This window comes from Molossus molossus, unplaced genomic scaffold (assembly GCF_014108415.1).
Source record: "Molossus molossus isolate mMolMol1 unplaced genomic scaffold, mMolMol1.p scaffold_m16_p_1, whole genome shotgun sequence".
Taxonomy (NCBI): domain Eukaryota; kingdom Metazoa; phylum Chordata; class Mammalia; order Chiroptera; family Molossidae; genus Molossus; species Molossus molossus.
Genome location: NW_023425344.1, coordinates 36,020,961 through 36,086,960, shown reverse-complemented (window position 1 = coordinate 36,086,960; position 66,000 = coordinate 36,020,961). Strand labels below are relative to the sequence as shown.

Here is a 66,000-nt window from a genome sequence, read left to right as displayed (position 1 = left end):
CCCATCGGCTTAAGATCATTTTAAAAAATGATTTATCTAGTATTTCCTGATCTGCATTGTAAACTTGTAACTTACAAAAGCTTCAAAGGCTATTTTCCCCCAAAAGCAAGATAGATAGACAGATGATAAATTAATATGTGTGTGCAAATATACCATATATATGTATATGTATATATGTGTGTGTGTGTGTGTGTATATATATATATATGGTCACTAGGGTGATTTACTATAACAAAAATAATTTTATAGTCCCTTTTTTTCTTTAACTGTTATTTTTTTTAGAAAAAAAATATGATGTGATAGTATCTTTTGAAAAAGTCCAATTCTTAAAAAAAAAAAAAAAAAAAGTGTTTAAAAAATAAATAGGAGTCAAGTAACCAACCTTCTGTTTCCAGAAAAATCTTTTTTTTTCTAGAAAGATTTTCTTAGATAATTAACAGCTTTTAGAGACCTATTAGATATATATCACTGGAAGAGTCGTTCTAAGGAACATAAAATATCAAAGACATGAAAACTGCCTTTAAGGAACATAAAGTCAAAATTTCCTAATAAATGCAAAACAGTCTGGTAAAGACAATAGACAAGCTATAGGTTGTCACAGTAAAATAAAATTAAAAAGAAGAAGTGAGTGAAAGTGGAAGGTAATAAAGCTTGGAGTTGTCGAGATTAAAACTGTTCCTTGGCTTCCCCAATTTCCCTCCGAATTTGTCAGCTTCTGTTTTTTATTTTTATTTTTAAAATATTTTTTTATTGATTTTAGAGAGAGGAAGGGAGAGGGGGAGAGAGAGAGAAACATCGATGAGAGAGAACATCAATTGGCCGCCTCCTGTATGCCCCCCACTGGGGATTGGGCCCACAACCTGGGTATGTGTCCTGACCCCTGACTGGGAATTGAACCAGCGACCCCTTGGTGCATTGGTCGAGGCAAAACCACCAAGCCACACTGGCCAGGCCAAACAGTTTTGTTTTGGTTTTTTCCTTTGTTGATTTTACAGAGAGAGGAAATGAGAGAGAGAGAGAGAGAGAGAAACATCGATGAGTGAGAACATCGATTGGCCGCCTCCTGCCTGTCCCTGACTAGGGATTGGGCCCACAACCTAGGCATGTGTCCTGACCCCTGACCAAGAATGGAACTGGCGACCTCTTGGTGCATGGGCCGACGCTCAACCGCTGAGCCACACCCACCGGACTAAACAGTTATTTTTTTTTTTTTTATCCTCACCCAAGGACATTTTTTTTTTTTTTTTATCCTCACCTGAGGATATTTTTCCATATTTTGTACAGATAGAGTGGGAGGGAGAGAGAGGAAGGGAGAGAGAGAGAGAAACATCGACGTGAAGGGACACATCGAGTGGCTGCCACCCGCACGACCAACCAGGGCCGGGGACAAACTGCAACCAAAGTACGTGCCCCCAGCGGGAACCGAACCCGGGTCTCTCCGGACCGCAGGCCGACGCTCTAACCGCTGAGCCAAACCGGCCAGGGCCCAAGGACATTTTTTGCATTTATCTTCAGATAGAGCAGGAGGGAGAGAGGGAGGAAGAGAGAGAGAAACATCGATGTGAAAGAGACACATTGAGTGGTTGCCACCCACATGACCCCAACCCTGGGCGGGGTAAACTGCAACCAAGGTACGTGCCCTTAGTGGGAACTGAACCTGGGACTCTCTGGTCCGCCGGCTGAAGCTCTAACCGCTGAGCCAAACTGGCCAGGGCAACAGTTATTTTTAAATCAACATCACCTATTGATATTCTTGAGGTTCCACTGAGATTTTATTCTTGCTTCACACATAAACCAGGCAGTCTGATCCTTCCCTCAATTTCCACTTCAAAGTTTTGCATTTATGTCTCTAGTCCTGAATTTTCCTCAGGCAATACAAACTCAAAAATGTTCAAAACTGGATTACATCATATTTACTATTAAAGGGGCTACAACCATTCACTCTCCTGGTTAACCTAGCCAGAAATGGGATCTGGGCCAGCTGAGGGGTGCTTGGAAGGGATCTGAATTTAGTTTAATGCTGTGCTGTCCCAGGCTTAGTATTTGAACAGAGAATGCAGCATTGTCTTTTTTTTCTTCAGATCCCACTAACAATGTAGCAGATCCTACTTGGGAGTCATCTTAGATCCCACTTTGTCACATTCACATCCAATCACTCACCAGGTCCTGTCAGTTCTACCTCTTAACACTTCTTCCCAATCTCCTCCTCACCTCCGGTGCCAAAGCTTAGTCAAGCCATCATTTGGGGCTGTTAAAGAAAACTGCTGTTGATATCTTCAACTCTGAACTCCTCTATTCCAGTTCACTGCTTTTTGGTTTGATTTTGCTATAATGCAAATCTGATTGTATCACTAACCTATTTTAAATTATTGATAGTTCCCCACCACCTTAAGGATAAAGTCCATCATTCTTGACATTGTACTTATGTCCATTCATTTACTGGCTTCTAACCACATCTCTCACCTCATATTTTGCCCTGTTCCTGTACTTATCCTCTTCACCATCCACATAAAGCTACCAAAATTAGTTTACCCACAGATGACCCATACTCAAAATTTCCATGCTGTTCCCTCTGCCTGGAATGCCTTTCTTTGTACTTTTGCCTGACTAACTCCTGTTTATCCTTCAAGACCCAACTGAAACCTCAAATCTTAAAAACCTTCAACCGATGCCCCTCCTTGCTAAGTAGAATTGCATTCCTCTCATATACACTTTCAGTACCTGTGCATTGCTCCACTATGGCACTTGCCATGTTGAACTGCAATTGTTAGTGACCTTGACTATCTACCCTACTTGCTTGTAAGTTCACTGAGGGTAGGTGCTATGTCTTGCTCATCTTGGTCGCCTGAGCACCTGGCACATAATCACTCTTCTGTAAATGTTAAATGCATCCAGTGAACATATTAACGTGCATGAATTGGCAGAGAAGAGTAAAGATTGCATTCCAGCAGGGATAAATTTTGCACTGCCTCTCTGATATATAGACCTATATTCAAACTCTAGTTAAGACTAAAATTGCCTACCTATCAGCATTGTCACAAGTGTTTATGAAAATTAGAAGAAAACACACCTCCTTTCTATTTTACTACCTTTAAGGGAAAACTATCAAAATGCATATTCAAGTCTAAAATATCTGCACTGTCAATGCACCCTCATAGATGTTGCACCTCATGAAGATATGCAGCCCACACAACTGTATTGGCATTGTTTTGTAATAAAATCTGTTGAGTTGATTTAATTATCTTCTACTGAGCCTTCCTTACCGCTGTGTGGAATTTTTAAATTTTTATCTCCCACATTACTCAGAATGATTATTCCTGTCTTTTTCCATAAGCACTCAGCCAGCCTTCTGCTGCTACCCCTGACACCATGATAAGATTCCAGGTAGCCTTGCCTATAACATCCCTAGGAAAAAAAAGAATGTTTTCCCTTCTTGGTGTGAACCATTTCAGTGAAGTGGGAACCCACCCTTTAAGACTGTTATTGTCTCCTGTACTCTATCACTTTCTTTCCTGCCTCTCGAAGGATCTTGTTTCCCACATTACTCTGCTCTTCTCAGAGATCTTTGGTCTGCCTCTCTTGACATCTTTTCCTCTGCGGTCAAACATCCAAGTCCTCCCCCAAATTGGGGAGGAGGGAAGTTATTAACAACAACAAATGAAGCACAATTTTCCTCTGATAGTACACAATTCTTTAAGATATAATCTTTTCTCTCTTTTTCTGGATTTAAAAATAGATGTATATATGCTGGCTCTTTAAGACTTTCCCCTACTTACCAATTTGCTATACAAAGTTATCTTTGAAGGTTATGGAGGCACATCCTGATGAATCAAGTTCAGCAACACTGTAAACATGGATTTTCTTACCATTCATTGTATTTCTTATTTTCTATTGTTCCTGCTCGTTTAAAGTTTCCCAATACTACATCCTTGGCTCTTTGTTCTGTTCTCTTTATATTATTTTTTTCACAGTAAACTGATGTGGTCTCATAGATTTAACTTACCTCGAGGCTGAGAGCTCTCAAATGTGTATCTCTAGTCCATTGCCTTTAAGGCATGTGGTTATTTCTCATTCAGTTCAAGTGCAACATATGTAGAATCTCCTCCCTCCTTCATTCCCTATGTTTAACTAGTCACCATTTAGTAAACATGAGATTCTTTTTTTGAACCTGGCTACAAATTCTGTTAACTTTTCTCTTGAAGTGTATTTTTAATCTATCCTTTTTTTTTTTAAGTCCTCACCTGAGAATTTTATTGATTTTTTTTTCTTTTTTAGAGATATAAGAGAAAGAGAGAGAAACATCAATGCGAAAGAAAATCAATGCGAAAGAAAAACATCAATCAGTTTCCTCTCGTATGCACCCTGACTGGGGATCGAACCCACAACTCAGACATGTGCCCTGACCAGGAATGAAAGAAACTACAACCTTTTGGTGTATGGGATAACTTCAACCAGCTGAGCCACCGGGCCAGGGCTGATCTATCCATTTAATCCCACCTTAATTTAGGCCTTTATTACAACAAATTTCTATTCCTGCAACATCCCCAACAGACCTACTTCCTAGTAGTCTATTTCTTGGCCCTTCTACAAATGCCCACACATTTAGCATCCTGAAGCATGTTCAAAAACTTCCGGTGACTCCCAATTAAACAGCATAAAGACTAGAATTTGTACTCAGCAGTCCAAGAACTTTCACAATCTGCCCTACTTTTCCTACTTTATTCTCCCTGAATTGCCACATCTGACACACTCACTCTGCCCAGTTTCCCCGACAACTCCAAGCTATCCTGTTTCTCCTCCCATTAAACTACACAGCCTGTATTATCTATACTATTGATTTTTGCACCCGAACCTACAGAATACTTTACTGCATTACTATTTTATGTACCCAAGTCATATTTATAATATCTGGAGGGTAAGGATCCTGTCCTTCCTTCCTTCCTTTTCTTTCTTTTTTTTGGTGAATCCTCATCTGAAGACACCCCTCCACTGATTTTTAGACAAAATGGAAGAGAGGGAGGGAGAGAGGGAGAGAGAGAGAAAAAGAGAAACATTGATGTGAGAGAGACACATTAACTAGCCACCTCCCACATGACCTGACTGGGGCCGGAAATTGAACCCACACCTCAGGCACGTGACCCTGATCAGGAATCAAACCCTCAACCCCTTGGTCTGTAGGCTGACGCTCCAACCACTGAGGCAAACTGGCCAGGGCCTATATTTCTTTTGTATTCCTATTTATGGAATTAGTGTTTAAGCAAAAAGTGCTTAATAAATGCCTATTCAATAAATGAGTTTTCTCAGAGCTCAAACACATGTAAGTTGGGCAGTATCCATCTCCACCCATTCCTTTTGTGTTTGTGATATATCCGGTTAATACTAAAATATCATTCAACCACAGTCTAAGTCAGGTTCTCAACCTTTTGATCTCAGGTCCTCTATGTACTCTTAAAAAATTACTGAGGATCCCAAAGAGCTTTGGTTTACATGGGTTATATCCACTGATATTTACCATGTTATAAATTAAAACTGAAAACATTTTAAACACAGAAAAACACAAAGCACAATTTCATTAGCTGTTAGAATAATGATGTCATCACATAGAGTCATGGAGCCTATGGAAAATTCCTCTGTACATTTATGAGGAGAGTAAAGAGGGAAAAATAACATCTTAGCATTATTTTGAAAATAGTTTTCACTCTCTAGACCCCTGAGAGGGTTCAGGGGACCACTCCATACTATGGACTCCCCAGCCCATACTTTGAAAACTGCTGGTCTAAGAGAATGGTAGCTTTAACATTGATAAATAACAAAGTCTATCAGTCGTTCCAAATTCTTCTCATATAAATAAAAACATATATATATTATTTAAAATAATTATAGCCCTGGCCGGTTTGGCTCAGCGGTTAGAGCGTCCGCCTGCGGTCCGGAGAGGCCCGGGTTCGGTTCCCGCTAAGGGCAGGTACCTCGGTTGCAGTTTGTCCCCGGCCCTGGTTGGTCGTGCGGGTGGCAGCCACTCGATGTGTCCCTTTCACATCGATGTTTCCCTCTCTCTCTCTTCCTCTCTCTCCCTCCCACTCTGTCTGTACAAAAAATGGAAAAATGTCCTCAGATGAGGATTTAAAAAAATAAAATAATTATAAATCATTAATAAAAAAAAGATTACCCACTGTAGAATGTATATGTCAACTCTTCCCCGAAATGAGGTAACTGTACACTTTACTAAAGTAGGACTGTGCAAAGCAGAGAGTGGAAATCTATGTCAAATAGTCACACTGAAAGCTCTTCACTACCACCCTTCTAAGCATGGTAATCCATGTCCTTACTTGGAGCCTGAAACTCAGTGTGATTTGAAGTTTATTAGTTTGGGAAAATATATCACTAACCAATTCAGCTTTCTTTGGTTATGAATATGCACTTAATAAATAAATGAATCAAAAAGGGAGGGTATTGCTGTTCCAACGTGTTGTACTTTGTTTTAGCAAAGTTCCAATGGTCCTGTAAAGAAGTCCATGCGTGAGAAGGCTGTTGAGAGAAGGAATGTGAATAAAGAGCACAATAGTAACTTTAAAGCCGGATATATTCCAATTGATGAAGATCGGCTCCATAAAACGGGCTTGAGAGGGAGAAAGGGCAACTTAGCCATCTGTGTGATTATCCTCTTGTTTATCCTGGCTGTCATCAACTTAACTGTGAGTATGTAGTAAAGAATACTCTTTTCTTAATTACCATGAGGACTTTTTCATCAGTTTTTCAGTGAAATCATGGACTTCGTTTCTATAATTTGGGGGGGATCCTCTTACTTTCTGCTTTTCTACACATATTTTATCTCTTACTGAGTTTTAATGAATATATAGATGTATAAACTCAGTATGTAAATATTGCCACGTATTCATTTTCTTTAAAAAAAAAAAGTTCATGGATTCTTCATTTTCAAGGGCTTAACTTTTAAAAGGGTAGAATCAACTCAATAGAAGAGACACTTGCCAAGATGATTTTATTGCCTTCACCTCTCCTAAAAAACAATCCTTTCTGCTTTCATTCAACTTTTCCCACATTTAGTATTGTCTCCTCAAATTGAAACCCTTGGATGACAGTAAAGTGTTATATTTTAATCTGTTGTCAAAGAATGAAAGGGTCTGGTAAGCTAGTTTACACTGAGGTGCTGAGGACATGGTATGTTACCTTTCCAAATATTTGCTTTTTTAAGGAAGAAGACTTTTAATCCAAGGTTGTAACTGTATGATAGTTAAATTTTTAGAGCGTGATTATTGGCATACTTGAGACCATGAACATGAACTTCGGCAGTTCCAAAGTGATTGCATTAATTTTTTACTCCTAATACTTTCAAACCAGCTCTTTGTATTTATGTACACCTAAAACATTTATGTCTAATTCTTAAATAATAAAAGCTGGTAATATAAATAGCTTTACTGGGAGCACATATTCTGAATTTATTTTATTAATTTATTTTATTGGAAACGTCTTATTAAGATGGCAGGCTAAAGACATTTTTATCCCCCTTCTCCCTAAAAAGCTTATTCCAAGGTGACAATATCAATATATTCCAATAAACATCTTGGAAGAAAGTGGGAGGCAACTGATATCCTAAATTGTAATGTATGAAGACAAAAAGGAGGAGGAGCTATGGCAAATACCTTATCAGAGAAAGGAAACTGCTGTGTGTGTTAGGGAGGCGGTTGCAGGGTGTGTTGGTGAAAGTCCCTTGCAGAATCCTGAAAAGCATCAGGAATTAGATGTACAAGTACCTTGAAAAGCAGGAAGGAGGCGAGAACTGAAAACAGAGTTTGTTTGAAAAATCTGTAGGAGCCATTAGATCCCTAGCCTTCCTCTTCCTACCAGCCAGCAGTTAGACAACAACCCCTCCCAACCCCACACAAGAATACTTTGAACCAGAGAGGATTCCTACTGCCTGAGGCTACTGCACAGAGCGGGGGTAGGTATGGATTTCTATACTGAAGGCAGAAAGGTCTGAATCCTATGTACTGAGATTCCCTTTCCCAGGCTCCCTTATCCTCAGCCTCCACCTCCAGCTTCCTGGCAGCAGGCCGATATCCCCTGGGCAAGAGATAAAATAGCCCTCTCTGGAGAAACTGAAGCACATAAAGACCTGAAGATGCTGACACTTGGCAGTTTCCAGTAAAAAGCCATGGGAAGCCTGTCAGTCACAAGCCCCATTCCGCACAGAGAATTTTTATGGGCTTTTTGCAGCCTCACTGTTAAATATGAATACTGAGCCTCCAGGGATCAATTTTTTTTTTTTTGAAAGCTCCTAGAATTGAAAAATGATCAAGACCAAAAACACCCAAACCACGGGGAAAGTAGGAATTCAAGGAGATAGAGAAAGTGCAAAACATAACAGAAAACTTTAAAAACCAAGCAAAACAAACAAACAAAAAAAACCCCACTACAATCAATATCTTTATAGAAATAAGATGATTTTGCATCCATGAAACAAGGATAACATGCCATTGAAAAGGACTGACTTGCCCTGGCCGATTTGGCTCAGCGATTAGAGCGTCGGCCTGCAGTCCAGAGAGACCCAGGTTCAGTTTCCTTGGGGGCACGTGCCTCAGTTGCAGTTTGTCCCCGGCCCTGGTTAGGTTGTGCCGGAGGTGGCCACTCGATGTGTCCCTTTCGCATCGATGTTTCTCTCTCTCTCTTCTCCTTCCCACTCTATCTGAACAAAAAATGGAAGGGTGTCCTCAGGTAAGGATAAAAAACAAAGAAAGAAAAGGACCAATTAAAGAATAAGGAAGAACTCACAGACAGACACACGTGGATGGATGAGTGGGTAGGTAGATAGATATTGGAAAATAAAGAAAAGGAACTCTTCCAGAAAGTTTAACAAAATTAAACAATTAATTCAGGAACTGAAACATTCTGTTAATTGGAGTTTCATAAAGAGAGAAGAGGGAACACAATAAACCAAGAAAATTTTCTAGAGCAGATTGAAAAGTACCATTCTGAATCCAGCATAATATATAGAAAAGACTCACACCAAAGCCATCACTTTGAAACTGAAGAAAACCAGGAATAAACAGAGAATCCTAAGATCTTCCGGAAGAAAATAAACAGGTCCTGTATGTATTAAAAATAGAAAATCAGAGCATCAGACCTCTCCAGAGCAGCACCTGAAACTAGAAGGCAAGTAAGCAAGGGCCTTCCAAATTCATAGACAAAACAACTTCAAATCTAGAAACGTGTACCAAGCTGGACCATCAGTCAAGTGTGAGGGATTATAAAGACATTTTTAGCCATGCACACTCCAAAAAATTTCACTCCACATACATTCTTTCTCAGGAAGCCACGGGAGGATGTGCTCTACCAAAAGGAGGTGCTAAAGCACGACAGTTGAAGACGGGGATACAGGAAACTGGGTGTCTACAGAGAGAAGGACAGAAGGAAGTTCCAGCGTGAAAGTGAAGGACAGGTTCCTGACTACAGCTGTGCAGCAGACCCGGAGGGTGGCAGTCCAGACTGGAGCAAGAAGACGGGGGTTCCAGAAAGATTTTCTGAGAGGAAAATAGAACTTATAAATTATCTATCTGAGAGGCTAGAACATTTGATTGAGAGGCCTCTGACAGAAATGTTGGAGGGTTTGGAAAGATTTAGTCAGATTTTCAAAGAAACTAAGTAAATAAAGGAAAGACAAGTATTAAACTCAAGAGAGACACAAAGTACAAGAAAACTGCTATCATGTATAGTATTTGGCTTAGCAGTGAATAATATTTATATGATCATAACACTGAAAATGCTAAACCAAGATTTAACCAAAACTTTAGATTGAAATTGGGGGAGAAGAAATACAAATGAACTAAAATTCTCATCTGTTAAAATAGAAAATCAGTAGATGAAACCTAAAATTGATGAGTGAAGAAATGATGTACAAATATTATTTTAAAATATGGAGATAAATTCTATTCAAAGTACATAAAATTGTTGAAAGTGGTTGTCCCTGGATGAGATGTGGAGGAGGCAGATGAAGTAAACTGCTTTTTCTATTTTAGACCTTTTAGCACTTTTTGACTTTCATCTGTTTGCATGTAATATCCTGATAGAAATGAAATGGTTTTGTTGATGAGAGGAAAACCAACTGAGACGGTCCTCTCACTGATGAAACACTTTAAGAAGTTTTATCCTTTGGCAATTATCTTTTCTGTTTGTTTTCTGATTATGTTAAATGCTTGCTGCCTGTTAACTGTGGGCTTGTTTTCTTTTTTAGATAACGCTTGTTATCTGGGCTGTGATTCGCATTGGACCAAATGGCTGTGACAGCATGGAGTTCCATGAAAGTGGTCTGCTTCGATTTAAACAAGTATCCGACATGGGAGTTATACATCCTCTTTATAAGAGCACAGTAGGAGGAAGGAGAAATGAAAATCTGGTCATCACTGGCAACAACCAGCCTGTAAGTTACCACATTTAATTTAGAGGCATTAGAGAAAAAAATATTTGTAAAAGTCTAAGTTGATTTTTGCAAATGGATATTTTCCTTTAAGGAAACATTCATAAGTATATTTAATAATATTGTTGGTCTTATAATGTATTCATGTTAAATGCTTTCTTAATATTCTAGATTTTGTTCCATGGTAGCATGTTTTGGGATAGATATAATTACTATAAGAATTTATAGTTTACTCCTGTTTTCTCCATACAAAGAAAGTACCTTTCCTGGTTAAAGTACCCTCTACTTTCTGGGAGTTTAGAAGAGAATATGCCAATCTAGTAGGTGGCAGCCCATGCCAAGTGGCTGCTATAACACAGGTTTTTAACTGCATAGAACCTCAAGGAGGAACCCTCACCTTCCCTGCCTGTCACAGGCCTGGATCCATGTGCCCTGTGACCCTGTTTTTGTGCAGAGCAGTATAAGCAAATAAATATGTAAGCCTTTGTTGTTATGTTTTGTTTGCTTTTGGGGGGGGGGGAGCGTGAGATTCTACTTTTTCTAAATTATTTCAGTTTATTTTTTCCTTTTAATTGAATTTATTGGGGTGACCCTAGTTAACAAAATTATACAGGTTTCAGGTACACAATTTCACAACACATTGTCTATACACTGTATGGTGTGTTCACCACCCCAGTAAGCCCTGGTTTTAAAGAACTTGTCTCTCAGGTGGGTGGAGGGGAGACAAACAAACACGGTTAAAATTATTTTAAGTTAGTCTGTTATTATAGAGTGTTTTTATAATGTTCTTGATGAATTTTGAATGTAGTCTTCTATGAAAGCATATTAATGATAAAGTGTTTTTCTGAAGATTGTTTTTCAGCAAGGTACAACAAAACTCAGTGTAGAAAAGAACAAAACTTCTATCACAAGTGACATTGGTATGCAGTTTTTCGACCCAAGGACTCAAAATATTTTATTCAGCACAGATTATGAAACTCATGAGTTTCATTTGCCAAGTGGAGTAAAAAGTTTGAATGTTCAGAAAGCATCTACTGAAAGGGTATGATTTATTTTCTTTGCTTTATTTGTAAAAGAGAATAACTGTCTAAAGCAGTGATTTTCAACCTTTTTCATCTGATGGCACACACAAAGTAATTACCAAAATTCTGTGGCGCACCAAAAAATGTACTTTTTGCCAATCTGACCAAAAAATAGATATAATTTTGATTCATTCACATCAGACAGCTATTGTTGTGTTGGCTGTTGTAATTTTTTTTACTTGACAATCCAAGGGAAAAGAGGTCAGTGCCCCTGGCAAAATAGTCAGGTATTGCATGTTCTAAAGATTCTTGCAGCACACTGGTTGAAAATCACTGGTCTAAAGGTTCAAAGTGGGAGAGGAGTTTTACTGTTCCATAGTGACATGAAAGAAACTCCAGAACAATAGAAAGGATGAGGACTAGATTTGTCACTACCTAGCTCATGTGATCATTATCAAGTCATCTTCTTACCTCAACATCTGTAAAACACTAATGAAAACACTTGCCTTTCATATTTTATGGTTGAAACTCCTACCCATCTATATCTGATAATAATACTTTAATTTAGACACTCTTTCACTACTTTTTTTAAATTTTCAGATTACCAGCAATGCTACTAGTGATTTAAATATAAAAGTTGATGGACGTGCTATAGTGCGTGGAAATGAAGGAGTGTTCATTATGGGCAAAACCATTGAATTTCACATGGGTGGCAATATGGAGTTAAAAGCAGTGAGTATATTTTAAGAATTTAAGGGAATTATTAGATTCTTGGGTGCATAAGTCCGTATGTGGAAGAGTGTACAATTATTAAAAATGGTAATGTAGTTAAATAGATTTTGACAAGGAAAGATGTTCAAAATGGATTGTGAAGTGAAAGTTATAAAATGATTTGTGAATATCTCATTTTTATTTTTTAGAACGTATGTATGTTTATAAAATCTGGAAGGGTATGCCAGGTGTCAGCAGTGGTTAGCTGTGGGTGGCAGGATAACAGATGACTTTTATTTTTATTTTATTTCTGTTTGCCTGTCCTTTTCTTTAAAAAAAAAAAAATTATATGATGATACCTGTATTATTTTAAAAGGCTAAAACAAAAACTAAAAAACAACAATAAAAAACTTTCAGCCCTGGCCGGTTTGGCTCAGCAGTTAGAGCGTCAGCCTGCGGTCCAGAGAGACCTGGGTTCGGTTCCCACTAGGGGCACGTACCTCGGTTGCAGTTTGTCCCCGACCCTGGTTGGTCGTGCGGGTGGCAGCCACTCGATGTGTCCCTTCACATCGATGTTTCTCTCTCTCTCCCTCCTGCTCTATCTGAACAAAAAATGGAAAAATGTCCTCGGGTGAGGATAAAAAAAAAAACTTTCAAAAGAGAAATCTGGAAGATCAAAGTAAGCATCCATTCTCTGAAGTTGTTGGGTTTCTTTTCAGTTAAAGATTTTTCATACCCAGCCCAGCCGGTGTGGCTCAGTGGTTGAGCATCAACCCATGCACCAAGAGGTCTTGGGTTCGATTCCCAGTCAGGGCACAAGCCCAGGTTGTGGGCCCAGTCCCAAGTGGGGGGCATGCAGGAGGCAGCCAATTGATGTTCTCTCTCATCAGTATTTCTCTCTCTTCTTCTCCCTTCCTCTCTCTCTAAAATAAATAAAGGAAAAAAAAAAAAAAGATTTTTCATATCCATTCCTGGGTTTTATATCTAGTGATGTAAAAATCAATTAGCAGATATATAAAATGTATTTTTATTTATACATCTATTATTCTAAAGGAAAAAGATTTTGCCTTTATTCTAGCTGTTGAAAAGTGAAATTTTCTTTGTGCTTTACAGATTATATCTGAACTTTAATAGGTAAATATTTCATATAAGGGAACCATACGTCTGAAAATTTTTTACCTGCTCACAATTCTGGTTAAAGCATATTTATTCAAAATGTCTTTGAACACCTGCTATATGCTAATTAAGTAAAGCTAATTAATATTTTTTAATGAGTATTAAATGACAAAAGTGAACTTACACCTAAGGACTTATGAAATAATTCTGTACTTAAATTTAATTTCATAGTTCTTAGGGAAAAAAACTTTAAAAAATTAAGTTCTTTCACTTTCATAAACAGCTTTTCCTCCTTAAAGTACATATTCTCCAAATAAAAAAGAAGAACATAAAATGTGATCCTTGCAAGAACTTCAGTGGCAATACTGAGTATTTGTTACATTCCTCTAAGAGACTAGCGTTGACGAATGGTCACCATGGGACCACTGTTCTCTGTGCAAGAAACTCGAAGCAATAGATGTGATAGATGTGTACCTAGCCATTAGCGAGTGACATAAATCTTTTATTTTTTTCTACCTTAAAATTCTGCCTGTTGTTAATATGACAAACATTAAAATACTTTATAATACACATACACACATATCAGTTTTTCCACAGTTGAAGAAATAAAAGCCGTTATTGAAAAGATAATTAGCTTTGTAAATCAGTTAATATTAGTAGTTAGTTTTAAGTGTATAGCTAATCATTAGAAAGAATTTAATCAAACTGCTTTTTAAAAACATAACTGCTTTAGCCCTGGCTGGTTTGGCTCAGCGGTTAGAGCATTGGCCTGCAGTCCAGAGGGACCCGGGTCCGGTTCCCACAAAGGACATGTACCTCGGTTGCAGTTTGTCCCCGGCCCTGGATGGATTGTGCCGGTGGCAGCCACTCGATGTGTCCCTTTCACGTCGATGTTTCTCTCTCTCTCTCTCTCTCTCTCTCTCTTTCTCTCTCTCCCCCCCTCCCCCCTCTCCCCCCTCTCCCCCCTCTCCCCCCTCTCCCTCTCCCTCCCTCCCACTTGCATGAGGATATAAATAAATAAATAACTGCTTTAGAATTAAAAAAATAAAATTAAATGACCACAAGATGGCACCATTGGAACAAAAACAAAAATTTATCCGGAACCATATTTAGTCCATATATTATCACTTCCTGATCAATGAGTCGTTTTCATTACTTCATAACCAACTTCCTCTCATTGCTTTAAATACCCTCTATAGGCTGATGATTTTCAAATTTGGAATTCCTGCTTTAATCTCTCCTTTGAATTAAGATTCACATATCCAACTACCTTCTCTACTTTAATATGTAATAGGCATCTCAAACTCAACAAGACTAAAATCTTTGTAGCTTCCCTCCCTACCCAAGCATTCATTTCTTTCAGGGTTCCCAAGTGGTACCTATCAGTCCATCAGCAAAGCCTTCAGGGTCTGCCACCACCACCATTTCCTGCCTGCACTGTTGGAACAGCCTCCTAAGTGGTCCCTCCTCCCTCTTTCACCCTGCAGTCAGTTCTCTATAAAGAAGCCAGAGTGATCCTTTTTAAGAGATCACTATCACTTCCTGTTCAGAACCCTCCAAATGGCTTCCCATCTAGTTCAGAATAAAATCCAAAGTCCATTCCCTGGCCTTACATGTCTGGCCCCTAGTTATATCTTTGACTCCTCTCTTACCAGTCTACCCCCTCACTCTCTGCTTCAGCCACACTGGTCTCCTACTTGCTCCTGAACCCAGGCACATCTTCACCTTGGGGCCTTTGCATGTATCGTTTCCTGTGCCCAGAGTGCCCTTCCTCAGTTACTCACATGGCTCACTCCTCCACGTGACCCAGTTTCCACTGGACTGTGACCTTATCAGGGAGGCCTTCCCCAACCACCGTGTGTAAAGTGGAGCCCCTGCCTGGCCACCCTCTCTCTACTTACCCTGACTTATTTTGCTCAAATGATGTCCTATTTGTTTTACCTGTTTATATGTTTATTTTCTGCCACTCTCCACTTAAATGTCAACTGTAGGAGAACTTGGACTTGCCTGTCTGTTGACTGCTTTATCCCCAGCACCTAGCAAAGCATCTAACACATAGTAGACATTGAATAATTATCTGTTGAATGGATGAAAAGAAAAGGCAAAAGAGAGGAAAGAAGGGAGAGAGAAAGGGCCTACAATACAAGGATGTTCCTGGAACAGTGGGATTGAAGAAGAGACCCCCCAGGCAGCTTCCCTGCATGCCTGGTCTTCAAAATTAAATGGTTAGAATTTTCATGTGTGGTGATGCAAAAACACTGAAAATTAAAATTGATTTTCTCTAGGAGAAAATTCTTTTTCTTATCATCATCAGAAACTTATCAATCAGTAACTTTGTGAAAACTCTCTTAGGAAGTGAATACAATGGTCTCAGACTTTATCAACATCAGCCTTATCATGCACTTAGCAATTTTGATGTAATTTTAACTAATTGAGAACTAAGTTTTGTTACAAGTAATAGTATACATTGTGAACTATTAGTAAGAGGTCACTGGTTGAATCTTGACATTAGTTTTGTTTTCTTTGTTGTTGGTTTGGTCATGACTTCACTCTTTCTTACTGCCTCCTTTTCTTAATATTCCAGTAAGTTTTATTTATTAAATTTGTTGTATCCCCATTTGTGGAGGTAAATAAATTGTATTCTTATTTTCCCAATAGGAAAACAGCATCATCCTAAATGGAACTGTGATGGTCAGCACAACTCGCCTGCCTAGTTCCTCCAGTGAACACCAGTTCGGTGCTGGCGAGTGGGTGCGCTACAAGCTCTGCGTGTGTGCTGACGGGACACTCTTCAAAGTACAAGTAACGGGCCAGAACATGGGCTGCCAAGTCTCAGACCACCCCTGCGGAAACAGTCTTTAGAAGAACCTGAGAGGTCTTCAGTATGCTCATATCTTGACTTGACTTTTTTTTAAGAGTATGCATGCAATTATGTTTTTAACAGAGTTTGTGATAGCTGGTAATTATTTTACCTGCAGAGCACTACTGTATCTGTTTATAATCTCCATATTTAAAATAGTCTCAGAGAACCTAAATTCTAATACACCTGTCATTAAGTTACACTGATCTTCAAATTAACATTTTCTAAAATAATGATCAAAAGTGAATAAAATCCAAATTAATCTTTTAAAAAGTGTTTTTTAAATTCCACTATTCCTTGTTGAAAAGATAAAGGGCTGAAGCATCTGTTTAGATTCACTGTAAGTAAGCTTTTGGTAACTAATGGGCATAGACCCACTTAAGATGTTTAAAAGGTACAATGTCAGTAAATGTGACATGCTCTGTCTTTTGGCTTCTGAGAGGAAAGACAGATATTTAGTGCGTTGACTTTCAGATGTATTTTCACATGCAAGTGAGGTCATTGAAGAACTTCACATATGTGAGAGGGTAAGAGACTGTGGTTCCTTAGTTTTGCACTAGGAAGAAAATACTCTAATAGAATGTTTACTTGTTAAATATTAATAAATACTAAGTGTTCACAATGTGGTAGAAAATAAAATACCATCCTAGCTTTAACTTCTAGATGATGATGATAGCTTTCATTTATTAAGCATCTTATACATCATAGGCATTGTCCTAGGTGTTGCATGTGTACTATCTCTAATTCTCACCAAGGCTCTGTAAGTAGGTGTTGTTATCCCAGTTTGACCATTAGGAAATTGAGGATCAGAAAGTTTAAGAAACTTGCCTGATGTCACATAGAAAATAGCAGAGTTGGGATTCAAACCTACATGCACCTGCTTCCAAATACCTTTCTATTTTCACTATCTGCATTGGTTTTAATTATTTAAAACTCTACAAAGATGAACAAAGACTAATTCAGACTTACAGATAAGAATCAAACAAAGCAGAAAGGCTTACTGTAGTTTAAAAAATTTTTTTTCATGTCAAAAAAAATGGCAATCCCTGTCAGATTTTAAACTATCCTAAGCCAAATCCAAAATGTTATACCTTAGGGAGGGCAAATTGGGCTACGTATGGGTCATCCCAGTTTCCCTGCTAATTGGCCACAGCACACTGGAGTACCTGAACTGGGGGAAAGGGTTGCCAAAATATTTATACCCTCAGCCCTCAGGGCAACACAGTAAGAAGTGGGGAGGCCGTGGCCCCAGGAAAGTCCCGCTGGCCAGGAATGGCCTGGTTGATCCACCCCAGTGTGTGCCACACAGATGTCACCCTTTTTAATGTGGGCCGTGGCTTGAAAAAAGTTGGGAAGCACTGACCTAAAGGGTGCTAATGAAGAAAATAATACAAGTAATTGTAAGTATGAGAGTTGGTCTCTGCTCTAACATCGCCCTCTCACTGGAATGATTTACAGCCCTCAAGTCAGTGATTTTTAATGTACTTTATATTCGACTTGAAAGGCACTCTCTGGTATTATTAAGACATACACAACATCAGGGACAGAGGCTTCGTTCGCAGTAGTTTGCCGTAAAGGAGGCAGTGGAGATAAATCATAGGCTGCAGTGTGGGTTCAGGTATAACAGCATTCTGTCGTGGTCACTTTGAGCTGTGTGGATAGGAAAATCAATATAAAAAACAATTTGCATTCAATATGTTACAGCTCTCCCTGATAGAAAAACCAAATGCTTTAGAGATTAGGAACGGTACACTGAAGAGACTGACTAGGTATACAATACTGAGTACAGTTTTTAAATGAAAAAAAAGAATGAAATTTATGATCTCTGTTAAGTTGCAGTGATATTCCAAATCTATTTTAATATATTCAGTATCATTTAATATCTGAATGATATTCAGAAAAATTCATTGAAATTTTCATTCAGATGCTTAGTATGTTTTTAAATTTTTCATTCATTGCTCACCTGCTCTATTTAGATTTTTTTGAAATTTTCTTTAAATAGTCTTACAAACACTATGTTACAACATATTATTTATTGAATATAATTCATGAAATGATCTACTTTTACTCTTTGAGAAATACTTGTGTTTTTGATACATCTCCATGAAGTGCTTCTGATTGAGAGGATATCTTAGTGTTTCTATAGAACTGACTGTTAAGGTAACAGTGTCGTTTCTGAGGACACTTGAAGGTGAGCTTGCCTTTCCACTGCAATGTAGAAGTGAAAAGTTCGCTGGAGAGCAGATCAAGAACAAACCATCATTTACCTGTGACCTAGTTTGCATAATGATAAAGCTTCAGCTTCTCGTTCTCACCACCAGATGGTATTTTTATTTAAACTGAAATGTTACCTTTCCTCTTTCTGCCAGCTGTTCCTCCCCTACATTGAGCACTGCTGTGACAAGCGGCAGACTAAAGAGAGGTGGCTGACAAAGACGGGATCCCAGGAGAAAGGGGCAGACATGTCCCTATTTACATCAGTACAGTACTTTCGAGGTGGATTGCCCTGGTCAGGGGGACAGGCGAAATAAAAGCAAGATCCTTAGAGACTGTCTGATGAGTAGGTAGGAAAATGCAAAACGACACAAGGCGGGGAGGACTGCCTATATATAGTCTGCAGTATTTTTAAATATACTTTGTACTCTTTTGCATTATGAAAAAAAAAATTTTGTGTAATAGCTTTGATGATGAAAGGTGGAAGTTCTACCTAGTTTTGAATTAGTTTTCTTAAGAGGGTAAGAATGTCCTGGTGCTAAACTTGACAAAAAAGAGACCATTGATATGCTGATAATTTTAGCATCCTTTTAAAAAGTGCTGAAGGGGCAAAGATGACAAATTGTGCTGAACAAAAATAAACCTACAAATCTGATTCAGATTGCTAACTTTGAGTTTCAGTTAATTCAGTTTGTAATAACTGTTTATAATAAAGATTCTGTCAGTTGATGGTGTTAATTTTTAAGTGTTTGAAATATTAGCATGTTTCTACTTAATCATACAAACATGATGGATTTAAATATAGCTTGAGAATGGGACACTGTCCATATCGATGTGATCTCTCTGGATGCTAGAGCTCAATGGTAGGAGTTATACAGTCCCAGTTTGGTCCTATCTCCCTCTGCACGTCACAGAAGGCCTCTCCTTCCAGTGGCTATTCCCACAGTGTCCCAGGCAAATGTGCAAGCTGTCACTGTGGCAAGAGGCCAGGGCCTGTGATGAAAGGGTCAAGGTTTACCACAGGGTAGGCTCCATGGGCAGATGGGTGGAGCCACCCAGGCTCAGGTCTAAAATTCCCACCTGGCTTGATCCAGGTAGAGACACATTTGGAAACTACTAAAGATAAGGTATGGCTTAGAAACATTGCTACTGTTGTGTTTTTTCTATATCTTATCAAAAATAGCCTCTTCTGTTTTTTTTTTCTGATTGTTTTAACTTCCTTTTATATAAGAACAGACTCTATCTCCTTTCTACTTTCTGTTGGGTGTTTTGTTTTGTTTTTCTTTTTTACTGCCTTTTCTCTATCTCTCTCACTCTGACACACATACACACCCAGTATTTCTAACTGCTTCCTCATACTTCAGCTTGAATATGTCTATTTAAAGATTTACATTTTACTAAACTGTCCTTCATTTCCTCAAAATTTTTCTAAAGTTCTCAGGGGTCCCTTACCTAATACATGTAAAGTTTATATGTAGTCCATATCATTTTTCTCTACAAATTAATACCTTTTACTTTAGGACATAAGAATATCATTACCTCGCTGTTTTGAACTCAAATTTATTAGTTAGTGTATAGATTTCTTAAACTTAGAAAGAACCAGGTCAGTGAAAATCATTAACTTAAGACCTCTTAAGAATAAGTTTTTTTTAACCACGTTTCTCTTCAATACTACAAAGTAATATGCCTGTGAATTACTGTATTTTTTGTTGCTGATACTGTATTAGTTTGGTATACAGTTGTTTATATGATGATTGCAGCTTTTTTTAAATTAATTTTTATTACAGATGTTTCTCATTTTTTACCCCATTGACACCCTCCTCCCCATCCCCCCCACCTCGTCCCCAGCTTTGTTGTCCTTGTCCATCAGTTATGCATACATGCATGTAAGTTCTGTGGTTTATCTCTTTCCTCCTCTCCCACCCCCTCTTCAGAGGGTTGTCAGTCTGTACCCTACTTCCACGTCTCTGGGTCTACCCTGTTCCTCGGACTGTTATGTTCATTGTATCCCACAAATAAGTGAGATCATGTGATATTTGTCTTTCTCTGCTTGGCTTGTTTTGCTTAGGATAATACTCTCTAGGTCCCTCCATGTTGTCTCAAAGGATAAGAGATTTTTCTTTCTTACAGCTGCATAGTACTCCATTGTGTATATGTACCACTTCTTTTTTATCCATTCATCTACTGATGGATACTTGGGCTATTTCCAGATCTTAGCTATTGTAAATAGTGCTGCTATGAACATGGGGGTACATATATTCTTTCTGATTGGTGTTTCAGGCTTCTTAGGGTGTATTCCTAGAAGTGGGATCACTGCGTCAAATGGCAGTTCAATTTTTAATTTTTTGAGGTAACACCATATTGTTTTCCATAGTGGCTGCACCAGTCTGCATTCCCACCAGCAGTGTACTAGAGTCCCCTTTTCTCCACATCCTCACCAGCACTTGTTGTTTGATGATTTGCTGATGGCAGCCATTCTGACAGGTGTGAGGTGATACCTCATTGTTGTTTTTTGCAGCTTTTAATTATAGAAACAAATGTCTGCCCTGGCCGGTTTTTGCTCAGTGGTTAGAGCGTCGGCCCGCAGACCAAAGAGTCTCCGGTTCGATTCCAGTCAAGGGCATGTACCTCAGTTGTGGTTCATCCCTGGCCCTGGTCAGGTTGTGCAGGAGACAACCAGTTGAAGTGTCTCTCACACTGGTGTTTCTGTCTCTCCTCTCTCTCCCTCTCTCTCCCTCCTACTCTATTTGATAATAAATGTAAATATATCCTCGGGTGAGGATTAAAAAAATATATATCTTTCCAGCTAGAAATTAATTCAATTTCTGGTATTACATAAGAGCCTCACTATAAAAATAAGTCACTTCTCAATGCTGCAGGGCACCTTTGTAGTTCATGGTCATGTGTACCTGCATTTAGATGCTCTTCAAAACATGGAGAATTGACCTTGTATTAAACCAATGTTTAAAAGTCACATGTTAAATTTTGTTTGCTCTCTGCATTCATTCATCCAAACGGCACATAGCCACACAACAGACTGCAGACTGTTAAAACTATAAAACATGAGGGGGAAATTTTACATATCCAGTATAGCACATGAAAAACGTGGTCCTTGCCTTCTAGGAGCTTACTGTCTTTCAGGGAGTTTAAAACAGACACAAAGAAATAGGAATGCAGGATAATACTGATATTCTGTCAAACTGAATGTTACTAATGCATTCATTCATTCAATAAATATTTATGGAAAGATTTCTGAAAAGATAGAGGTTAAAGCTGGAGAAAGGGTCTTTGAGCCATAGGTTTTGAGATATGTAGGATTTGCACTGAGGAGAGGAAAAGGTGTTGAGCTTGGAACTGGGAATGGACTGAAAGCTAGTTGCAGTATGAGATGTACGTGTATATGTACAGGTACGTGTACTTGTACATGTATCATGCTATGCACAGCCACATCTAAGTGGTCCATAGGTTAGCTAGATAATGCAAAGCTCTAGATGTCAACCTAAGGGATTTAGGCTACAGGCACTAAGAAGACCTTTGAGGGATTTGAATGAAGGAATGATATAAGGAAAACGGTATCATGGGGAAATGACCCTTTTGAATTTTGTAGGATGGACCAAGAAGAAAAAAAATCAAAAGTCTACAGCAGGAAAAACAGTTAAGCCATTCTAGTATTTCAGACTAGTGATAAACTAAATGGTACTGTTAGAACAGAAAGGAAAGGACAATTTGTTGTAAACCTACATACTGAATAATGTGGTTACTTGTATGCTCCCTGGTTTTATAATGAAATTTAGTGTCATTAAAACAAATTATAAAAATTATTTACTTTAAAAAATTTGTGTCTATATTTAGCCATTGAAATATGTAAATACTTGTTTTAAAACTATTAATTGCTTCTCAAAAATCTTTGGTGAAAAAGGTACTTGATGTTTCTGTATCTTTTTACGTCTTCATTGTTCCGAGGTAGAGCATCTTTTTTATAACCCATTTTATTTATGTTGGCTATACCTAAATGATTTCAACATGATTTGAAATATGACAAAGACAAAGCTTACAGTTATTTTAGTCATTAAAAAAAAAAATCAAGCCCTGGCCGGTTTGGCTCAGCAGTTGGAGCGTTGGCCTGCAGACCAGAGAGTCCCGGGTTCGGTTCCTGCTAGGGGCACATACCAAAAAAAAATCAAGAATCTCTTTTGTGAGTTGAACTATCCACCCATACAGTTCCACAGTTCAGCGTAACTGGATGGCTTGTCACTCACATAATGTCACGTGGCTGATTACAGTGTTGTAGATAATAGACTTTGCTCTGTTCTAATGACCAGCAAGGAAGCAGAGAAGCCTTTGATCTTGGTAGGTTTTCTTCACTCCAAAGCAGACTGCTGCATGAATGGTCCTGGAAAAGCAGACACAGAGGTGAGGCCCAAGTGAATATATATTTTTCTGAAAAATCAGGGGAGTCTTTCTTCAGAATGTGACATAAATGTAATTTTATACTATAGCTATATAATTTTTGGTAGCTATACTTTAATGCCATTATTTCTAAGAAATTTCTAAGAAATCAAACATTCACTTAAATTGGCAATCAAGGCAAGATACTTTTCCTCAATCTTAAATTGGAAAGTAAATTTTCTGCTTATTTGCTGTTAGTTTTTACATGTTATAATAAATACGTCGATTCATTTTCCTTTCTCCAGGCATCATGAAAAACCTATGTTTCAGAGTCATTACCATGGCTCTATGTCTTTATTTTACTGGAACTGTGACAAACCCATCAAGAAAAAGCAGTATTTTCTTCAATTCTGAGTGCCTTTGGAAGGAATATCTTCTGAAAAATTGTTCCTTTACTGGAAAGTATGATATACCTGTGGACATATCACAGACAGCAGCCACAATCGATGTAAGTTCCAATTTCTTTAGGGCTCTCTTACAATCCCCCACGAAAAAAGAATGGAATATAAAATACCTGGACCTCAGTAACAATCTCATATCAAGAATAACCTTAAGCCCTCTTGCACATTTACATGGTTTGGAAATATTAAACCTCAGCAACAATGCCATCCGTTCCATCTCATTGGATCTACCCAGTCCTAAGTCCTCATGGGTGAAACACCACAGAAGCAGCTTGAGAAATGGGCTTCCACATCTAAGGCTGCTAATTCTTCACAGAAATAAACTCAGCGATGTTCCCAGGGGTAAGTACAGTCTTAAGGGGCGGGCTAGACCAACAAACAATGAGTACATGGAGAGTTCGTGTTCTATGTCAATGAGGATTCCGTGTTTGCTTTCAGTTTTGAGGAAGTAGTTGAAAATAAAACAATTTGATCCAAGCAAATATAATAAAAGGAGTTTCTTCATAAAATTTGAAGTTATATGTGGAATTTATAGTCAATGTTATTTAATCTCCCATCACTATAAATTTACATTAATGTCATGTGGATTTGTCGAGAGACACTAGGAAGTATTTAAGTGCTAAATAATAATGCACAATTTTAAATTACCTACTTTGATTATCATATGTTTGTGACTAAATACAGAAAAGCATGCCCAGCCAGTGTGACTCAGTGGTTGAGCATGGACTCATGAACTGGGCACATGCCCAGGTTGTGGGCTCAATCCCCAGTAGAGGGCGTGCACAAGGCAGCCAATCAATGTTTCTCTCTCATCCATGTTTCTGTCTCCCTCTCCCTCTCCTTTTCTATCTCTCTAAAAATCAATTTAAAAAAAGAAAAGAAAAGCACTGAGAAATAACTAGTTCAGATAATTTTAATATATAATACAATTCAAATGAAATCTATTGCCATATTTATAATTTTTTTTTTTTAATTTTTTTTATTGATTTTTTTAGAGAGAGAGGAAGGGAGAAAGAGAGATAGAAGCATCGATCAGCTGCCTCCCTGCACACCTCCTACTGGGGATCAAGCCCGCAACCCGGGCATGCACCCTGACCGGGAATCGAACCTGGACCTCTCAGTCCATGGGACAGCGCTCAATCCACCGAGCCACCACAGCCGGGCATATTTGTAATTTTTTTTAGAATAATTTTTGTTTCTACCTATCTAGTTGCCCTCCAAGTGTAGACTGGAAATATTTCTTATCAAGTCAAAATCAGAATTCCTTATCCTTAGCTAATCACCAATGTTTTATTTCGGAAACGTACCAGGTTTATTAGCCAGAGCTTCCTTTGCCCTTTTTACAGTCAGGAAGCTAGACAGTTTCCTTTCCTTGTTTGTTTTTGGTCTTGGTCACTATTTGCTAAGAACTTACTTTCTATAAGACACTACGCTAAAAAAGAAAGTGTGAGGATACTGTCATTTTTCTCCATCCCAAATGATGCATATTTAGTTTTTCTCATTTTCCACTTCTTTCATATTTTTATTTTTTTGCTCTTTCTCTAGTTTCTGGTCTTGTTTTAAGCATCATTTTGACAATAATATTCTGAAGGGGTAAAAGAATAACTATTCCAGTCATCTTATCAGTAGAATTGTGTGAGGAGGATAGGAGTCTTCTCTCCCTGACCTTTTTCATAAAAGCAATGTGTAGTATTTTCAGTGTAAGGTGTAAACTAATTACATTTTATTTTATAATTTTTATTGTAATGTTCTTATAAAAGGAATACCTGTTATTTGTAGAACATTAGAATTTGAAGAAAAATTTTAAGGGAAAAATTAAAGTCCTTCATGCAATGTATATACTTTAGGTTTATTGTTTATGTCTGCATATATATTTTTATTTCAAATTGGATTATACTTTCTATAATATTTTATAACACAGAATATTTTGAATATTTTGATGTAATTAAGCAATCTCATAAATAATATTTTAAATAGTTTTCACATATAAATATATTATAATTGATTTAATCAAACAACATTTAGGTTATTTTCTTTTTGTTTGCTATAACTCTTTGATGAACATTATAGCTATACATACCCATATGATATAACATTATTTAACTAGTATGGTAGATGTAAATATCAACCCACAAATTCAAGTACACTAGAGCTATAACCTTTTTTTTTTTTTTTTTTTTATGAATTTTTATTTATTTTTTTGTTACAGATATTTTACCTTTTTACCCCATTGGCACCCCCCACCCTACCCCCCCTCCACCCTGTCCCCGGCTTAGTTGTCCATGTCCATTGGTCATGCATACATGCATATAAGTTCTGTGGTTTATCTCTTCCCACCCCCCCAACCCCCCATCCCCTCTTCTGAGGGATGTCAGTCTGTGCCCTACTTCCATGTGTCTGGGTCTGCTGTATTCCTCAGACTGTTATGTTCATTATATTCCGTATATAAGTGAGATCATGTGGTATTTGTCTTTTTCTGTAGAGCTATAACCTTTTATTGTCTATAACTCAACATAGTTTCTGTTTCTGAGTCTGAATTCTACTAGGATCAGTTGGGGTGAAGTGTAGGGTACTTGTACTTAACATCAATCTTTTGTGAGCTTTCCTCTGCCTTTTTCCAGACTTTCACCACAGATCTAGAATCTTAAACTCTGACAAGGCATCAGTGTGTGTGTGTGTGTGTGTGTGTGTGTGTGTGTGTGTGCACGCATGCATCCATCTGTCCCTTACCCCTGTTAGCCAAAGAACATTTCTTTTCAGTCTTTTCAGTTTGGAGAAAAAATTTCCCCCTTTTATTTCTTCTAAATCCTCTGTCTAGTTCTAGGAATTCCTTTCCTCTGAAAGTTTAGGCCACTCTGCCATAAAAATGAAGAAAATATTTTACCCTTTGTGACAGCGTGGATGGACCTGGAGAACATTATGCTCAGTGAAATAAGGCAGTCAGAGAAAGACAAGCACCATATGATTTCACTCATATGGGGAATTTAATGAACAAACTGAACAGGCAGACTCAGAGAGAGCAGGCAGACAGCTCTGATGGGGGTGGGGGATGTTAGAGTGGGTGGAAGTATTGAGCAAAAAAGAAAAAAAAGAACTCATGGACATGGACAACAGTGTGGTGACTGTGGAGGTGGAGGATGGACGAGGGCATAGAGGGAATAGATGATGATGGGAAAATAAAATAAAATTTATAAGTAAAAATATTAAAAAATAAAGATTTAGGCCTTTGGAAAACAAGAGCCAGAAAGACATGTAGACTCTTCTGCTTTGTACCTCCTCTTGGGCCATTAACACAGACAGACCTAGTGCTTGAATGGAGAGACAGGGAAAGAGGAAAACAGAGAGAGGTGAAATATTAATATGTCAAATATTATCCCACCACAAGAGTAAATAGAGAAATGCTGAACATGTCTCGTTAAGGCAGATGAATTCCCCAGAGCTAATTGGAGGTTAGGGCAGGTACAATTTCATTTAAGAACCAAATACCCCTATAAAATGCAGATATAGCCCCCATCTTCTTTTTCTGAGTTAAAATTGGCCTCCCCAAATATCAGGAAAAATGTTAAACTTGCAAAGAAGAAACAGGAAGGGAAATGACAGTTCCTGTGTCTGAAATTCTATTAGAATTCTTGCACATGAAACCATAGAGAGATGAATGAAACAGATGGGTGATGGAAGGCCAGTGTGAGCCCAGAATCTAATTGGATGTAATTCAGAGTTCTTTTACCCATAGCATTTTATGATATGAATTGTTTTTCCAAAATCGACATACATTTTCAGTGTTTACTAGATTGAGTCCCCTCTAACATCCCTTCTCGTTTTATGATTCTGTGACTATGGCTAGATAACTGACTTTAAAATCCCACTTTGAAGGGGAAAGCTGGTGAGAGAGGTGCTGCCTGCAGTCCCCTGTGGTTTCTGACATTTCCTCTGTACTTGCTGGATTCCTTTATTCTCAGCCTATTTAAAGGTAACATCTGGATAATGTGGTACTTACTTATAGAATAGTTGTGAGGAGTAAAGAACAAATGTATCTCAAGAACCTAATTTAACATAATAAATGGTAGCTATTAAAATATGTGAAAAGTACTTTGTAACCTTGTAAAGTAGTTTGCAAATATTACTTGTTATTACTCTCTTGGCACAAAGGGAGAATAAATCTATTTAGAAACAAATAATAAATTTGTTTTTCTCAGAATCTCAAGTTATCTTTTAAAATGTTAAATAACTGTTGCAGTAGATGGGACTCCTAGCCCACTGTAATTCATGAGCCAAGAATCTTTTGTGTCTAACTGTTTATATAAGTGTTTGCTCCTGTCTGAAAGCGATCTCAGAAAACAGCCATCAGGCAGCTTGCCTTGCAGCACATGTGTACCTTCTAAAATCACATCCCACAGGTCTTCAAACCGTGATGGTTAACAGAGCCAGCAAAGAGTTGCTTTCACCCAGGAAAGCCCACTTTTGTGAGGGTGAACTATCACAGTGACTAACCCAGTGACAGCCCATCCTGTCTTCAGAGTCAGCTGTGATGTCATCAATAAGCTTCATGCTGGGAAAGAACCCAGAGGAGGTGAAAGCCAGTGCAACTTACAAGACAGAAGCCAGCCATGAATTTAACCTTAATGATTGTTCTTCCTTCCTCCCATATTTTTGGAGTACAGTGTTAATAATGGAAAATCAGTTTTAAAAATGTAAAACAATGGGACAGGTCTCCAGTTAAACTATCCCACCTTTATCGAGCAGTGTTTCCAGAGTGCCCACAGAGTACCTAGAACTCTTTCAGGACCGACATCTCCTTGGGATTCCAGTTAGGTTGACAGGCCAGATGTGATGTGACAGCCTGACATTAATTAACACACTAAATTTCAGAACCCAAGAGATAAATGTGTTAGAAATGAGAGGAAATAATACCTGACTTTGAAACTGGTAGAATAAAAAATACATAACTATTGTTTAAAAAAAAAAAAAAAAGTACATTATATTCTTTTCATTTATAGGGAATTAAGCATTTCATCCTGATTGCTATTGGATTATGGGAATACCAATAACCAATGTTTTCAAAAACAATTCAGGTTATAAAGTAACAAAATGGATGTATGCCATTAAGCTAAGAGGGCAAGGTCTTTTGGCTCACCTCTATAAATTTCACTGCATTAAGAGCTGGCCTTATCAATAAATATCTTATCTAGGACCAGACTTTATTCCATTTCTTAATACTCTATAAACTTGAAGCCATGACCCCTCAATAGTATTGTTCTGTGTTACCAGGTATCATACTTGGGAGAACATTTAGGAAGTTCATAGTCCAAAGGAATATTTCTAAGGTAGTGTAATGTCTGGGCATACCTTCTGTGGCCCTTTTTGTAATAGACACTGAGATAATTTCTTGGAAGTAATAAAACTGCCTCTGGCCACTTAAATGCAAAGGCTAATCAAATTCCTGCCTCCCATGGCCTGTGCAATCACCAGAAAGCAGTTCAGTAAATAATTCCATTCCACAAAAGTGCCTCCCTGTTTTCTTCCCAACATCTGACTCTCCTCTCTTGAAACATAGAATCTACCCTCTGATGTCCAAGCTTCAGCTAATGCACTTCCTAACATCTTTCACTCACCTGAATACCCACCCCCTCAATATTGATTCACCCTGCAAAAGTTTTAAAAGAACTTATTTCCCGCCCTGGCTGGTTTGGCTCAGCAGTTAGAGCATCGGCCCACAGACCAGAGAGACCCGGGTTCAGTTTCCACTAAGGGCATGTACCTCAGTTGCGGTTTGTCCCCGGGCCCAGTTGGGGTAGTGTGGGTGGCAGCCACTCAATGTGTCTCTTTCACATCGATGTTTCTCTCTCTCTCTTCCTCTCTCTCTCCCGCTCTGTCTCAAGATGAATGCAAAAGTGTCCTCGAGTGAGGATAAAAAAATTTTTAAAAGGAACATATTTCCCCCATTGAGAATGGCAGCCAATATCATGGAAGAGTCCTCAAATTTCCCAAGGCCACCTTGAGAGACCCTAAACAAGTAAGGCCAGCAGGCTAATCAGGGCATGTTATTTTCATAACTGTTCTTTGGCAGAAGCCTAGAGAACAATCCCCATCAAATAAGCACATTTCAAATCTTTGCTCACATGTCTTCTAACATGTCATTGGCCAAAGCAAGTCACATGACCAAACTCAATAGGATGAGGATGCATATTCTTCTCACAGTAAAATCAATATTTGCTGAATATTAATCTAAATTGTTACACCTGTCTTCCACTGAGCTCAAAATATTGAAGATCATAGTAATCAAATACAAATTTCAATTCCACCTGCGAGAAACCGTTTTTAAGGGAGGAAACTGAGGCATGGACACCTTAAATGATACTTCTTGATTCACACCTTAAGTACCCTATTCACTATTCATGATACAAGTAGAATCACTGAAGAACCCCAATACATTTGGTAATTTTATGTATTCCATGGCCCATACCATTCTCCTGAGCAGAGAGCCTACCCCCAGCCTTCTTTTTCCTTTTCTAAACTCAAGTTATTTTCCAAGGCCTTGACCATGCCGTGGTTTTTGTTTTGTTGTTGTTGTTTTAAAGAAATGTGCATGGTTAAATGGTAATGAATAAGTTAAAAGATCTGAGTTTCAACCCCAGCTCCACAGCTCAACCCACCATGACACAGGCACGTTCTTAACTTGCTGCACCTAGGTTTAGCAATTTACAAAATGGTAATTACCCCCAGGGCTTTGTGAGGATTAAAAGGAGATGTTTGTGAAATGCTCAGAGCGCAAAAAGCGTGCACAATTAAATGGGGGTTTTAAAATAATTTCTTCCTTCCACTGATCTCCCCTCCACTGATCTCCTGGTGTACATATTCAATTCAATTAAGCACTGAGAAATTGCAGGAACCCTAAATTCTCATCCCTAAATTCTCATCCCTGCAAAGGCCAGGCAGGTATCATGAAAATGTCAAGGAAACGATAGCTTCTTTTATATTGGTGTATAATGTTGTTTCCTCATAAGCCCATATGTTTGCATATTAAAACATGTAGGAATATTCTTCGCTCCTCAAAGAAACGTTTTCTCCAGGGGGGGTACTGAAGTGCCTGGGACAGTGGGGCAGCTCCCAGGGGCTGGTCAGTAATGGCTAATTTACCCATTTCCTACCAGCACATGCCAGCTGATACCATGTTAGCCATGGTTCTCTCCCTATTTTTTTTTTAAACATGCAGGTTTCTTGGCCTATCCTTTGTTTTCCTACTTTTGATAGAGACATAAGTACAAAGAAATTCTATTTCTCTGTAAGTGCGTGTCCATCTAAGACAGCCAGCCCTCATTCAGCTCCAGCCAAACGTCATCTTGTGCCAGTTGGAACTTCCAATTGTTTAAGAGAAGCTAGAAATGCAAATTTTTTATATTGAATCTTTATTGTCAGCTCAATAATTTTTAAATCTTTGTGCAGGCCAAATATTGTGACCTCTGGCATGTTATATTCCAGGCATTGGAGGAGTTCATGAAGATGTGAGCTTTGCCCTGAAGGGGCTGACCATCTCCTGGAGAGGATAGATGGATGGAGGGGTATGCTTGCCTTGTATGACTGTAACTTTTTCTAGATTTTATCATTCTACCAGACACAAGGATTCTGTGCTATATTTGTTCTCAGGACCAAGTGCCTTGATGTTCTGATTGAGTTGTTGTCCTAAGCATCACTCACTTAGTCTGTACAGCTGAGATGGACACAGGATAGCACAGATGCACAGCCATTTCGATTCAGCCATCATCTTTCTACATGATCAGTCTCACAGTAAGCACCCTGAAGACAGTAAGCAAGGAATAAACCTTTCTGGAATTGAACCAACTTGATCCATTATGTAGTAGTTGGTTAAAGACAAAGACTACATGTGAGAACAGAGCAGAAGGAACTGTAAAAATGCAGGGCTTCCTTGTGGGACTCATATGGTAAATTAAATTTGGGAGACTGCTGTGACTGGCACCTCATTCTCAAGCTTTCTGTTCAGTGCCAAATGGGCCTCCTGGTTACTCTCTGGCATTGGGTGAAATACAAAGACAGAGACCAAAACTCAATTAGATTATTTTGCCAGAATACAAAATCTAGCTGGAACCTACTACCTTAAAAAAAATACAAGAATGCCTAGAAAATAGTTATAACATCAACAATATGTAGATAAAAGAAAGGATATAGCTACAAAATAGAGTAAGAACATTTGAAAACCCCAAGAGTTCATCCATAAAAATAAATCATCAAAATAACTGTTCCGTTTTACCCATAGTTTCATCAAATAAATATTAATTCTTCAAAGTTAGATATTTGTAATTGATGCTTTCATTATTAAATTAGTGCGTGCTCACTGAAAGGAAGAATTCAAAGATGTATAAAATAAAAATAGTTTCCTTCCTCTCCAACTCCACCTCCCACAACCATCCTGCTCCTAAGCGTAAGCTTTACTAATAGCTTAGTTCACCTCCTTTCAGGCCTTTTTCCTGCTCACTCAAAGTACAATACATAGGTGCAAATGGCTCTTTTTCCCAGGAACCCTGGAAGGCTAGTCCATACTGTCCAGCAGCTTCACATTTCCTTCCTGTGCAGCCGTGCCCCCCACCCCGTTCTCTTTGAAGACGAAGTGCTTCATGGTGCGACACACCATGTTTGTTTAACCACTTCTCACTGAGAAGCATGTAGGTTTCCTACACTCTTTCATCCTTACAAACGATGCTGCAGTCAATATCACCAGTTTATATTTTAATTTACTTTTTTTCCGCCAACATTTCCATTGATTTTTTTTTTTTAGAGAGAGAGGGAGGGAGGGAGAGGGAGAGAGAGAACATCGATGCAAGAGTGGGGACATCAATCGGCTGCCTCCTGCGTGTCCCCTACTGGGGACCAAGCCCAAAAGCCCCAGCAGCCTTTTGGGGCACGGGGCAACGCCCAGCCAGCTGAGTCACACCAGCCAAGGCAATACTTTAATTTGCTTTTTAATTTTAATAGGATTGTGGAAACTGAAGTCATTACAGAATTTGGATCTGTCATTCAATGGGATATTGCAAATCGGTGTGTCTGATTTTTATAACTGCCTGCAAATGAAGAACCTGTATTTAAGGAACAACAAGATATTCAAAATTCATCCAGAAGCCTTCAAGGACCTCAAAACATTACAGGTTATAAAATAATTTTTATAATATTTCAAATACACAGACAGACATAATGGGCAATTACATTAGAAAAATGTTTGAAGATTTTCTTCATGTCCAGTAGCACTGACTATTAATCAAAAAATGTAAGTCTAGGCTAAGTTTCCCCTAAAACTGCTGAAGTTTCTCTCTTGGCTTAAAAATGAGAGGTCTCGCCATGGCTGGTTTGGCTCAGCGGTTAGAGCGTCAGCCTGCGGTTCAGAGAGACCCGGGTTCAGTTCCCGCTAAGGGCGCGTACCTCGGTTGCAGTTTGTCCCCGGCCATGGTTGGTCGTGCGGGTGGCAGCCACTCGATGTGTCCCTTTCACGTTGATGTTTCTCTCTCTCTCTCTTCCTCTCTCTCCCTCCCACTCTATCTGAACAAAGAAATAGAAAAATGTCCTCAGGTGAGGATTAAAAAAAAAAAAAAATCAGAGGTCTCAGTAATGGACATGAATTTTACTCGAATATAATGCTCAGCAGTAACAATCGTGGCATATTATTTTTCTAAATCTAGTTAAACCCAACTCCAAGTCTCCACTTGCCAGTTGGCAAGCAATTAAATCTGACTGCGAGGGCAGTCAGAGGTCCTTCCTGAGGGTCTCAGCCTGGACAACTGGGGAGGTTCCTCTAAACCACACCGGTGGATGCCGAGGTGTCAACAACCCAGGACTAGACAGGCCTCTGACAGCCGGTGACCTTGTTGCTTCCTCCCAGAATTGGGCATGGACCAACAAAAATGATGAGAGCTCACACTGGGACAGCACTTTCCACATACCACACTGTGCTAAACCTCAGCTCCCTACTCGGGCATCTCTGCCACATTTTGGAGCACGTGGCAGTTAATTTCACTGAAGGTGTGAAGTGAGGTGAAGGCGAGCAACCCCCAGAGCTCTGGGGGTTTGGTCAGCTTCAGACCCTTCTCCTCCAGGCATCTTCCCCACCACCTCTTCTTTGGGGGGACATTGTAAAATCTCCCCTCTGTGCTCCTGTAGAAACACCAGGGTGGCCTCCAGGGTGGCACCCAGAGATGCCTTAGGAAAAGCTTTGGTTCCCCATTCCATAGCCTCCATCACACCCCCATCCTTTACACAGGCCAGTGTCATTCCATAAACACACTGTGAGCCACACACGCGGTATCACATATTCCAGTAACTAGATTTTTGAAGTAAAAATAAGCAGGTGACTTTCATTTTAGTAGTTCATTTTAACCCAATATTCCCAAGCATTACATTTTATACACACGAAATGAAGATAAAAATTATGAATGAGACACGTTACATTCTTTTTCATACCAAGTCTTCAAAGCCTGGTGTGTTTTACACTCACCACCCATCCCAACGTGGACATGTGGAGCCACGTCCGCATGCCTGCAGCCACAGGTGGCTCCTGGCTCTAGGTCAGACAGCCTCGACACAGACAGCTATTGTCTCCCCAGTTTTATTTATTTATTTATTTTTATGTTTTATTTTTATTTTTTTAATCCTCACCCAAGGACATTTTCCCATTTTTTGTTCAGACAGAGTGGGAGCGAGAGAGGGAGAGAGAGAGGGAAAAACATCGATGTGAAAGGGACACATCGAGTGGCTGCCATCCGCACGACCAACCAGGGTCAGGGACAAACTGCAACCAAGGAACATGCCCTTAGCGGGAACCGAACCCGGATCTCTCTGGACCTCAGTCTAATGCTCTAACCGCTGAGCCAAACCGGCCAGGGATGTCTCCCCAGTTTTAAAGTGATACTCGAGCACAGCTGCAGGGTAAATGATCAACTCCCTCCGCAATCGGAAGGAGACTAGGGAAGAGCATGGAGCAGGGGGGTACTGGAGCCGGCTACCTGGGTTTAAACCTCCACTCTGCCGCTTGCCAGCCACATGGTCTTGGGCAAGTTACCAAATCTCTCTGTGCCTCAGTTTTTTCATCTGTAAGATGGAGATGGCTTGGTTCCTTTCTTAGGGTTATGTGACAAATGTTTTAATACATAAAAAAAATGTTTTGAACAGTACTTGGAATACAGTAAGCTCTTTATAAATGTAGACTACATATAGAAATTCTAAAGTGACCACAGAACCCTCCTGTTTTAACATACAAGTCTGATTGTGTCACTTCTTATTTAAAACAATTCTTGCTCTGGCTGGTTTGGCTCAGCGGTTAGAGTGTCGGCCGGTGGATCAATGAGGCTTGGGTTCGATTCCGGTCAAGGGCACATACCTCGGTTGTGGTTCATCCCTGGCTCTAGTCCGGGCCATGCAGGAGGCAACCAGTCGATGTGTCCCTTTCACGTTGACATTTCTCTCTCTCTCTCCCACTCTATCTGAAGATAAATAGAAAAATATCCTCAGTGAGGATTAAAAAAAATTAAATTAAAATTAAAAAAATAAAACAATTCTCGGCTTCCACACAAGGGCCTGGCTGCTGCCCTCTCCCCTGCTGATCTGTTGCCTGGAAGAGCTAACTGTTACTAATTCTTCCAATGTCACTTCCTCAAGGAAGCCTTCCGTGGGCCTCCACATTGAGTTAGTTGCCCTTTTGTACTAACACTTATACTATGATATGCTTTTTTCACATTGCACTTATCTGACCGAGATTATTAAGTGTTAAGTATGGTTAGCTGTTAATACCTAGATCCCCATAACCCTTCTACTAGATGATAAGCTCTTTAAGGATATGCATCATGATTGTTTCGTTTTCTAGTACTTAGCATATGTCTAATACGTATTACTTATTTTAAAACCTTGTTGAATAAACAAAGGAATGAATGAGTTGACGATGATCATGGCTAGATGTGTTAGTTACCTGTTGCTGCGTAACGAATTACTACAAACTTAGCAGTCTAAAACCCCAGACATACATTATCTCACAATTTCCACGGGTCAGGAATCCGGGCGAGGCTTAGCTGGGTCCACCGCTAAGGGTCTCTCGAGAGGCTTCAGTCAAGGTGCTGGCCAGGGCTGGATCTCACCTGAAGGCCCAGCTGAAGCTCGTGTGGAAATAAAGGGGAAGCCTTGCTTGTGGGCTTCGACTGAAGGCTGGGTTCCTTCCTGGCTGTCTGAGCCTGCCCTCAGCCTGGTGCCATGCGGGCCTGTGGGCTTCGACTGAAGGCTGGGTTCCTTCCTGGCTGTCTGAGCCTGCCCTCAGCCTGGTGCCATGCGGGCCTCTCCACAGGGCAGTGCACAGCACACCAGCTTCTATCAGAACCCAAAGGAGAGCCTGCTCGTCAGGAGAACACTACAGTCTCAAGCAACGGAACCATTGCAGTGATGTCTCATCACTTTTGCCATATTATGATGGCTAGAACCAAGTCACAGGCCCCACCTATACTCAAGGGGAGGAGATTTCTCAAGGGCATGGATACCCGGAGGCAGGATGACTCAGGACTGTCTTAGAATCTACCGAATTATCAGAGCAGTTGAGAAAGCCTGCTTAGCTTGGCAGTGCTCCCCAATTCACCACAAATAGGTTGTCAGATTGCCTGGGGACCTCATTTAGTATATTGTATGCTGATTGTAAGTATATTAGTGTGCGTGATTGCCCTGTGTCTGTTTTACTTCCTAAGCGTTTTTATTGTGCTTTGTAAGTCTGCAGCTCATAGGTAATAGATGCTACAAGCAAACTGAAAAACAATCCCAAGAATGATTTAAATCATCTGCAATTCTGGATTCATCTGAACTGCCCAGAATTATACAATTTCTCCTTCTCTATTATTCCTTCTACGTGTTTAGTAATAAATTAGAAACTGGTTTTGAAACAGGATGAACATATTTGGTACCAGAAAGCTGCATATTAAAATAGGTGAGGTGGGCCCTGGCCAGTTTGACTCAGCAGTTAAAGTGTCAGCCCGTGGTCCAGAGAGACCCAGGTTCGGTTCCTACTAAGGGCACGTACCTCAGTTGCAGTTTATCCCCTGCCCTAGTTGGGGTCGTGTGGGTGGCAGCCAGTCAATATGTCTCTTTTACATTAATGTTTCTCTCTCTTTCTCTTCCTCCCTCTCTCCCTCTTGCTCTATCCGAAGATGAATACAAAAACAAACAAACAAAAAATGTTCTTGGGTGAAGATAAAAAAGATAAAATAAAATAGTGAGGTGGTTTTTTTTTGTTTTCAGGAGATGCATTTAATACTTGCACAGTGCAATATGTCTTCCCATGTCAGAATCGTCTCAGAGGCCAGATAGAGTTTTCAAATCATGAATTCGTCATCAAGTTTAGATAGAATAAATTGAGTTTCATTGGCATTTCAAATTAGCATCCTTTTCCTTCATCTGACTCCATTCTTCTTAGACTTGGTGATTTGTGCAGCAACGTGCGCTTCTCCCAGTCTTTTGTCGTGTACACTCCTGCCACTGATGGGGGACATCTGTCTCTTTAGCCATACTGGACTATTCGGTTTTAATCTCTTCTCAGAAATTATTTCTCCTGAATCATCTTATTAGTTTTCTGGCCTCTTTCCAGTTTTGCTTTTAGCTCAATGATTTGTAATATCATAGCTGCTAGAGTAGAAAAACATGCAGACATGCACTAAAAAGAAAATAACTGCCTAAAAAACATTGGAATATTTCACTCTGTTGTTGGGGAGGGATACATAAGAAAATTATTCATCTTAGGCAAGACCAGGCCAAAGAAAAGTGTTGGTTTTTTTTCTTCCCAATCCCAGTCTCTTGCTTTCTACTATTGGCAATCTTCCTTTGGGAGTCAAGACTGATTGGTTGCTCAGCATGGGAAGGGTCACCCTCTCCGCGTATGTTCAGGGAGGATTCTGATTCTGCGTGTGGTGGTCTTGGTGATGGTGCTGTGGGGTTGATTGTCTGAATCAGCTCTTAGGAAGGTACAGAACCCGGGATATCACTGCTGCTCTTCCCTCGTGTTTATGAAACATTTGACCTAGATCACATTCAGCCTCTAGTTTTCACCCATAGCCCTCTTTTTCTTCTTCAGCAAGATTTTCATTACTTCTTTTATGATTTTCTCTTCTTCTAATTACCATCTGCCCCTCCCCAATCCCCAAGATCCCAATCTGTGCCTCAGGCTCCAGGCCCCCTCCACCCGCCGCTCACTCCGGGGTGGGGGAGCTCAGGCTCCCAGAGGACATGTTGTGGGGTAGAAGGCACACAGTGAAGCCAGACCAGATTGCAGCTCTGCCATTTCATTCATTCCTTCCTTTCCCCACTACTTATGGAGCACCTGCTGAGTGCTAGGGGCTGCGTGGAATGAACTGTGTGCCCTAGCCCAGTTTCCTCCTCTGTAAAAGAAAAAAAAAAAGGCTGGGGAGAATGAGGAATTTGTTGGGAGGTTTAGAAATAATATATGTAAAGCACCCAGTAAGATGCCTGGTGCATGGCAGTGCTCTGCAAATGGTAGCTAGAGCCACACCAAACTACACTTTCCCTGCTGTGTCATACACCTCAATGGCCACCTGCAACAGGTCCTCCTCTGTGTTTCTAGTGCCACTGAGCCCTTTTTGTTCCCTGGTTTCCCCTTCATTTCCGATTAGACTTGAAAAATTGGTCATCTTGTTCGTACCGAGTAGCATGGATGCAGAGACATGTACTTCTACCCCTGAAGCAAACGATCTCTCCTTGCTCCTCTGGTCGGCACAGTTCTGTGTTGTACATCCTCTTCAGTCAGTGTCTTCTGCCACTTTCAAGATCACTGTGCTTACAGGTGTTTTAGACCTGGTATCTAATTCTAGACCCTGATAACAATGCAAGTCTAGGTTTTATGTAACGTGCAAAACCCAGCTCATAGGAGAGAAGGGAGGGGAAATGACTAGGCATCTAACATAGGCACCATACTTAAAGCTTTTGCACACATTTAATCCTGACAACAACCTTGGCAGGTAGGCTGGTAGAGAGTAAACAGTTTGCTGAGGCTCACAGAGCTGAGAGAGACAGAGCAGAGACTGAATCCCACGATCCTCTGACTCTCAAATCAGTGCTGACTTCTTATTGCCTCCAGAAAGATATAAAGCAATACCTGGAACCCGGCTGTTGTCTCTAAATGTCTTCATTCACAGACTGCCCTAAGTTTGCCTCTTCTCGAGCAGGTCGTCGACCTCAGCAACAATGCTCTGACCGCAGTCCTGCCCATGGTGATCATTGCTCTGGAGCGTCCCCACCTGGAGGCTGACTTGGCCGGTAACCAGTGGCAGTGTGACGATAGCATGGTGGTCTTCCAAAATCTCATGTCTGAGTCCTGGAGGGGACGGTGGGGTGTGATCTGCAACAAGTCTGTAGGTACGTCTGTCAGTCGTACCTCGTCTCTCTGAATGGGTTCCAGCTAAACTTGAAAAAAAATAAAAAACACGATACATTTAGTCTCATTGGAAACAGTGACAGCAAGGCGGTGGTCCATGGCCTTGGACAGCCTTGGGCTGTGTCACAGAACAGTATTGGTACCTGTCTTCCTCAGTTCATGAATGGTTTTCTTCACGGGGTCAAAGACACCTACTGCAACTATCTCAGAAACCATTGGATTTGGTCAAAAACCGAAATTTCATAAGGAGAGAATTTTGCCCTGAAGACCCCTCAAATCTCATCATTTTATCCCAATTCTTAACAAATAATCAAGAAAGAACTTTTAAAACTTGAAACAGGATTATTTAAATTGCTTGCTAACATTCTAAAACTATAATCCTATACAGACACAAAACACACATATTTCAAAAGTATATTGTTCTTTGATTTATTCCCTATCTGTCTCCCAAAGTGCTAGACTATGTTACTGGAGTTGAACCTTCTGGAAAGTTTTTTCACCTATTATCTTGACTTAAGCTCAAACTCCTAACTGGAGGGTAGAGGAGAAAGTGAGATTTTTTCATGGGTCCTGGACTCGGTTCTGTTCAGCGCGGACCCTAGAGCACCCGCATGGCCTCCAGGTGGAGACGAAAGCGTGGAGATCGGGGGACAGTCCCAGTGTTGTCAGCCGCCCTGTCCTGGACACCGGCTCTGAGAGTGGAGGGCAGAGTGCCAGGAGCCAGTAAGGAACGCTGGGCATTTCTGCTGCCACCAGCACTGGGGACCGCTCGGCATGGTGGTGTGAGCCTGGGGCTCAGGCAGTTTGCAGGGGGCTGATGGAATGTTCTAGCGACGTGCAGTAGGTCAGGCTGTGGAGGAAGGAGAAGCAAGGAGGCCAGTCCTCCAGCCTGGCTTCTTTCCTCCCGGGGTAGCCATCAGGCAAGATGCCTAAGAAACACACCGCCTCCGGGCCGGGAGCAGAGACCTGAGCCTGGCAGCCGTGCGTGAATGTGCACGCCGCGCACACACTGTCCTGCTCAGGAAAGCTGCTCAGCGCCACGCGGCTCGCACCCTGAACACAGCTGGGCCAGCGGCCCGTGGCTCAGCGCAGGTCGTCCCAGGTTCAGGAGGCAGCTGATCGAGGTTTCGCTCATCGATGTTTCCATTTCTCTTTCCCTCTCCCTCTCTCTCTAAAATCAATAAAAACATTTTTAAAAATGAAAATAAACACAGCTAGATAAGGAGTGAGGAGAACTCAGAGAAGCCTTTAAAAACCACCAGACTCTAGCCCTGGCTGGTTTGGATCAGCGGTTAGAGCATTGGCCTGCGGACCGAAGAGTCACGGGTTCGAGGGCATGTACTGTGCTTGTGACTTGGTCACCAGCCCTGGTCAGGGTCGTGTGGGAGGCAACCAGTCGATCTCCCTCCCTCCCTCCCACTGTATCTGAAAATAAATGGAAAAAATACCCTCAGGTGAGGATTTTAGAAAAAAAATAAAACCACCAGACTCTAATTTCCATGTGTTCTACCCCCACTTCCAGGGCCGGAGGAGGCATACTGGTGGGCTCCCAGAAGCAGAATTCCCAGGGAGACCCAGCTCCCTCACCCTGATCCGAGTCACACACAGAGCCTCCCACGGAGCAAAGCTGCGGGGCCCGGGGAAGGCACGCGCTTGCTCCTCTCCGCTGTGGGCAAGAAGGACCACGCGGGCCCCGACACCGCTGAGCCGCAGGGACGGCCGCCACGGCGGGCGAGGAGCGCCGGGGCCGCGGACGCCTCCCCCCAGGACCTCGCCCTGGCCGTCTGCCTGGCGGTGTTCATCACGTTCTTCGTGGCCTTCTGCCTGGGGGCTTTGGCGAGGCCTTACGTTGACAGGCTGTGGCAGCAGAGATGCAGGCGGAAAAGGCCGGGTCCAGACCGTGCCTATTCCAACGAGGGCTTCTACGACGACATAGAAGTCGCAGGGAACACCCGGCACCCGCGGGGGGGTCTGCACCAAGCCTGCCACGGTCTGACCCTCCGTGAGACCCACGACCCTTTCCCAGGACCAGAGGCCAGCCCACAGGCTGCTGTCGTGGCTGACAGACCGCCGGGGCTGAGCAGGGCGCAATGCAGCGGCGACGCGGGGGCGGGAAGGAGAAAGGGGGACGCGCTTCGCGCAGCCTCTCTGGCTCCCCGCGCACAGCCGAGTGCTGACGGCAGTGTGCTAGTCTCAGCAAAACAGGGCCACATCCACAGGGACGTCGTTCTCGGAGAAATCACCTATGAAACGGAGGCCCTGGGACACTCTCTCGGTGCGTGTTCCACCGGCGTCCCTGTGATAGCCCGCAGGCTGGGAGCAGGCCCCGGCTCAACCCACACGGATTCGAATGAGTTAGACCCACCACCGTCAAGAGGAATGACAGCTGCTCCCTCTAAGACACGGACACATACAAAAGCACAGAAGACTGGAGAGAATAAGGAAGGAGGGGGCACAGAACAGTTACCTTTGGAGTTTTCTAAGAACATGCAAGTGGGCACTTCCATCAGCTTGCTGAAGGCACAGGAGCAAAGGCTCAAGGGAACCCATGCTGAGCAAGACCATTCCACCTCCTGTAGTTCGGCCACACTCAGTGCCCTAGGACAGATGGCCCCGTCCCTGCCGGTCTCTCCTCCAGGATGGGGTAGTGACCAACATGTCACTCCTGCTGACGAGGAACCAGCACAGAAACACGCCCCTCCTGACACACAGTACGAGCTGGACACCAACTACGACTCTGATGAAGGTTCTTTATTTACTCTAAGTTCAGTAAGTACAGAGGGTGCCAGAAATGTGACCGAAGAAGAGGCAGATGACGAGGAAAGTTGCAGAAGCAGTGAGCCCCGGGGGGACGGGAACTCGGTGGGGAGGGAGGGCAATGTTATGTCATTCAAGAGTCTTGAGGACATCACCTTCCAGAAGACTCAGGGGAAATGTGAGAATCAGAAGGATCGCTTTGAAAAACCTCTCATTTCTGCTGCAGACTCTGGTTTGTACGAAAGTCGTCAGGAAAATGCCTCTACCACCTACGAATATGAGAACCAACTGGGCAGGTCACTGGGCAGTAGTCCTTCCCGCAGCGAGATCCCAGCCCCGCAGCTGGAGGCAGCAGGGTGGCACTGCTCACTTAGAGACCTGGACTTTTTCAAAGAGGATAGTGCACCTCAAACAGCACCGTGTGCTGCTGAAGTTCCCTCGGGTCCTGAGAAGACTGCCTGTCGTGGAGGACACTCGGACACCTGTTCACGTGAACCTTTCCTTCAGGGAACAGACACAGATGAAAAAAACAATATTCCTTTCCGGATCCCTACGGGGGGGAACGCAAGACCCTCACAACAAGGTTCTGAAGGCGGCAACATGCATTTCAGCTCGAGGGACACTGATGCACATGAGGGGTCTGGGTGTCCTCTTGAGGACCCTGGCTCTAGAGACAGCACGCGCCCAACACAACTGTTACAGCTCTGCAGCCACGAGCCAGCCCTGCGGCGTGGAGGAGGAGGGGGGGAATGTTCTGAAGAGGGTTCCAGGCGCCAGACGCCATTATTACAAGAGCTTCCCAATAAAACCAGCTCGCTCAGAACACAGGCGCCCCTCGGCGATGGAGATTGGGGTAGATACTCAGAGGAGAATGTGTTGCAATTAGGAAAAGATGATTCTAACTTCTTGACTCAAATGCAGACCCAGAAAAACCTGATGGGAGCTGATGGCTGTCTAGGGGACACTGGCTCTCTGACACAGACGAGGACATTCAACCTGAAGCCCAAAGGGAACACAAGTAACATTTTTGGTACAGATTGAAACACTTAGGGGGCACAGCCGAACAGATCTGAACAAATTCTGCTCAGAGAGCGGCACAGCTTTCGAGAGGCTGATCATGAAACTACAAAATTGAAGGGATCCAGAGAATTTCTAAATATTTGTAATAAGTTGTGTTAATAGTTGGACCCTTTCATAGAACAAAGTATAAATTAAAAATCAATTTTCAAGAAGAGAAGTGAATTTTTGTAAAAGAAAAAGGGACTCCACCATTATCCCTGCTTATCCCGTGCTTGGCCTGACTCATCCATTGGGGCCTCGTGAGCTGTGTCTTCTCTGTACCCCCCCTTCTCTCCTTGGACCCCACTGTTTCACAGCCAGCTCCACGCAGCTGATGCCCAGACCTGCACAACCAGGCCCCACCTCCCTCCCAAGTTCTAACTCACTGCTCAACCCCAATTGCCCAAATTCACACAGATCCTCCTGGGACCTAAAATGCATCATTTTCCTTCACAATCAGGATTTCCCACATTCTTTTTCTTGGTCAGTAGTATCATGACATCCACGCAGCAAGGCCGGTTAGAATGTCTGACTTGTCTCTGACTTCTCTTTTCTATCCCATGTCTGAGTAGCCTCTCAGCTCTAGGTAGTAGAAGTTCCCGTATGTTGATACAGAGAGACAGGGCCAGCCAATTGACATCAGACCATGTTTGCATAGAAAGCAGCGTGTTTTTACTTAGAGTGTATATTTAGGGCAGATTAAGATGGAGGTGACTGAGTTTGGAGGAAGGGCCCTAAGGATTCCCCCGATGCAACTGTTGGCACCACCACTAGTCTTACAGGATCTAGCTCCTCAGTGTCTCTGCTCTTTACCCCCAAATAAGGCATATTATTTTTCTACCACTGAGATTATTTTAAGACCTCTTTGTGACCTTTAGCACTTCTCCTTGCCCTCACTCCAACAGTCTTATATCCTGTTCATCTCTCCACTGCTCAAAAACCTTTGATAACGCCCCATTTCCCAAAGAGGACCACATTCCACAGACACTCCTGCCCTTCCACTTTATCTCACGATATTATCACTTCGCCACACAGTCCATATCTAGTCTATATCATGGACGTCGATCCTCTATTCACTGATGTCAGCAAACTTTTGAGGTCTTCACTGGTCCCTGGTCAATTCCCCACCCCATTCAAAATGACCGTTTTGAGCCCTGGCCGGTTTGGCTCAGCGGTTAGAGCATCGGCCTGCGGTCCGGAGAGACCCGGGTTTGGTTCCCGCTAAGGGCACGTACTTCGGTTGCAGATTGTCCCCGGCCCTAGTTGGTCGTGCGGGTGGCGACCACTCGATGTGTCCCTTCACGTCGATGTTTCTCTCTCTCTCTCTTCCTCTCTCTCCCTCCCACTCTATCTGAACAAAAAATGGAAAAATGTCCTCGGGTGAGGATAAAAAAAAAACACAAAAAAAACCAAAATGACTGTTTTGAGATTTCCCTGTCCTTGAACTCCCACTGTGAAAATGTAGACTGTCAAGAAGAAACTCCCTCACTCCCCTAGCACATGGCAGTAAATATTTTACTGTCCGTACCTATTCTCACTCCTTCCTCCGGTCTAAGAGGAAGTCAGCGTTCTGTGCTCCGGGTTAGTCCCTCGCACCTGCCCCGCAGTCCTGGCGGGGCCTGTTCCCGTTCCCGTTCCCGTTCCCGGTCCTGCACTTCCCGGCCTTCCCTGTCCAGTGCTCCTCCCACAGGCCAAAATCCCTCGATGCTGAAATGAAAGAAGCCCTGGCTGGTTTGGCTCCGCGGTTGGAGAGTCTGCCTGCGGACCAATGAGTCTTGGGTTCAGTTCTGGTCAAGGTCACGTACCTTGGTTGTGGTTCGTCCAGGCCCTGGTCGGAGTGGTGCCGGAGGCAACCAGATGATGTGTCTCTCTCACGTGGATGTTTTTCTCTCTCTCTTCCTCCCTCTCACTCCCTCCCACTCTATCTGAAGATAAGTAGAAAAATATCCTCAGGTGAGGATTAAAAAATAAAATAAATGGAAAGAAAACACCACCCTGTAACTCTCTCAAATTACCACCTTCTTCTTTCGTCATAGCTAGCGCCTCACAGGAAAGGTCAGTGACTCTCCGCTGACTCTTCAGGGTGCTGTGGTCTGGCTTCAGCTCACCAGTCCTTTAACTGGTGCCAGCAAACATTCAACAGCCTCTGGCTGCCACATACCATTTGCCAGCATAGCCTCTGCAGCGTCTGACACTGTAGATCACGCCTGCTTGACACCCTGTTCCTGTGGGTTTGTGATATGACTGTAAAGGTAAGGATCCTAGCAGGACACATTTGGCCAACAACAGGGATGACTAGAGAGAGCTGAGTGAAGGAACCAATTGGAAAGACATGGGCAGGATTAAGGGACACTAGCAAGGGAAGGTGAAGGACCTAAGGGCTAACAACAGGGAAAGACTTTCCCGCCCTTAGGCCCGAAGAGACAAAAGAAATTGCGGCTAAGGGTGCACAGCAGGAACTGTGGTCTCTGGTAGAGGAACTAGCCTTGGAAGATCCACAGCCCATCAGGAGGAAGCCCAGAGAATAGTCACGGAGCCTCCCACCCCCCAGTCTTGTTCTCGTGTCCCCCCGTGGCAGAGCCCTAGAAACCAGAGGGGAGGTCCACAGAGGTCAGCGTTCCAGGCCTCAGAGCTGGGTGGAGAAGGTCGACTCAGAGGGGGCACATAGAGACCATCCGGCACATATTTTCTTCTGCTTGTTCTGCCTCTCTGGTCATCCTTCCCTGGGCTCCTTTTCTACCTCTTTATTCTACATTCACTTCTTAAATACCCGTGTTTCCCAGTGCTTGGTCCTGGAACCTCTTGCCTTTTTACTCAGTTCACTTGCCCTGTGTGAGCCATCAAATTGTCAAGGCTTCCGCCACTACTCAAAGCTGGTATTTTCCATTTCCGTAGCTCCAGCTTTGAAATATTTCTGGCACTTTACACTCACATCCAGCTAGCTGTTGGATGTCTCCATAGGCACTTCAAGTTCAGTGTGTCCAGAATGAAACTCGTTAGCTCCCTCAACCCTCTCCACCCACCAAATCTGTTGCTCCATCCAGAAACCCGGGAGTCATTCTCCTGACTCCCCTCTCCTCGCTTCCCACATCTAAGTGGGCATTAAGCACAGCTGATTCTAGCCCAGTCTATCCCCCCTCTCTTTCTACACTGTCACAGCCACAGTACTCACCTTGACAGTCCCACCAGATCTATGACAACAGCACTCCAACTGGCTCTCTACCTCCGCCCTACAGGCCTGTATGATTCCCACACGACAGCAGGGGTTGGTTTCTGAAATGCAAATGTGACCCTGTGGCTCGCTGGTTAGAGTCCATTCACAGGGACTGGCTTTTCTGTTTCCCTGAAGCTCCATATAATCCCATCCCCAGGCCTTTGTTCATGCTGCATCTGCCTGGAATGGCTCTCCCAGCCCACCAACGACCTTCCCCAAACAAGCCCACCTTCAGTTCGGTAGCTCCAACTCACTCCTCAGGTTAATGAGCTCTTCCTCGGGCGCCTTCTTGGATCCAGACTTAGATTTCCCTGTTACAACCTCTCACGACACAAGCGCTGTCCTTCACAGAGGAGAGCTTACACAAGTAAAATTAAATAATGATGTGTGTGGATTTTTATTTAATGGCTGTCAGCCCCCTTTTTATATTATAAGCACCATAAGGACAAGAAAGAGTCTTGGCCATGGCCGGGTAGCTCAGTTGGTTAGAGTGTCATCCCAACACGCCAAGGTTGTGGGTTTGATCCCCAGTCAGGGCACATACAAGAATCAGCCAATGGCCCAAGCCAGTTTGGCTCAGCAGTTAGAGCATCGGCCCGTGCACCAAAGAGTCACAGGTGTGATTCTGGTCAAGGGCACGTACTTTGGTTGCGGTTCAGTTCCCAGCCCTGGCTGGGATCATGTGGAAGGCAACCAATTGATGTGTCTCTCTCTTATGATGTTTCTCTCTCTCTCTCCCCCTCCCACTCTGTCTGAAGATAAATGGAAAAATATCCTTGGGTGAGGATTAAAAAAAAAGAATCAACCAATGAATGCATAAATAAGTGGAACAACAAATCGATCTCTCTTTCTCTCTCTCTCTCCCCACTCTCAAATCGATCAACAATTTTTTTTCAGGTGTCTTGTCTCCCCAAAGCCTTCACCACATATCTCATCGTTTTTGTCCATGGACTGTCTTCCACGGAGCCCTTGTCTGCAAAGCCCCGTGCATGCCGTCAACTGAGCAGGCCTCCTGTGCAGGGCGCTGCCCAGCTGGCCTCCGTCCAGGCTCCGTGGGATTTATTGATTCCAGATCCATGTTTACATTCGTTTCACAGATTATGGAAAAAGTATGCAATTAGAGAGAGTGAGATCACCATGGAGATCACTACTGTAATTTGGGCATTTGTCAGAGAAGGAGGGGGGACACAGAAATCAAAGGACCACCCGGAGAGACATTATAAGGGTAGGATCCACAGTGTTGACTGACCCGGCGCCTGTCACATGGTGAGTGGCGAGTAAGTATTTGTCAGATACATGAATGAAGCGAGGGAGGGAGGGCGAGAAGGAGGGCAGAGAATTCTGTTACCATGGGGTGCAGCGGGTTACTTCAATCTAGCTCATCCGCCCTCCACCAGCACCTCTTTCTAGGCCATTGACTTGCTCAGGAAACAGGGTAAATGGTTCTGCAGAGGGACCTACATTCTGGATTTGGCAGCTTGCTTCCTCCTAGTTCAGTTTATTCCATGTAGTATTTGGAATTCTTGCTGTTCCTGTGTCCAGGAGTCCTGTCTTCCTGCTACTTGCCTGTGCATAGCCCACCCACACTTCAGGACCAGGCGCAAAGCTACTCGTCTTTGCCAAGCCTCGCCTGTGGGTCCAGATCCGCCTTCCGCACCCCTTCTCTGCTCCCCAGAGGCAGGCCTTGTACTTCCAGTGGCTTTCACTCCATTCTGCTCGGAGCTACGTTATTTCTGACAGAGCTGTGTCGTGGTAGAGGTCCCGGATAGTTTCCTTCAGGAGCCTGCTCCTTCCCTAAAACACCAAGACTTTGGACTTGCTTTCTTTAGTGATTAGACTGTCCTCAGATATATTGAGACAAAAAGCTGGCTGATGAAACCTGGTTGCTAAATAGTAGCTTAAATTTAGGCCCCAATATTATGTTTGAAATGTAAGTGTGGGGCTAACTTTTTGCCTTATATTTTTAATAGGATGGGGGGGGGGGTGTATCAGGGCAGCCCAGGCCCTGAAAACTGGCCTTTCTTTCTTTCTTTCTTTCTTTCTTTTTAATCCTCATCCAAGGATATTTTTCCATTTATCCTCAGATACAGCGAGAGGGAGTGAGGGGAGGGAAAGGGAGAGAAAAACGTTGATGTGAGAGAGACACATCGATTGGTTGTCTCCCACACAACCCTGACCAGGGCCGGGGACCAAACTGCAACCAAGGTATGTGCCCTTGACTGGAATCGAACCAGAGACTCTGGTCCACAGGCTGATGTTCTAACCGCTAAGCCAAACCGGCCAGGGCAAAGCTGGTTTTTCTTGATATGGGTCAGGACTGCACCACTGACCCCATACACAAGGAGGGCCCTCCGACTTTCTCCACAGGGTAGCCCAAGGCAGCAGGGTGAGCACTGGGTACCACCAGGAGACTGCTGGCTGTCAGAACAACTCCGTCTTCCTGCTCTTCTGTGACACGCTCTGTGCTCCACCCAGAAGAGCTGGAGATGACATGGAAGCTTATTGTGGTTTTACCCACAGCTTGTGGGGCACCATTAAGATCCATACCTTAACAGGAAAAAAATAATAAAACTGCTTCCAACTTTATCCCCAGAACTAGAAAGTCAGCTGTTAGACTAATACAATCTGGGTCCTAGACTGCAAGCTCACTGAGAGCCAAGATCATGTTTTAGACATACCTCCTACCCCTGCTTTCCAATATCAAATATTGAACAGTTGATATCAGGAGGGACCCACAGATGGGTTCCTGCAACCGTTGCCTAGACTCGACTGTAGAAATTAGAAATGCTTTTCAAATAAAATGTAAAGTTCCAAAATGAACAAAACTGAAAAATAATCCCTCAGTGGCAGTCACATAAAATCAAGTCTTTCTCTATATACTTAATGCCCTTAATAACTAGTATAAATATTGCAGTTATTTCTGATATCTCATTGACTTAAAAGCTCATTTCCATTCAAATGCAATGCTGTGACACTTAAATAGCAGCTACCTAGACTTAGGTAACTCCCAGAGTTACATACACTTTCTTGCACTATTTTTAGATTCACCAATTAATGTTTTTGCCATATTTGCTTTTACGCATTTGTGTATACATTTGTATATACATTTGTGTATGTATGTATATATACAGGGGCAGGCAAAAGTAGGTTTACAGCTGTGAGTACGTGAAAGTTTATTCTTGTATTAGTATTCATTAATTATTGTATTATTTTCTTTCTTTTTTTTTTTTTTTCCCCACATCTTTATTGTTGGATGTAAAATGTATTACAGATGTTCCACATTTTTCCCCCATTGACCCCCTCCTCCCCACTCCCGCCCCCCCTCCCACCTTTTCCCAAACTATTGTCCGTGTCCATTAGTTATGCATATAAGTTCTTTGGTTTATTTCCTCCCACCCCCCCAACCCCTTTCCCTTTGAGGTTTGTCAGTCTAGCAATGAATTTGTGCTTCTTAATCCCTTCACCTTTTTCATCCATTCCCCCAACCCCTTTCCCAACTGGCAACCAACAAAATGTTCTCTGTATCTATGAGAATGTTCCTGTTCTACCTGTTCATTTTGTTTGTAGATTCCATTGTTGATAGATATGTATTCATTGCCATTTTGTTTGTTCATACATTTTATCTTTTTCTTTAAAAAGACCCTTCATCATTTCATATAATAACGGTTTGGTAGTGATGAACTCCTTTAACTTTTTCTTGTCTGGGAAAGTTTTTATATGGCCATCGATTCTAAATGACAGCTTTGCAGGATAGAGTAATTTTGGTTGTAGGTTCTTGGTTTTCATCACTCTGAATATTTCTTGCCACTCCCTTCTGGCCTGCAAAGTTTCTTTTGAGAAATCAGCTGACAGCCTAATGGGAACTCCCTTGTAGGTAACTAGCTGCCTTTCTCTTGCTGCTTTTAGGATTCTCTCTTTGTCTTGAAACTTTTGCATTTTGATGATGATGTGTCTTGGTGTGGGCCTCTTGGGGTTCATCTTGTTTGGGACTCTCTGTGCTTCCTGGACTTGTATGTCTGTTTCCTTCACCAAGTAAGGAAAGTTTTCTGCCATTATTGTTTCAAACAGGTTTTCGATTTCTTGTTCTCTCTCTTCTCCTTCCGGCACCCCCAAGATGCGAATGTTGGCACACTTGAAGTTGTCCCAGAGGCTCCTTACACTATCCTCATTTTTTGGATTCTTTTTTCTTTTTGCTGTTCTGGTTGGGCGTTTTTTGCTTCCTTATATTCCAAATCGATGGTTTGCTCCTTGGATTTACGTACTCTATTATTGAAGCTATGTAAATTATTCTTTATTTCAGTTAAAGCCTCCTTCGTTTCTAACTGTGCAGCGATCGTTTCTGACTGGTACTTTTTTATGCTCTTGAGGCCCTCACTGAGTTCATTGAGCATCCTTATAAGCAGTATTTTGAACTCAGCATCTGTTAGGTTGCTTATCTCCATTTCGCTTAGTTCTTTTCTTGGGGTTTTGTTCTGTTCTTTCATTTGGGACCTGTTTCTTTGTCTCCTCATTTTGGCTGCCTCCCTGTGTTTGTTTCTGTGTATTACTTAATGAGAGGTATGGGGCTCGCTGAGACCCGATGCTGCTCGTTTGAAAGAATTTAGGAAAAACCTGAAGCAGGATCCAAGACAGGCCAATCCTATGGTTAAGCAGGCAGCAACAGCTTGGATGGGCTTGAAAGTTGTGTGGGGCGGGGCGGGGCGGGGCCTCAGGGAGTCAGCAGGGCGGGGCTACCCAGTGTGAGCCAGGTTGCTGGAGTCCCAGATATGGTGACTGTCTGCCGCCCCAGGGAAGGGCTCACCAAAGGAACAAAGGCCTCTGACAGCACGTTTGTCCCCGAGGAAGCCCCCTCTCCAGCGCTCGCTCCAGTGCCAAACAGCTCAGTTCTTCCCTGTGTGTCTCTGGCGCCCCTCGAGCTGCCTCCCCTCCGAGCTTAGAGGGAGAGAGTCCGATAAGTCCGTGCGCGGGCCCTTTAGGGAGCTGCCTGGGGCTCCAGCCAGGTCAGCTTCCCTGAGCCTCAGTTTCTGCTGGTTTTTCCAGCCAGAAGTTATGGGGACTTCTCTTCCTGGCACTGGAAACCTGAGCAGGGCACCTGGTGTGGGTCGGGGACCCCTCAGTCCTCAGGAAGGACCTTCCCAGCCGCGGGAGCCTCCTGATTTTTATCCGCCACACGTGGGTGTGGGACCAGCCCCGTTGCCGCCACCCCTCGCGCCGCCGCCCCTCCTACCAGTCTGGATGTGGCTGCTTTTTTTTTTTTAATTCCGTAGTTGTAGGACTTCCATTCAGCTTGATTTCAGGCGGTTTTGGATGATGGTTGTTCTGTAGTTTTGTTGTAACTTGGATGTGGTTGTGGGAGAACGCGATACTGCGTTTTCCTACGCCGCCATCTTGACCGGAAGTCAATTATTGTATTATTTTCCATACAAACTGTAAACATACTTTTGTTCACCCCTGTATGCATATACAGAGTATATATGTATGTAGCATATATAACATTTTATTTGCTATGTAATAATTTTATATGTATAAAATCAGGTAACTATACAAGGTGGCCATAAAATCCAGAAACATAGGTGAATATACATAATATTGTCACAAGTATTTTCAGCCTGAAGAAAGGTAAAACAGACCTGTTTCAGACTCTAGGCACCTTGAGGATATCTACAGGCATGTTTGTGTTTTGCCTCAGCATCAGTGTATCGATTCTTATCACATTCCCCGAATCCGGCCACACAGCCTTCAGCAAGAAGACTGCACTTCTGATGCCGGGTGGTGAGACGTAATCCTGATCACTATGCAGGGAATAATACATCCGATTCCCCTGCTGTATTTCATTTTATTTTTCCAACCTGTCATTCTGTTCTTCCTCATAGATGACGCGGGTAACTGGAGTGACTTCGGGGAGCGTTGTTGCAATCAGGAGCAAGCTCCAGAACAATGAGATCAGGGCTGGAGGACCCACCGTTCACCCCCACCTGGTTCTGTAAATGAGGAAACTGAAGCATAGATTAGTAACTTGATGTGCCCAGGTCACGCAGCTCCTTCTGGTTCCAGACCAGAATTCACACTGCACAGCCCCCAGCAGTGAGGAAGATCCTTTTCCTTTGGGCCACCACTCCTGCTCTCGGCCTCCCGCTGGCTGGCTGGCTGGCTGGCGGGACAGGGAGGCTCTGCCACCCAGGAGATTTAGGAAACATTCTTTCCAGGATGTCCCAGCATTTCCCAGCATTTCCCAGCCACTCCTTCCCAAGAAAACTGGCTGCCCACCAGCTAACGCTGCGCCCTGGTGTTCACTGCGCCGGATGGGGTGGTGTCCGGTGGCTGGACGGAGCACGTGCTTCCCACCGTCCTGGCCTGAACTTCACCTCCCTGCCACCTGAGAGGGGCTCCAGGAGCCCGCTTCGAGGGTCAGCGTTTCCACGTCCGCTCTCCGTGGCTGCCTCCGGCCCGGGCGCTGGGGGAGGGGCGCCCTGCGCTTCTGCCCCCCCTGATCCCCGCGATGCCTGTCCCCTGAGGTCGCCTGCGCGCACTTGGTGCCAGGCAGCTGGGACATCTATAGCCACCAGAGCGCTACAGCTCAAACGGACCCCGATTCCTCCTCCCACTCGCCCTATTTATTTGTTCGTTCGTTCGTTCGTTAGTTAGTTATTTTCATTTCAGCAGCTGGGGTGTCCTTGGTTCTGGACTTGCTCTGCCATGGTCGGCCCAGCCGGCAGCGGCCCCAGTTCGCTCTAAGACCAGCCTCCGCGCCTCCTCCCAGCACCACGTGGCGGCTGCAGCTGCGGCCTCGCTCCCCCTGGCGGGGAAAGCCCGCCTGGGCTCACAGGACCTTGGAGGGAAGAGAAGTGCTCCACTCCTCGTCTCCCCATTTACGGGGGGTGTGGGGGGGGTCAGCCGCAGTGCTGGCTGCCATGGGAGTTCAGTGAGGGCTGCCAGATTTAGCGAATGAAAACACAGGCGGCCCAGTTGAGCTTGCCTTGCAGGTAAACAACAAATACTTTCTTAACATTTAAGTAGGCCCCATGCAATATGGGGGATTTATTTATACTGAAATATTTGTTGTTTATCTGAAATTCAGATTCAGCTGGGTGGCCTGTATTTTCCCTGGCAACCCTATTTTAGTGTTCAAATACTAAAATGACTGGAAACTCTTCCCGCAAGGGCCTGCAGCTGGAGCGAGGGTGAGGAAGGGGATACTGCTGAGCTCCGTTTGCTGCAGCAAACAAGTGATTAGATGTCTGGTATGTTCTGCTCTAGGCATTAAGCACATGCCATCCGTGCCTACAAAAGTGCCTCCCTCAAAGCTTGGGCAATGATTTACAAAGCAGTAAACATGGAAATTCACTCACACCCAAATCCAAGGGGAAGAACATCCAGAACATCAAGTCCTGCCTGCAGTTGCCAAGGAAAAAAAAAACACAAAATAAACCGTGACAAAACCGAATACTTCCAAAAGTGTTTTTGCACAGAAGCGGCCTTACATGTAGGGAAAACAGATTATATAAAAGCTTGCTGCTGTAAGAAGGAGAGGCTCCCGAGAGAGCCTTCTGTTCTGTAAGTTCTGCCTCTAGTGATCACACACCACACACACACACACACACACACACACACACTCTACCCAGGGCCGGACCTTGTGGCTTCAACAAGCATCAGCATTTACTTTGGCTGACTCAGCAGCCTGCAATGGATTCCTTTCAGTTAACTAGATGGCATATTTAAAAATACTGTAAGTACTACTTTGACCAGCTAAATTCTATACACATATGTACAGACATTCTTGTATTTACAGCTCAATTGAATTGAATGCCTAATGAGCAACATGCGGTGTCAGCCTCAGAGTGAGGTTGGGGTGTGGGGTGTGAGGGGGTGTGGGGGTGGGGCTGGGCCACATGGTCCTGCCCTCAGTGCACTTACAATCCTGAGAAAGACTCACAGAGACAAGCTTTAGACACCAGAAGTATTCACAATTGTCCAGAGAAATCAACTCCATGGTTGGGATGGGAGGGGTGTAGGCGAGGTGGTCGGAATGAGGCGCTAGGGAGGTGGGAAATCTGCATGCTGACTTCTGTCCATCCTGTAAAGTAACTTATGGATGGATGCAGAGGGAATGTTGATATATTATTTAGACCACATATCTAAATAATAGATGTTAAATTGAATCCGAAAGTACGAAAATGTAATGGGCTACAGCCATATGTGGTCAGTAGAGGAAAAATCAATTTACAAATGCAGGAGCAAAATTCTATTTACATGTAAGGATGAAGGCCCAACCATGTCAGACAGTCTAAATCTGGGAACGTGTGTAAATTGTGTCTCTGAGTACCTAACACTATGAACTGCAGTGTGTAGGCGAAATTCCACACACTGGAGGAAATGCTAACAATGCTAAATGCTAGTGAATATGATTACCATGAAACAAAACATGACTTGTCGTTTTCTTTAAAAAATGTGTGCCCTGACCCAGAATTGAATGTACAGATGACCCTTGTGTTAGTCTCCATGGAAACACAGTTGGGACATGCACAGTTTCCACCCGGTGGCCAGATCATGCCACTGTCCTGTAGAAAACCTTCCAAATCGGCTCCATCCTTGGCCCACAGCACGCGGGTGTCCCCTACGCCGCCCACCTCCTCACCAGCCTCCCCCTTGCTGTTCTCCTGATCTCACCACACCAGCCACACTGGTTCTCTCAGCGCCCAGAACACACTGAGTCGGTCCCAGCACAGAGCCTTCATGTTTGCTGTCTCCTCTGCGTGGACTGTGTTGTCCGTAGTTCATAGCATGGCTTTTCCCTTCCTTTCTCCCCCCCACAAATGAGACCATATTTAATAAGAGTTTTAAAGACGAGTAGCTGTGATCGGGCATAGTTTTGTATTCACAGATACTTACTAGATTACTACAGCCAGTTTGGGTTATTGTAGTTTAAAAATAAAATAGAAAACCAAAGAAACTTTTTTAAAGCATATTTATCATTGCTACAATGTATATTGTCATTTTGTGAAACACCTGATAAACATCAATATTTTGATTAAATATATTCATTACGGTAGAGCATATTTAATTGCTGCACTCATAGAGGTTAATTCTTAGAAGTATTTAGATATTCTTTTTAGTTTTCTTTTTAAAAATTTTTTTCAAGTGGAGATGAATTTTGTATTTAATCAGGACTTAATTCAAAAGAAATGTTCACAGTGTGGTCCCACCACAGAGCTGTCTTCATGTTTGCTGTTTCCTCCACACAGTTCACACTGTGGTTTCTCATTGTCATAGAGATCTCAGCTCACATCTGCCCCCCACGGACAGGCCTGCTCCCCTCGTCCTGTCTGAAGTGGTACTCACCCCAGCCAAGGTGTTCTTTATCAGCTTTGGTGTTGTCTTCATACCTTCTTCAATTAGCTACAAAGTTGTTGTTTATTTAAGTGGTTCCTTGTGTTTTGTCTTTCTTTCCAATAAGGGCTAAAATCTCATTTGTCTTGGTCACTTGAGCATCCCCTGGGCCAGGGACAGTGCCTGGCAAGAGTAGGTGCTCAATAAACATCTGTTGCTTAAACACATACATTTCAGCTCCAGATAAACCAGAAACAGCCCATTTCAACATACTCATATTAGAAAGGACACATGTATCAGTGATGGGGAAGAAGTCCCAGACGGTTCACTTTTCAGAAATTACCAAAAAAAAAATGCATTTAATCTCTCCTAATAATGACTGCATGTGATTTCTTGGGAAGTGTTCCCATCTTCTAAAAAATTTTTAAAAATTGGAGAAGAATATTTACTATTCCTGACTTGCAGTCTACATTTTTCTTTAAAATTTTCCCGAAAACTTAAAACATTCCTACAACATTTCTGTAGATAGGGCTACCAGTCTAAAGTTGGCTCCTTGCATCTTTCATCTTTGGGAGATGGCTGCTTTGACCCAATTTTTTTATACTTTGGTGAAAGGAAACCCACCTGTAAGTGTATATTAAAAGGGGTTGGGTAAGGATTCCCAGCCTTGTGTAGATAGTGGTATCTACCCTCGCCTTTGGCCTCAAGGCTGATGCACCATCCTCAGCCCTTTTTAGTGGTTTGAACCATGTCCTGGACTTTTCACCCGCCTTGGGACACCACCTTGATTTCCATAGTCCCCACGTGCCGAACGCGCCCTGGTGCACTGTGGTCTTCAGTGCAGTCCTCCTGTGGTCTCAGTGAGTGTGGAGTTTTAACACTTCTCAAGGGTAAGAAGCGCCTCAGTCTACAAACTGGGACAGTGGGTCCAGTCAGACCCCCAGGGCCTCCCTGCACCTACGTGTGTGATCCTTATCTGTCCTGTTACCTTGAAAAGCTTTTTCAAAGGAGTATGTAAAGCCCTGGCATAAATCAGTTAATCTTAAAAACTCAGACGTAAGGACAGCTAAGAGTGGCCTGGGCCTCCACTATGTTGGCACTCACAAGTCACAGAGCAGATTCTCGGGAGCCAGGAGCCAATAAACAGTTGCCTTTTCTGGAAACAGCCAGCCCCTGGCTTTGTTCACAGCGGGCTCCACACAGCCCTCCACCCCCAAATCCTTCCCCACGCCTCTGCAGGTGCTCACGGGACACACTGGGGAAGGGTGCCCAGGCTGGCATGGCCCAGGGACACGGAGTCTGCACTCCCTCTCTTCCAGCCAGCCTGCTCTTTCTCTGCTCCCTACAGACACAGCCCTGAGCAGTGCCAGGAAAGGGCGGGGCCCTCCCTGCGGGCACACCCAGCAGGACCTTGCAGGGACCCACATCACCTCTCCCAGCCAGGTCAAGCACCAGGCTCTGAGGGCCCAGCCCAGAGAGTTCTTCCCCGGAACAGGGAAGGTCCCTTCTCCGCCCACAGGCTTGCTGTTGAGGACAGGAGGCCATGAAATAGCGGAAGTGAAAAGTTGGAACCGGCCCCTCCTGGTCTTGAGGGAGTGTAGGAGGTGATGAGAGGAATCAGGGAGAGAGGCGCGTACTTGGGTTCCATGTGCCCAGAATGCCGAGAGCATCATTTAGGACTCTGGGGGTTGGGTGGGGGTCACCAGAGGTGCCCTGCCCCTCCACTGCCCTGAGGCCACCAGAGCCAAGCAGGCTCAGTGGTGCAGCACAGTTAGGTGATGGGGAGCTGGAAGTCAGCTTTCCAGAGCTGCTGTCTGTACCACTGTGGGGTGGCTCAGACCCAGGCAATCCTGCGATGACCTGGAAGGGGGGACCGGCCCTATTTGTCTGCCTGCAGATTCCTTTGGCCACGTGCTCCTGGGCCATCACGGGGCTGCTGCCAGCCACGCTGGACCCCTCCATCCTCTGCCACAAGCTAATAGCACATCACTGCCTGTAAGCCTTAGTTTCTTCATCCATGTAATGGGGATAAGAACAGCATCTATCCCACAAGCTTCCATAACTACTCCGTGCCTGTTTCCTCATGTGCAAAATGAAGATAATATCACCTATCCCTTTTCCCCAGCTTTACTGAGATATAACTGACATAAAGAAATGTGTAAGTTTAAGGTGTACAACATAACAATTTGACTTACATATATTGTGAAGTGATTACCACAGTAAGTTTAGTTAACATCCATGTCCAGTGTAATATTTCCCGTTTCAAATGATTGCTGTGAGAATTAAAAGACTTAACATACATAAAGCACTTACAACAGTGTCTACACTAACAAGTACCATACACATGTTTATTGTGATTGCTGTTCTGTGTCCAAGTTCAATTCGCTTCATCAAACTTCCTGAAGCAGCATCACACTGAGGAAATGAAAATATTTAAGCATCACGGAATTTTAGCCTTTTACAGCTGGAGCGGATTTTTAAAAAATATGTTTTATTAGCTACATGTAAAAAAACGAAACTAGACCATCAACTTACACCACAAGAATAAACTCAAAATGGATAAAAGACTTAAATGTGACTCATGAATCCATAAAAATCCTAGAAGAAAATGTAAGCAACAAAATTTCAGACATCATACACAGCAGAATTTTCACTGATACATCACCTAAGGCGACAGAAACAAAGAAGAAAATGAACACATGGGACTACATCAAACTAAAAAGCTTCTGCACAGCAAATGATACAATCATCAAACTGGAAAGGCAACCCACTGTATGGGAGAGCGTCATTGCCAATGATATATCAGATAAGGGGTTAATTGCCAATATATAGAGAGTGCTCATACAACTCAAAAAAAGGAAGACAAAGAACCCAATTAAAAAATGGGCAGAGGAACTAAACAGACACCTCTCCAAACAGGACATACAAGTGGACAAGAGACATATGAAGAAATGCTCAACATCACTAATCATCAGAGAGATGCAAATTAAAACAACAATGAGGTATCACCACACACCTGTCAGAATGGCCGCCATCAACAAATCATCAAACAACAAGTGTTGGTAAAGGTGTGGAGAAAAGGGGACTCTAGTACACTGCTGGTGGGAATGCAGACTGGTGCAGCCCCTATGGAAAACAATATGGTGCTACCTCAAAAAATTAAAAATTGAACTTCCATTTGATCCAGTGATCCCACTTCTAGGAATATACCCTAAGAAGCCTGAAACATCAATCAGAAAGAATATATGTACCCCCATGTTCTTAGCAGCACTATTTACAATAGCTAAGATCTGGAAACAGCCCAAATGTCCATCAGTAGACAAATGGATAAAAAAAAGCAGTGGTACATATACACAATGGAGTACTATGCAGCTGTAAGAAAGAAAGATCTTTTATCCTTTGAGACGACATGGAGGGACCTAGAAAGTATCATCCTAAGCGAAACAAGCCAAACAGAGAAAGACAAGTATCATATAATCTCACTTATTTGTGGAATATAATGAACATAACAGTCTGAGGAATGGGGTAGTCCCAGAGACATGGAAGTGGGGTACAGACTGACAATCCCCTGAAGAGGGGGTGGTGGGGGAGAGATAAACCACAGAACTTATATGCATGTATGCATGAACAATGGACATGGACAACAAAGCTGGGGACAGGGCAGGGGGGGAATCAGTGGAGGGAAAAGGAGAAACATCTGTAACAAAAATAAATAAATTTAAAATAATATGTTTTTATTGATTTTTTTAGAGAAGAAAGGAGAGAGAGACAGAAACATCGAGGTGAGAAACATCCATCGGCTGCCTCCTGCACACCCCCAACCGGGGATGGAGCCTGAAACCTGGGCATGTGCCCAGACCAGGAATGGAACCGGGACCTCTCAGTCCATGGGACGACACCTGACCACTGAGCCACACCAGCCGGGCTGGAGTGGATTTTTAAAAATTAATCAAGTCCAACCCATCTGTGTTATAAATAACAGAACAGGCTCAGAGCAGCGAACCCATGATGGCCGGGCTGGGAGTAGAATCAGTCCAGAGTCTTTCCAACCTGCCTCATTGTGCTCAGTGCTTCTCACACCAAGCACCAAGTGCCAACAGCCATGAGCGAGCCAGAGCCTTTACTGCAGCCATCAAGCCTGGCTCCAAAAGGCAACACCAGCACAATCCCACTGTGGCGGCTTTGGAATGGCCCTGGAAACCCGACTCCAGTCCCGCGCCCTCCAGAGCTGCTCGAGTCCGCTCACGCTGGCCCGCGCAGCTACGGATGGACTCCTAGGGACTCAGCAGGAAGGTTCCTTCAGCTCCTCCCCAGTGAACTCAGTCTCTACCACCTTTTCATTCTCCCCAAGAAGTCTGTCGTCCACAAAGTTTATTTAACTGTCTGCTAAGATCAAAGCACTGTTTGCTTTCAGCAGCTGGATAATAACTGGTCATTGATTTTTGACCTCTGCTTTTCAGACTGCTGCGCTGAAAAAGCAAAAAGCATCCATTCTTTCCTCTCCTTTGCCACTGCCACTACCACTACCCAAGGCGGACCCTCTTTCCATCCTGGGTCATTTCACACCAAGGTGCTGTCATGCGTGGGTGAAGAGGATAGGTCTGTGCTGAGAGCTGGGTTGGAGCCTAGCTCTGCCATTACTGTGCAGGGAGGTGCTTTTGGGGGAAGTTGTGTAACTCCCCTAAGCAGAGCCGTGCTGGAGCTGGCTCGAGTCAGCACACAGGAGCGCATTTTGTGCATCTCTTCCCAATTTTGTGTTCAGTGACACTGTTGGTAGCATGAAATAGTCCATGGTGATGTTTTACACCATGGAAATTGGCCAACACTACAAATTGACATCTCCCTCCCTCCCCAAGCTGTCCATTCACCAGCACATCACTGCCTCTAAGCCTCAGTTTCTTCATCCATGTAATGGGGATGACAACAGTACCTACACCATAGGGTTGTTGTGAGAGTTAGTTCGACAATGCATGTAAATGCCCAGAAAGCCTCAGATGCAGAGTGCTCAGTGCTGTTGCTGTTACTATCTACTAGTCGAGTAGCTCCAAACTACTTCCATTCTAATTCATCACTTACTTATTCACTCAACCAATATTATATTCAGCCCTGCCATGGTCCAGGTAAATCTTCCTACATCATTTTCCCCAATCCCAACAATACTGCAGGCCTAGTCTGAATCATAGGTTCTGTGAATGGGGGAGAGGACAGGGAACTGAGTGGGAGGAGGGAAATATAGCACTCAGTTCCTGCTTCCCCATGTCAGTGACTGTATTTTATTCCTGGATCCTCCACTAATTCTTTATTGTCCTGGAAATGGGACGTTTCCTACATGACTCCATATGTGCATCAGCAAAACACGGGCAGATGAACCTGTGTGTGAGCACAAGCACAGGTGCACCACCAGCACCACCTAGTGTGGGGAGGGCTCTGAGGTTTCAATGGCGATGGCCGAACTGTTCCAATGGAACATACCTCCTGACACTTGATTCTTCAAGAATGCTCTCCAGGCGTTTTGCTGCCTTTTTTGCTTCCTGGTTGACTTTCAGCTTTTCTTATCTGACCACATCATCACCTCCCGAAAGACGAAGGGAAAGGAGGTTACACTGAGACTGTGCCCACAAAATGCCAAAAAGCTATTGAGCCTGAATGTGGACAAAGCTAACTTCTTCCAGGACTCGCCCACTATTCATTGGCTTGCTGGCTTCTGACAACCTGCTTTGTGATTAGCCACGAGCTCAAAAAAAGTAGTGGGAGGAAGATGAAACAATTAACTGTCCTGATTCTTAAAGTCTGCAAGGTTAATTATTTACGCCAGGGTTCTGCACACTCCCTTGAAAAATGGGAAGGGAGAGGTGTTTTTCCAGTAGCTCCTTCCAACTTCTGCTTTCTGCCCACACCCTTGCCACAGCCACCTGACTCTGCCCTGATTCTCCGGCTGGCCTGCAGCTACCACCCCTCTTCCCCGACCCTCTCCGAACCCACAAACCTGATCGAGGCCACTCTGTTTCCCCTGGCTAGCTCGTTGCAGACACCGGCAAGTCTCTCCACCTTAAAAATCAGTAGCATTTATATAACTAACAACAAACTATTTGAAAAAGAAATTAAGAAGACAATTTCATTTACAATAGCATCAAAAATGATAAAATACTTAGGAATAAATTGAGTCCGGGAGGTGAAATGTCGGCACGCACTGCAAACCACAACACGGTGGTGAAAGAAATGGAAGACGACACAGATAAATAGAAATACAGCCTGTGTTCACAGATTGGAGGGATGAACATTTTAAAATGTCCATACTGTCCACAGTGATCTACAGATCAGTGTGATCCCTGCCAAGAGCCCAATGTCATTTTTCACAGAAATAGAAAAACAACCCTAAAATTCACATAGAACCAAAAGACCCCAAATAGCCAAATCAACCTTGAGCAAAGAGAACAAAACTGGAGGCACTGCACTTTCTGATTTCAAAATATACGACTAAGCAATGACAAACCCAAGAGCGTGGCCCTGGCGTGAAAACAGACGCGGTTTCCAGCCGGCGCCTGGGCCCCTCCCGTGAGCCCCACGGCGCTGAGGATCAGTGCCCACCTGGTGGAGAGGCGCACGAGGGCTTCTTTCCTTCTATTTTCATCTTTGTTGTGATGAAAACATATAACAATTTTTTATCTCTCTTTTTTTTCAGTTACAGTTCACATTCAGTATTATTTTGTATGAGTTTCAGGTGTACAACCTAGTGGTTAGACAATCATATACTTGACAGAGTGGTCCCCTCGATATTTCAAGTGCCCTCCTGGCCCCACACAGAGTTATTACAGTGTGACTGACTGCATTCCCTATGCTGTAATTCACATCCCCACAACGACTCTGTAACTACCAATTTGGATTTCTTAAACCCTAAACCTTTTTCACCCAGCCCTCCAGACCCCCTCCCCTCTGGTAACCATCAGTCTGTTCTCTGTATCTATAAGACTTTTGTTTCTATTTTGTAAGTCTACAGTTGTTTCTATTTTGTTTGTTTATTTTGTTCTTATAAGTGAAACCATATGGTATTGTCTTCTCTGTCATATTTCACTTAGCATAATACTCTCTAGGTCCATCTACACTGTCACAAAAGTTAAGATTTAATTCTTTTTTATGGACAAGTAATATTCCCAAGTGCCATTAACAGATGAGTAGATAGCAAAACTCCCATCTTGGTCATTTTTTAGTGCACAGTTCAGCAGTGTTTAGTACATTCACATTGTTGTGCAACACATACCCAGAACTTTTCATCACGCAAAACTGAAATTCTACCAATTAAACAACCACTCCCTACGCCTCTCCCCAGTCCCGGGCAACCTCTGCTCCACTTTGTTCCTATGAGCTGGACTACTCAGTACCTCCTACAAGGCAACCAGACAGGTCTGCCTCTTTGTGACTGGCTTATTCTACTTAGCATGTAGCATGTGTCATGATTTCATTCCTTTTTATGATATGCTAGGTGAGGCAAAAGTAGGTTTACAGTTGTTTATATGGACAATAATACAATGATTAATAAATAATACAAGAATAAACTCTGTTTCCCGTACTCACAACCATAAACCTACTTTTGCCCCATCTTGTATATTATGTGATATATGCCACCTTTAGTTTATCCACTTATCTGTCAATAGACATTTAGTCTGCTTCCACCCTTTGGCTAGTGTAAATAATGCTGCTAGGAATATGCGTGTACAAATATCTCTTCAAGACCTTGCTGTCAATTCTTTTGGGTATATACCCAAAAACAGAATAGCTGGAGCATACAGTGACTCTATTTTTAGCCTTTTGAGGAGACACTACATTGTTTACCACAGCAGCTGCACCTTTTACATTCCCACCAACAGTGCACAAGGGTTCCGACATCTGCACATCCTCATCAACACTTGTTATTTTCTTCTTGTTTAATAGTAGCTCTTCTAGTGGGTGTGATCATGTAGGGTGTGAAAAGATAAATTAATTTCATTGTCCTTTATTCTAGGATTATGTCCTCTCATACTTTTTTAAAAGTTAAAATCTCCTTTCTTTCATCAAATGATGCTAATCATACTTTTTAAAAATATTCTTACATAGAAACATTGTAAGTTGACATCAGTGTGTCAGCCCCTGCAAGCAACAGAAAACGTCCAGACCATGCAATCCAAGCCTCGAAACCTACTGGGCAGCAAAGAGCAGTCAGTGCACTAACACCTGCTTGGAGCAAGAAGAGACTGTGTTTGAAAAACAAAAAGAAAGCAAATAAATTGATCCTATCACAGATGCAGTCGAGACAATAACGTTGTGCAGCTGAAAGCCAAGGCCATGAACTCAAATCTGAGAGGGACAGCAGCCGGGTATCTGAGGCTGCGGAACAGCACTGCCTCACCCACCCCAGTCCAGAGGCCAGGAGTTGAGAATGGATACAACAGAAATAATGATCTATTCAAGTAGACATATCTTACATTTCCTGTCACTTCATATTCTTCTTTAGACTTTTTCTCATTTAAATAATTTATGGAAAACTGAATTCTTTATATAAAGCAGCTAATAACTACCTTGGAATTTGTTTCAGATCACGGGAACTCAGGGAAAACTGCACAGAACAGATGCATTCAGAAATGCTATGCTTGCCCTGGTCGGTTCGCTCAGTGGTTAGAGCGTCAGCCCACGGACCAGAGAGACCCGGGTTCGGTTCCTGCTAAGGGCACGTACCTTGGTTGCCATTCGTCCCCAGCCCTGGGTTGGGGTTGTGTGGGTGGCAACCAGTTGATTTGCCTCTCTCACATCGATGTTTCTCTCTCTCCCTCCCTTTCTATCTGAAGATAAATGCAAAAATGTCCTCGGGTGAGGATAAAAAAAAAAAAAGAAATGCCATTCTGCACAGAGCCACCTCGTAGCAAAGGTGTAGGAAAAATCAGCTGATGCACACCGTTCAGCTTCTCAAGATTTCAGATGTTATCCTATATTAGACCTAAAACCTTTCAAGGATCTGGACCTTGTTCATAATTCTTAGCACTGGAGAGAGAGAAAGAGAAAGGGAGGGAGGAAGGGAGAGAGAGAGATCTCTGATTTTATACGGCAGAATTTACAGGGAATTATATTGATCAGCACATCCAACCCAGGTAATATAAATGAAATGGAGCCTTATATTAGTGGCTGGCTTTTTAACTAATAAGAATGTGAAGAGATGAATTGGTGTGTCCTTTTAAATGCCATGACCTTGAAGGCCATAAATGTGTTTTAACGATTTTGAACACATTCTTTTGAATGATCCCCCAGGCAGTAAATTGCCTTGCATTCAGAATGGACCTGATTTCCAGAAATAACTAAAAGCGATTCAGAGCCGTGTCCGGTGCGGGTGATTGGAATCACGCAGGGCAGTGCTAGTTCATCACAGGAAGAGCTGTGGCTACAACAACGGAGCCGATCGGAAACCTTTCTGAAGGCAGTTCCGAAGGCGGATTCTGGAATTATGTGGAGCAATCGCAGCATTATTGGTAAATGTCCCACTTGAGCACTCTGAAGGAAAACCTACAAGTTTAAATACTGCTATGAGTATTTTGGGGAAAACAAAACAAAAACAAAAACAGTGCTTTCTAAGGACACCTCCTCCTCTTGGAACGCCTAACACAAGCTGGTCACCCACAGGCCAAGTCTTGGACCACATTTTTGTTTTTTCTGTCTTGCAGAGTCTTTTTGAATACTCTGAATATTTAAATTGGGAGACTTACATTTTTCAAAAATCTCAGTTCCTGACCAATTGTGATCAGCAGAAAGGGGCTGTCACCGTCGGGCATGCTCCGTTGCCAGACTGCCTGAGTCGGAACGCCAGCTCAGCCACTTTCTTGTTTGACCTTCAAGTTACTGACCTCAGTGCCTTAGCACTCGGAGTAACTCAAGTCATTTCCCTCATCTGCAAAGTAGGGATAAAGCAGTACCTCTGGCACAGGCTTACTGTGAGTCCGAAATGAGATCATCTATGCGTCTCAATTAATGTCAGCGATCATCTGGGAGCACTGCACCCTCTTTTCTGCAGAGCTGAGCAGAGGCTGCTCTGACCAGGGCAAACATCCTCCAATGTGCCGCAGTTCCTACCTGAGCCACTCCACCCACTGCAGGACCTGCCCGACTCCTGTGCGCATTCGTAGTCTGCAACCCCAGCCTTAGAATTATAGATCTGGCCAAACAGCCGCATTTCACGGGAAAGGAGTTACCTCCCAGTCACAAAGGCAGCCAACAGTAGTGCTGTCTGCTCATCCCAGGCCATCTCTGGTGCTCCTTGGACCGTCCCTCTAGTCTTGGCCCGCAGCAGAGGCCCTCCCCTCGTACTCCAGTGAATTACAGCAGGGCCACAAATCACTCACAAGGCACACAGACGTGCAGAGCAAACGGAATTTCTTCCCTTCATCTATAACGGATATTCTTCCCAGGATAGCAGGAATAACTTAGACTTGCCAATGAAAAATATGTATATCTCTTCCGATCGAAACTCTCTTCTTTCTTTTTAAAGTTTTAGTCTGTTGACAAGGTACTGACCTCTCTGTCTGGCTCACGCAGCCTCGCTGGGACCACTTCCGGTCTCTGAGTGTTGTCTCATCCTCATTCTTTCCCTCGGGCAGGTGTCTGGGTGTATGAGGGCTACACTATCTTTGAGGCTTTGGGGAGAAAGGGTCCTCAAGCTGGGCTTTGCAGGAGGTGGTCCTGGACTGCACATGGGCTGCTCATTGTCACTGTCTGTCATTTGTTTTGGTTTAGTCAAGGTCTGGTGACCTGCCAACCTGGCCCACCCACCTGGGCCCTCACAAGCACAGGGGTCTGATTCCCCTTCACGCCCACTTCTAAAGCTGTGCACGAGGGTCGCCCTGCCCTGACAGTCGCCCGGCCTCATCTCTACGATCCTCTTTGACAAGGTCCCGGGCAACCTTCAGCTAACCTCACACGTGCAGCCTGAGCCTGGGCCCTGGAAAAACCTCTGCTGTAGTAAAAGCCAGAGTATGACTGGTAGAGGGACAGATGGGGAGCAATT

The 66,000-nt window shown here is 43.0% G+C and overlaps 2 protein-coding genes across 2 annotated transcripts in view; both read left to right on the top strand.

The window, feature by feature from the left end:
* Positions 1–16,404, top strand: part of SGCB (sarcoglycan beta) — a 16,986-nt gene extending 582 nt beyond the window's left edge. Inside the window, exons 2-6 of the mRNA XM_036268319.1 lie at positions 6,483–6,692; positions 10,247–10,432; positions 11,280–11,471; positions 12,052–12,183; positions 15,937–16,404. Of these exons, the coding sequence (XP_036124212.1) occupies positions 6,483–6,692; positions 10,247–10,432; positions 11,280–11,471; positions 12,052–12,183; positions 15,937–16,140 (924 nt within the window). The 3' untranslated portion in view covers positions 16,141–16,404. The remainder of the gene's footprint in view (positions 1–6,482; positions 6,693–10,246; positions 10,433–11,279; positions 11,472–12,051; positions 12,184–15,936) is intronic.
* Positions 16,405–23,051: 6,647 nt separating this feature from the next.
* Positions 23,052–42,399, top strand: LRRC66 (leucine rich repeat containing 66). Its single transcript, XM_036247676.1, is given in 5 exon segments — positions 23,052–23,544; positions 32,191–32,360; positions 38,412–38,601; positions 40,143–42,338; positions 42,341–42,399. Coding segments are annotated over 5 exon segments (3,108 nt in total).
* Positions 42,400–66,000: the final 23,601 nt, after the last annotated feature.